Source organism: Bos taurus, chromosome 6, assembly GCF_002263795.3.
Source record: "Bos taurus isolate L1 Dominette 01449 registration number 42190680 breed Hereford chromosome 6, ARS-UCD2.0, whole genome shotgun sequence".
NCBI classification, from domain to species: domain Eukaryota; kingdom Metazoa; phylum Chordata; class Mammalia; order Artiodactyla; family Bovidae; genus Bos; species Bos taurus.
In genome coordinates, this window is record NC_037333.1 from 112,979,054 (window position 1) to 113,050,565 (window position 71,512).

At 48.7% G+C, this 71,512-nt stretch overlaps 1 protein-coding gene and 1 pseudogene across 1 annotated transcript; both read right to left on the minus strand.

Moving 5' to 3' along the window:
- Positions 1 to 6,738, minus strand: part of LOC112447022 (epididymis-specific alpha-mannosidase-like) — an 11,977-nt pseudogene extending 5,239 nt beyond the window's left edge.
- A 5,880-nt stretch (positions 6,739 to 12,618) lies between these two features.
- Positions 12,619 to 50,343, minus strand: LOC107132586 (epididymis-specific alpha-mannosidase-like). Its single transcript, XM_059887826.1, has 19 exons — positions 50,129 to 50,343; positions 48,639 to 48,785; positions 47,207 to 47,312; positions 32,425 to 32,597; positions 31,948 to 32,036; positions 31,174 to 31,351; positions 30,309 to 30,507; positions 29,255 to 29,445; positions 27,768 to 27,906; positions 24,915 to 25,048; positions 22,953 to 23,227; positions 22,062 to 22,253; positions 21,302 to 21,554; positions 20,080 to 20,190; positions 19,811 to 20,003; positions 16,339 to 16,476; positions 14,557 to 14,669; positions 14,093 to 14,213; positions 12,619 to 12,856 (listed from the first exon to the last, which is right to left on the minus strand). The coding sequence occupies exons 1-19, from the start codon at positions 50,264 to 50,266 to the stop codon at positions 12,762 to 12,764; spliced, it is 2,985 nt and encodes a 994-aa protein (XP_059743809.1). The 5' UTR covers positions 50,267 to 50,343; the 3' UTR covers positions 12,619 to 12,761.
- Between the last annotated feature and the right edge of the window lie 21,169 nt (positions 50,344 to 71,512).

Below are 71,512 nucleotides of genomic sequence, written 5' to 3' on the forward strand. Positions count from 1 at the left end.
GACCAGTGAGGGGTGCTCCAGCATGACCCGCCCAACACACCAGAGAAACACGGCACGCTGGATACAACCTCAAGTGCTGGTCCAGGAAACCAGGGATGATGGTGTGAAAGGGCCCACTGAAAGTAAGTTGTACACCCTGCCCCTACACACACACGCACACACACACACACGCACACACACACACGCATGTGCGCACACACACACGCACGCGCACACACGCGCGTGCACACACACGTGCACACACACGCGTGCACGCACACACACGCATGCACGCACACACACGTGCGTGCACACACACGCACACACATACCTGGGGGCACAAGTTACAGACAGAGTAGGGTCAGATGGACCCGCTGGAGTCGTTTGACTGCTGGCTGCATGGACGTCCTTGCAGCTCTCTGTGCCTCAGTTTCCTCATCTTGAAAACGGGGCTTGAACAACACCACCTGCCACCAGGCTGTTCAGAGGCCCCCAGGAGAGCACAGATGGCCAAGCACTTGCTTCATCCTCCTGGGAGAGGGGCTGAGCTCTCAAGCATCTTACTGACTGTGCCAGGCTTGGTCAGAATGAAACCCTCACCTGCTGGCTTCAGGACTCGGGTAAGACTCAGCAACTTTGAGCCTCAAATTCGACCTCAATGAGCGGGAGTTTGTAAGACTCCTCTTCTCTAGGACTGCCTCTTGGACTGAAGGACCGAAGGAATTTATTGAATGCCTTGTTCTTAGAACAGGAGGTCATCATGAGATGAAGTCAGAGCCATCATCTAGGGTCCCAGCAGCCTGGCTGATGTTGGAAATGGAGTCCCAAAGAACCCCCTGGGGATGATCCAGGGGTCCACATCCCTTCCTGTCCCAGTCATGGGAACCTGACTGCCTGGATTCTGGCTGCTGTGGTTAGGCCAGCAGGGTCAGCTCTGGGATGTTCAAGACAGTGGGCATCGAAGGCTGAGACCAGAGGTGAGGGATGCCTCTGTGTGGGCACCTGAAGGAAGACGGGTCAGTGCTTACTCCCTCCCTCTGTGCCCACCATCCCTGGTCAGCCCTGGACTAAGTCCTAGGGACCCAGAGAAGAATCAGACACTGGTCACTGTGGAAACAACCTGTAGTTCATGGTGAAGACGGGAGGTGCTCGAGTATTGTGGCCCCTAGGGGAGAGTGCCTGGACCATGAGACTCATCAGCTGAGCATGAGTGGAAGCAACAGGAAATCTTGTTCTGAAAGCACAGGAGATTCTGTTATGGGAGTAGGTCGAGGGAAGCAGGAGGCAGAAGGAACAGGTGGTCAGAAAGTGAGGCCTGAGGCTACATTTTGCAGGCTGGAGGGTTTATATGATAAAACTTAAAGCTTCTATTGGAAGAAAAGCTATGGCAAACTTGGACATTGTATTAAAAAGCAGAAACATCACTTTGTCATCAATGTGCCACAGAGTCAAAGCTGTGGTTTTACCAGTAGTTATATACAGATGTGAGACTTGGAGCATAAAGAAGGCTGAGCATCAAAGAACTGATGCTTACAAATCGTGGTGCTGGAGAAGACTCTTGAAAATATTGGAAAGCAAGATCAAATTAGTCAATCCTAAAGGAAATTAACCCCGAATGTGTGGATATGAGAGTTTGGGCCATAAAGAGGACTGAGCACTGAAGAATTGATGCTTTTGAACTGTGGTGTTGGAGAAGACTCTGAGAGTCCCTTGGACTGCTAGGTGATCAAACTAGTCAATCCTAAAGGAAATCAGTCCTGTATATTCATTGGAAGGACTGATGCTGAAGCTGAAGCTCCAATACTTTGGTCACCTGATATAAAGAGCAGACTCATTGGAAAAGATCCTGATTCTGGGTAAGATTGAGGGCAGGAGGAGAAGGGGGAGACAGGATGAGATGGTTGGATGGCATCAATGACTCAATGGACTCAATGAGTTGAGGCAACTCCGGGAGATGGTCAAGGACAGGGAAACCTGGTATACTATGGTCCATGTGGTCACAGAGTCAGACATGACTGAGAGGCCGAACAGCAACATACAGACTCTACTCAGTATGCTCTGTTTGAATTATCCCAGTTTAATCTCATAACACCACTTTGAGGTAGACCTTCCATCACTACCAAGCACTCTCACAGAGGAGGGAACCGAGCCCTAATGAGGCTGCATCATGTGCCAGGGTCACAGGGTTGGGAGTTAGCAGAGTCAGGAGTCAGCCAGGCTGGCTCATCTAGAATCCACACCCTCATCCCCTGCACTCAGGCACACATGAACACGGTGCAGCAGTCAGAGCGTTGACGGGTCACAGTCTCCTGCTGAGACGGGAAGATGGAGCCCAGGACCAGGGCTCAGACACCCAGTCCCAGCCCTACAGGAGGCCACAGGGACCCTGATCTGGGGAAGGGTAATCAAACCTGTGAGCTGGAGGATCTGGCCATCAATGCGGGTCACGGCCTCATCGTGCATGACCTGGCCTCCGAGGATAAACTCCAGGCACACTTCAGCTATGAGCTGGCAGACCTTGGCAGAGAAAAAAGGGCCAGGTTACACCTCCCAGGCTGAGCCAGTTGTATTTTCTGGGCACATGCCTATAGCATCTCATGGTCCTTCCTTCAAACTCCACAGCCTCATTTATTCTGCAAAAGCAGAACGCTGTCTATCCTGGTCATCACTGCTTCCAGCTCCGAGAACAGCACCTGTCCCTGGCTGCCGCTTCATTAGGCATATACACAGATACATATGTTCACAGCTTTTGCTTTTGAATGATGCCAAGATTATGGAAAACTTGCAGGAACTGTACCAAAAAACTCCCATAAATCCTTCTCCAGATTATCTCATTGCTAATATTTTTTACCTCTTTCTGTTAACACTCTCCCATGTCATTACACACAGTATGTTGTTTCTAAACCATTTGGAAGTACAAGTTAGCAACTATATGCCTTTATCTGAATAGTTTAGGTCAATTTTGAAAGAAAAAGATAATTACAACTGCTATATAATGATCAAAGCTCAGGCTATTATTTCACATTAATAACATGTGCATGCATTCATGCTCAGTTTCTCAGTAATGTCCAACTTTTTGTGACTCTATGGGCTGTGCCCCACTGGGCTCCTCTGTCCATGGGATTCTCCAAGTAAGAATACTGGAGTTTATCCTCTAATTTCCAACACTTCCTGAGTATTTCTGTTTCATAATTTTTATGGTTTCAGGCTGGTACGTTTGTAGAATGCTCTTCCAATTGCATTTGTCACATGTCTGTCTAACAGATATTTTAGAACACAGGAATGAAGGGAATTTCCTGGGGCTTCAGTGTGTAGGATGTACTTTCAGTGCTGAGGATGTGACTCTGATCCCTTCTTGGGCTTCCCTGGTGTCTCAGATGGTGGGGAATCTGCCTACAGTGCAGGAGACTCAGGTTTGATCCCAGTGCTGGGAAGACCCCCTGGAGAAGTGAATGGCTATCCACTCCAGTTGGCGGATTCATATTGATACATGGCAAAACCAATACAATATTGTAAAGTTAAAAAATAAAATTAAATAAAAAAAATTATACACCATGTAGAGAGAAGACTGGCAGGGTGCAGTCCATGGGATTGGAAGGAGTTGGACACGACTGAGTTACTTTCCTTTTTACTTTAACTAGGGAGCTAACAACCCACAGACCTCATGGTGCAAACAATAAAGTATATCCATGAAAGAAGGGAAGAATGGAAGCATAAATACAGTCAGAGACCGTGACACTGAGCTCTTGGTAGACTGTGGCTCTTGGTAGACATGCTCTTGGTAGACTGTGGCTTGGATCTGATCTGAAAGTACTGTCTTTGCAGATCGTTCATTTGAGAAATGTGGAACGACACCTACTGTGTACTGTTTCAAATGCGCACCTGCTTCATGTTGGGCCCCATCCAGGAACTGGGATTCAGCCCACACAACTCATGGAAAATTGCTAGTTTCCAGGGACATATTATTGAATTTCCTGTCTAGGTCTTAGCCAGCGCACCTAACTGTGAGAGTAAGAGTAAGTGATTTGGGTCTGGGCGTGTCCGTGTAAAGAAGGAAAAACTGCCCAGTGGACACCAGAGAGCAAGGCTCTGATTCACAATACTGACCCAGAACCCATCTGTCAGGTATAAGCTGTGTGACCTTGAGCCAGATGCCTGCCCTCTCTGAACCTGGACCAGCTCTGTGCGGTAGGATAAGGGTCCTCACCGTGCAGGCTGTGGGGAGGAGTCAGTAGAGTAACCTGTACAAACCTGAGCCCAGCACCTGGCCCGCAGCAGAGCCCATCAGATGGGAGGCTCGTTCTCTCGGCTCCACAGGCTGCAGGGTCACATCCCCTCTGTGGATCTGGTGGACACCAGCTTCACCGTCTGAGCTCTCTGCCTTGAGCAGGTGGCTGAGCCTCTGACTTCCACCGTCAGTGACTGTTCTGAGGGCAGGTGATGCCTGGAGGGGACCACGCCCCAAGCACCCTAGGTGCTTACATCCTGGGCACATTCTGGGCACAGCCTCTCTGAAGAGGGAGGTCACTCCTGCTTCCAGATGTGGGACCTGCAGCTGCAGAGCCAGCCCCACCTGTGACTATACGGGGATCGGGGGGAGGACATGGCCCCAGGCTGCCCCTCCAAGGACCAGGGCCTCTGACCCCCTGTGACATGGAGTTAATCAGCCCCAGAGGTTAATCCACAGGGATTCCTGCACCCCTGGCTGGTCCTGGGCTCTGGTGCCCATGAGGGCCATGCAGATCCACAAATGAAGTTAGAAGGTGTGCACACAGGTCACTCCAGAGTGCCCAGTGTCAGAGGTGACCCCATTCACACCAGCTGAGTGCCTGGCTGGGCTGCCAGAGCTTCAATTATTCAGGAGAAACCAGAAAGGCAGGATCAAACACAAACCTGTCCCCTGGGTGTGGGGCTGACCGCAAACCTGTACTAAACGGGCCCTGGGCACACCTCAGCCGGGTTGTGGCCTCCTGGTTTATGCAGCCCTGTCCTGGCCTCATGGAGCGCAACCCAGGAGCTTCCTGAAGGGTCGTCCCCGGGACCCCAAGGGCATCTGCTCTCATCTGCCTGGTGAGGACTTCCTGAGGGCAGTGTTACCTGGCCTTTCTGTCCGTCCGAGGAGACACCATCCCATCACAGCCGGAAATACTCCTGTTTCACAGCGATGAACCTGCGCTTCTTCTCAAGGGTCACTTCCTCCACCATGGAGTTGTAGACATTGGTGACATAAGCCTGCATGCTCTCCTAGGGTGGAGAGGGGGAGAGACCATCACTCCAGACCCGTGGGGGAAACCAGAGGGCGTGGACCAGGGACCGAGGAGGAACGTCCAGGGAGACACGGTGTCCAGGGGCGCTCCCATGAAGCCTGTCCAGGCCCTGCATTCGGCTCCCCCTGCTCCTCAAACAAGCGAGCCCAGTGTCTCCTCTGTGATGGACACATGGTGAGCCCTGCACTGAGAGAAGGACCCGGGCAGACCCCCTTAGATGAGAGCCTTCCCCTGAGGAGAGTCATGAGGAGGCAGACACTCCATGTGACAGAGGGTCATGCCAGTCCAGCCAAGGCCCCGGGCCAGCCCAGAGGGGCGTGCTGACCACTCCTGCCTTGGAGGACAGGCCAGTCGACAACAGGGCCCTGGAGTGAGGTCTAGGGACCCTGACTGGCCTTCCTGGGATGAAATGATGGGGAAGTGTGTGTCAAGAGCTGAGGCTGAGATGAGCTGACAGCTCGAACATCTCTCTGGATCTATCCCCCCCATAACCTGAGGCTGGGAGTCCCCAGGATGGAGCTCTGTCTGCTCCCATCCAGGTCAGGCTGGCTCACCATGGTTCCCAGAGATGCTGATAAAGGAATGCAAGGAGCCTTGGGCAGGGGGTGAGCAGGCAAGGTGGCGATGTATGCTGACTTGGGCAGCACCACACCCTGGGCCTCAGTGTCCCTTTTCTAAACTAGGGGTGATGAGCATGCTTCCCCACACATCAGCAGTTCCACGCACACGTGGGTGACCACCCACAGAGGCTTACCAGTGACCCGGGACCAGACTCAATCCCCAGCCTCAGGGCCTGTTGCTGCCCGACTCCCTTTAAAATGAGTGACTCGCTTATTAACGTTTCACGGAAAGTATTGTATCCATGATCACAGAGTGGTCCTATTCATTTATTTCCTTCCTTCTTCCAGAAAAGAGCTTGTGCAGGCCTGGGTAATCATTTCAGTTACCTGCCCCAGAAACTTATGGAAATTAGTCCTGACCTCTTTCCCTCTGCTCTGGTTCATTCATTCACTCAAGGAATATTTGAGAACACCTTCCACCCATTGCAGCCGGGGACGCATTCTCATCCCTACCCAGAGCAGCCCATGTTTGTTGCTCATCGTGTCTGACTCTTTGGGGCCCCATCGACTGTATCCCTCCAGGCTCCTCTGTCCATGGAATTCTCCAGGCAAGAATACTGGTGTGGGTTGCCATTGCATTCTCCAGGGGAACTTCCTGACCCAGGGATCAAAGCTGGGTCTCCGTCACTGTAGGCAGATTCTTTACCATCTGAGCCACCAGGGAAGCCCTCAGCCAGTCCATAGCTGAGTAGTGATGGAGTCCAGGCTGAGACTCCTGATGGCAGAGACCCAGGACACAAACCCACTCTGGAGTCCAGATGGAAAAAGGACCGCAGCTTCAAGAGGTGTGTGGGGTCACTTGGGGCACCTACCTGTATGGTGTGCAGCCAGCCCACGTCCATGTGGCTGTGGGGAATCACGAAGACCCTCATCGGGGCTCAGGCTGAGCCCACAGGGGTCACATCAGGCCCAACCACAGGAGCAGAGGCGGCTCCATCTCCTCGGCCAGCTCAGGGGCAGGAGGACATCTGCCTGCCTGCAGGGCCCGGCCTCCAGCCAGCTGACTGGGCCACCACCCTTTGGTGGATAGAGTGGGAAGGAAACCAGAGTGACACCCACACAGATGCTGTCACCTGAGCAGTGCAGGCGGATGGCACTCGCTTACTGCCTAGCAGCACTCTGCTCCCATCTGCAGTTTCCTGACCATCCACCTTTAGACAAACCCCAAATACTGCCTCCCCTGGGGGGACTGCCAGCTTCCCTCTGGCCAGGCCTGGGTCTCCTCACCCCAGTCCTCATGCCCCTTCTTAGGCCTCTCCCAGTGGTATTTCCCACTGGGCATCTTACCCATCCCTGCCCCCAACCCACTGGTCTGGCTCCTTGACCTCCCTGCAAAACGTAACACTCAGTGTGGGGCCTGCCACCACCAGGACACCCACTGTGATACACTCTCCTTCACATGAAACCCCCAGATTGAGCCTTGCAATAGCAATTGTAATCTCTCTTTTAAGGAGAAAAGTGGGCTCTCACAAATAGGACCTGACTACCCGAGGTTGTAATGCCAAAGAATATCAAACTACGGCACAATCGCACTCATCTCACACTCTAGTGCTCAAAATTCTCCAAGCCAGGCTTCAGCAATACGTGAACCGTGAACTTCCAGATGTTCAAGCTGGTTTTAGAAAAGGCAGAGGAACAAGAGATCAAATTGCCAACATACTCTGGATCATGGAAAAAGCAAGAGAGTTCCAGAAAAACATCTATTTCTGCTTTATTGACTATGCCAAAGTCTTTGACTGTGTGGATCACAATAAACTATGGAAAATTCTGAAAGAGATGGGAATACCAGACCACCTGACCTGCCTCTTGAGAAACCTATATGCAGGTCAGGAAGCAACAGTTAGAACTGGACATGGAACAACAGACTGGTTCTAAATAGGAAAAGGAGTACATCAAGGCTGGATATTGTCACCCTGCTTATTTAACTTATATGCAGAGTACATCATGAGAAACGCTGGGCTGGAAGAAGCACAAGCTGGAATCAGGATTGCCAGGAGAAATATCAATAACCTCAGATATGCAGATGACACCACCCTTATGGCAGAAAGTGAAGAGGAACTCAAAAGCCTCTTGATGAAAGTGAAAGAGGAGAGTGAAAAAGTTGGCTTAAAGCTCAACATTCAGAAAACTAATATCATAGCATCTGATCCCATCACTTCATGGGAAATAGATGGGGAAACAGTGGAAACAGTGTCAGACTTTATTTTTCTGGGCTCCAAAATCACTGCAGATGGTGACTGCAGCCATGAAATTGAAAGACACTTACTCCTTGGAAGGAAAGTTATGACCAACCTAGATAGCATATTCAAAAGCAGAGACATTACTTTGCCAACAAAGGTCCATCTAGTCAAGGCTATGGTTTTTCCAGTGGTCATGTGTGGATATGAGAGTTGGACTGAGAAGAACGCTGAGCGCCGAAGAATTGATGCTTTTGAACTGTGGTGTTGGAGAAGACTCTTGAGTGTCCCTTGGACTGCAAGGAGAGCCAACCAGTCCATTCTGAAGGAGATCAGTCCTGGGTGTTCTTTGGAAGGAATGATGCTAAATCTGAAACTTCAGTACTTTGGCCACCTCATGCAAAGAGTTGACTCATTGGAAAACACTCTGATGCTGGGAGGGATTGGGGGCAGGAGGAGAAGGGGATGACAGAGGATGAGATGGCTGCATGGCATCACCGACTTGATGGACATGTGTTTGGGTAAACTCCGGGAGTTGGTGATGGATGGGGAGGCCTGGCATGCTGCAATTCATGGGGTCGCAAAGAGTTGGACACGACTGAGCGACTGAACTGAACTGAACCCCAGGTTGCACAACTAGTGGAGGAGCAAGAAGGCCTGAAACTCAAAATTAAGTCTGGATCAGGGCTAGTGACCTTGGCAAGAAGACTAAGCTCTCTGGGTCTCGGCAGCCCACCTGTAAAATGGGACGCCCTTAGAGGAGCTGGGACCTGAGGGAATGCACGCGAGATGACAACCACAGGGCCTCCTTCCTGGAGGACGGCAGGCGCGGTGACGCACCTGCAAGGGCGAGTGTTGCCTGGGGTCTCCGTACCCTTCGCTCAGGAGCAAGGGAGTGGGCTCTTCTGTCTGACGCCCAAATGCCTGAGTGGCTCTTAATATCGCTGCCAGACCTGAGACTCACTTTCCCTTCTGGCCACCTTTTCCTCTCCTCCAGCATACACATCTGGAGAACACGGTCTCCAAGCAGGTCTCCATCCTCTCTCTCCCATCCCCTCCCTGGTACCCACCTGACTTGACTCGACCAGCACTTTCCTCCCATGGAGGGTCTTAAACAGCAGACATGTATTATCTCACAGATCTGGAGACCAGAAGACCCCAGAGAGTTAGGGCAGCTTCTATAAGAGCCTCAAGGCTCTCTGTCCTTCACCGGGTGCTTGCTAAACCGCTTTAGTCAAGTCCAATTCTTGGGGATCCTATAGACTCCAGTCCTCTGTCCATGGGACTCTCCAGGCAAGAATACTAGAGTGTGTTGCCATGCCCTTTTCCAGGATATCTATCCAACCCAGGGATCTAACTTGAATCGCTTATATCCCTGGCATTGGCAGGCAGGTTCTTAACCAGTAGGTGGCTCAGGTGGTAAAGAATCCGCCTGCAAGCCAGGAGACCTGGGTTCAATCCCTGGATAGGGAAGATCCCCTCGAGAAGGGAATGGCTACTCACTCGAGTATTCTTGTCTTGAGAATTCCATGGACAGGGGAGCCTGGTGGGCTACCGTCCTGTGGATCACAAAGAGTCAGACATGACTGAGTGATTAACACACTTCAGGAGAAGGTAGCATTTCCTTGCAGGGACAGGCTACAGCACAGGAGCGGTTCTTTCTGGTCAGGCTCTGTCATGCCCAGTGGTCCAGCGGAAGAGGCTACTTGCGGTTCTGGGACACGTGACCTTGGTTCCTGGCAGCAAAGTGTTGTCAAGTAAAAGGGCCCTTGCACATGTGTTCAGCGCCAACGAGATGCACCATGAACTGCACCGTGAACGCTGAGCCCGGGCACCATGAGAACACATGGTCCTGGCAGGACCCCACAGCAGTGCCAGCTTGTCCCCAGTGTCACACGTGGGCGTGTGGCCTGTGACCTCTTCCTGATCTGGGCCATAGTGAATCGTGAGAGCGTGAAGCGTGCCTTGTGCTGGGTGTTCCAGAGAAGGAACACCCGACCTTACCCTGTGCTGTGTGGGAGTCCGCACCATGGACCCTCCAGCACCACTTCCATGTGTTCCTGGGGACATGTCACTGTCTGTCCTCTAGGGTGTGTGACCAGCCTGGGGCTCAGGATGCCCTCATGGGCAGACTGCCTGGGCTGCACCCAGTGCCAAGCGCTCCCCACAGCAGCAGGGCCTGGCATCCTCTAGCTCCAGCCTTCCTTAGCTCCCATGTCTGCCCTCTGGGAGCCTGACCCGAAGCCTGCACCTGGGCCCTCCAGCACATGTCCCCCCCTGCCTTTCTGGCCTCACCTCCCACCCACTCTTCTGCTCAGTCCACCCTGAAGCTGCTGGAAGGCCCACTGCCCCCCATACTCACGACCCTTTTCCTCTGCTGAGTCCTGGCCTCTGCTCCTGGCCTGAAAGTAGCGCCGTCCACCCATCACCACAGCTGCAGGGTCAGGGCCTCCCTACAGGTCGAGCCCTTTCCCGGGTCAGGGCCTTTGAGGTGCTGCTCCCTCTGCTGGGAAGCATCTTCCCCACTTCCTGTCTGGCAGGGTGCTATTCCTCCTTTATGTCTTTTCATCTGTGAGAGATTTTCTCTGGGCCTCCCATCCTGCCTCCATAGCATTTACTGATGAGTATCTTTCTGTATTAACCTGTGTGTTTGGTCCACATGGGTCCATTATGTCCTTTGCTGGATCAGCTCCAGGAACAAAGCAGGACCTCCTGATCTTTTGAGGGAAAGAACTCAGGGATGTAACTGTTATGGACATGGCTGTCCCCCTTCTACCATGGACGACATGGGTGATACCCACAGCACAGCATATAAAGCTCAGCTCAGCAGCTCATCCCAACTCCGCCTCCACCTGCTGTGTGGGCGAGTCCCTCCCCCCTGCAGCAGGACCCTGCACACCTCCTGACAGCCTGACTCAGAGCCCCGGGCTCCTGACCTGTATAGTGGGCACTCGTAGGTCTGTCCATAGGGTGGTTTGAATACTAAGCTGTTGGAGATGTAAGTGCCCCCCCAGTGCCTGACCACAGAGATAACTCTCCTCATACACAGCAGGTCCACCCTACCCCAGGCTGCAAGGCTGTCCTGCACCCCATTCTCAAGTTTCCATCAGTTAACAGCCACTGAACCCTGACTCTGTGCCAGGCTCTGTGCTGGAGGTGAGGGGCAAGAGTTGTGCTGCCCCCAGGATGTCCTTGTGGGGAGACAGGACTTGGCCGTGGTGGCTCTGCCCACAGAAGAATCTGCTCTGGTGGTTTGGATGTGCTTGGAGGACCCTGGAGGGCTTCCTCCGGGAGGGGTGGAGGGCACAGGGTGCTGGGGAGATGGCTGGTCCTGGGCCATGTTGTGGGAGGAAAGCCAGGGCAAGGCTGGGTCTTGCAGGCTCTTTCTCTCTCTCTGCTCTGGCTTCCTCTCTTATAACTCCACCTGTTCCCTCTCCCTGGCCAAGTCTCCTCTAATCTCGCTCTGGGGCTGGGAGATGGGTAGGCAGGGTATTCAAGTCCATCCACTCCTGCAGTTTAGGGTCTTTAGTGTCCAGAGGGCAGGTTATTGTTCCGCATTGGGTGAGGCAGCTGGAATCAGGTCAGTCCTCCATTCATGTCAGGATCACACGGGGAGCAGCTCTGTTTTCCTCCTTGGAGCTGGCTTCCAGGGCTTTGTCCAGCTCTATAGGGCATCCCTGGGGAGCAGGGGAGTTCAGACAGCTCTGCCCCCAACAGAGGGCATTTGGGGGCTGGGGAGAAGGAAAAGTTTCTCAGGGCAGAGTCAAACATCCACAGTTTGAGAACCTTCCTCTCTACCCATTCCCGTTCAGCTTGTCTTGCATAAAATGGGCTTCATACCAAGGCAGGCAACCCCAGTGCAGAACCCGGGCACAGAGGACACAGCTGCACGGCATTGACACACTTTCATATGGTCATCTGCTCCTGCCATCTCTTCTTCTCCCCTTCCTGTGCCAACCCTTCTGAGGGTACCCACCAGCTCCAGACCCCCTCCGTGTCCTGCTCTGTCTCATAATGGTCACCAGAAGCACAGAGTCCTGAGGCAGCTGCTGTTCGTGGTCCTGAAATTATGACACCAGTGGGATCTTTAATATTAATAACCCTTACACTGGGTTTTCCGTGTTTCACTTGCTACATGATTTCCTTCCATCTTTCAGTGGCCTGAGCTGTAGGAACTTCCTGTAGGGCAGGTGTGCCCAGGGGCCAGGACAAGAGTATGAGATTGGACACAGAGCTTGGCATCACACATCCGGGTCAGTAGGCCAGTGCTGTAGCTCCCTCCCGTATATCTTAGGCATATCCCTCCACAGCAGGGGCATCTCCACCCTGTAATGAGCCCATGAAGGTGCCCAGGACACAGCAGGGCCAGTGTTAACACTGGGGGACTTGCTGAGATCTGGCAGGATGCAGGCAGATGCATCTTGGTATCCCTATGGATTATTCCTTCTGTCTTTGGGAGAACTTCGTGGCTTTGACTCTTGCAAGTGAAGCCTGAGTGTGAGCGTGTGTGAAGCTACTGTCTGTGATAGGAGAGGAGAGAGAGGGCTGGCTCCAGTGGGCAGGGGAAGACACAGGTCCTTAATGCAGTTTTATTTAAGAAGTCAGAACACCCCCCATCCATCCATTTCCTGCCGTTAGCCCTCCAGATTGGCAGCTTTCCCCTCATCCCTGTAGGCTGCTTTCCTGTGTCCTGGGACCAAGAATCTGCCAAGGGCTCACTACTCTTGAAAGTGAATGAAGAACGTCCGGATCTCCTTCGGGTAGATGGTGACCTCAGGGCCTCCTGGCGGTGGCGAGGGCCGACTGGAGTTGCCTGGGAGCAGAGAGGGTCAGTCCAGCATGGCCTCTGGACCACCTGCTTCCCCAGGTCCCCTCCTCCCAGCATCCCCCTGGCAACACGGCTCCTGTTGCGTCTGTGGCTCCCACTGTGGATGCAGCCCTCAGCTGACCCCTCTTGACAGGACTGCACTGCCAGAGGGCCTCTCATTTCTGGCCTCCCCTGAGGACACAGCACATTCAAGGCATGTACTGGGGGCTCTGGGCCTGCTTGGTCTTGTTTCTCCATGGGTTGTGGCCCTGTATGTGTGCATAAGAGCCTTCTCACTGAGGCCATGAGGGGGCCCTGCCCTTGATCTCAATAGGCTGTCCTTAGACACACCCTGGGGTTTAGGCTTCCTCCTTGGGATGAAACTTGCTCCTGCATCCATCCCTCTATCCATCCATCCATCCACCATCCACCACACACTCTTCCATCCTTTCATACGGCCCTCCATCCTGCATCCTCCTATCCATCTGTTCAACCTCCATCTACACAACAGTCCATGTTCCATCCATTTTCCCTCCTTTCATTCATCCTTCACGCATTCTCTCTCCTTCCTTCCTTCCTCTTTCCATCCATCCATCACTCAACCATTGACCTGTCCATCATCCATCTACTTTTTTTCCTTCCTTCCATCTTTTTTTCTATCAAACCAGCCCTTTATCCATCTGTCTATCATACATTGACTAAGTGCCTACCTACACAGCCAGACTATGCTGTGTACAGTAGACAAAAAAAAGGAGATAAATGGGACAGAGCAAAGTGAGGGAGAGGGGAGAGCAAGGGAGGCTCCTGACTCAGCCCTGGACCTGGGGCACGAGGCAGGGGAGGCCCAGATAAAGGGGCAATGGCTTTCCAGGCAGAAGGAACAGCAGAGGCAAACATTCCCAGGCAAGAAGCAGTCTGTGTGTGTGCACATAATGCACAGCAGGGCAACCGTCAGAACACCTGGGGGTGCACCTAAAGTTTGGGGCTCACTCAAGGCCCTAGAGGGTTGTGGTCTTGAACACACAAGTGCATGCACACACACACACACAACCTGTCTGGAGCTCTGGCACGTGGAGACTGACCTGAAGCCTAGAGTATAACCTTCTGTGGCTGATTCAGGAAGACTGAGACCCAGAGAAGGACGGCCAGCTCCAGGTCACACAGGCCTTAGGGGAAGAGCTGGAGTCTGTCTGGGGGTCAGGCTGGCTACCCGGGACGGGGTCAGGACCAGGGTGCCCGAACCTCTGTGGCCGTGAGGGTCCTGCGAGCTCCAGGTCCAGCGGCGCATCTCGCTCACGTCCCAGGTCCCTGTGAGTGAGCGCTCCTCCACGGACACCACGGAGCCCAGTCCCCGCAGCACAGACTGCAGGACAGAGCACAGGGAGGGGTGAGCACTTGGACCGCAGATCTGAGCAGAGAACCCGACGAAGAAGGCCGGCCACACCAGGGCCCAGGGACAGGATCCCCCACATTCATTGTAGTGCAAGTCCCCATGGGAGGAGGGGCAGTCCCATTTTACAGATGAGGAACTGAGGCTGGGAGGAGCTGACCCCCCAGGGCTGGCTGGATCAGCACTCCCAGCAGGTGGCAGGCAGGTGGGGCCGCCCCAGCAAACACCCAGGCACCAGGGTTTGTCTCCCAAGGGTGCCTCCTCCTGGGAGCCTGACTCAGTGATGTCGGAGCGGGACACGGGAGGGGCAGGTGACCTGCAGGTTCACCGTCACAGGCCGAGACAGCACGGGGTCCTGGTCCACCTCATACAGGTGCTGGAGCCGCAGCAGGACACGGCGAAGGTCTGCCTTGGCCTCGTGCTCTCGGTCTAGGGACAGAAGGAAGGTGGAATGAGGACACAGTCTTGGCCTGGCTCTTCACACTCTCATCTCCATTTCACATCTTCACCCTCCCTCAGAGGCAGCTAACACAGCCCCACTTCGCAGATGAGCCAAACAAGGCTCAGAGAGGGGCAGGCACTTGCCCAGACACACAGCTGGTGTGCATAAAGAAGGAGGGGGAGGATCCACCCCAGGCACAGCCAAAGCTACTGCCCCCCACCGCCCACACTGGGGCCGTTGCTGAAGTCTGCAAGACTTTGTTCTTATTCACTAGTGAGGTCCTCATTGGGCCTGTCCCTCCAGCCTCCTGTTCTCTGGAAGATTCTCCCTGCCCTTCCCCTGTGAAGGGGAGTGTGGCCTTGTAACCCTGAAGATGAGTCACCATTGCAAAGGTAATGTGTCAGGTCATGCCACCAGGACCTAGGAAACGTGTCGTAATAGAGCCTCCATCTCTGGACGTTGGAGAACGAATGAGAAGGGCCACCCTGCTGATCCCACAGAGCAAGGGGTCGAAATGAACCGTGCTGTGTGAGGACAGAGAGCGTGTGGGCTCCTTGTTACTGCAGCATAAGAGGTCTTGCAAAGTCTCTTGTCTCCATTCAGGTGATGGGTTTAGGGACTGGAGCTCGAGAATCAGGGAAGGATTTCTGCCACTGGAAAATGATGCTGGAGATGATGGCAATGGTGATGCAGGTGATGATGATACGGGGGTTGTTTGTTCCTGGGGAGGCAGGCGGCCCTCCTGCCATCCCCAGTGCTCCCCTCGCTCAGCTTCTTACTCACTCCCTGGGAAGAGGGTCTTGCTTGGCCCAGCCCATGTCTCCCTTACTTCAGTACAAGCAGCCTCCAGGAAGTGCTTTCTCAGTGGCTTGGCCATACACACACACACACACACACACACACACACACACACACACACACGTTGGAGCCAAATGACTCTACTGCTGCTGGGAACCCCGTCCACCCCATCAGATGTGTCAGGTGGGCAGTGGTGCAGGGATGCTGGAGGTCAGGGTCAGGAAGCCACGTGGCTGCAGGCGTGAGCCATTCTTTCAAAGATCCAGTTTATCAGGCATAAAGATAACATCTGACCTTGACTTCTTTCTGTTCTGGGCTGTCGGGCTGTCTGTCTGGGCTGACACTTATATGAGAACATCCTAAGCCCTGAGTGCGGCTTTGGGGACACAGCAGTAGCTGGGGCACGGGAACTGCTCAGAGCCTAAAGGGGCAGGTAAGGGGTACAGCACCTATTCGTTTCTGGAAGGTGTTGCCTCCACCAGGAAGCCCTCAGTGATGCCCAGCTGGGACCTTCCTCACATCACTGTCATTGCTCTCCGATGAACTGCCTGCTTCCCTCTGTAGACAGAGGCCCCCCAAGCCCAGGGATGTTTCCTGTGTCATCCATGGCTCTATCCACAGTGCCTGACATTAGAGTCATTTTCAAGGTATGAACAGAACCTCATCAAAGTCATGCCTGAGCCCAAAATACAGGCAGGACAACGGTGTCTGAGGCTCCAGGAGAAGACCTTGGAAAAAGCAGGACCTCACAGAGCCTGGACGACTCTGAGGAGAGCCCCTCTGTTCAGTGATGGGATGGAGGACCGGGCTGACATGTGGAGGCAGGAGTGAGTCTGGACACCTGAACACCTGCCACACCTTTCTGGAGAGTCTGCAGGTGCTCTGTGTGGTTTGAGCTGTACTTCCAGCCGGGGATGCTGAGGATCTGCAGGTGGACACTTGGGGGCAACGTCACAGCCTCTTGCTGCCTGGAGCCTGAGCCAGGCGGGGCAATCTCTGAAAGGCAGATGGACAACAAGGAGAGGCTTTGGGCCCAACTCTCCTCCTGACACTCACAGCTTGCCACACTAAGTCCCCCACTTCATCTGATCTCACTCCCTCCCACCTGTGGCCCACATGGCAGGCAGCCTGAAGGACTTGCTGGTGCAAAAGCCCCAGCCTGCCTTGAATCTCTGGTCCAATCAGTTCAAACTGCAGACTGGGAGATGGGCCAAGAGAGAAGACGCCATTTCTTCCAGAACTTGCAGGGAGTTCACACAGAGACCTGCTCTGTGAACAAGGTCTCAGACGCCAGCTCCCGTACTGTCATCTGTCGCTGCCTCTGCCCAGAGGGACTCAGCCCTTCTCTCCCAGGAGATGCTTTGTTCAACTCTGGACTCCAGCTGGAGCCGCCATCTCTTTACAGTTCCCAGGCCTCAGTGATTGGTCAGGCTTGGGTCACGTGATTCGATCAGGGCCAATCAGAGCCTTTCCTGGGATTTCGGCCCTTGACACAGGCGTCTCAGTTCCTTTGGTCCCAGAGCTGTTCACAGTCACCTCCCAGACAAGAGGACAAACAAGGTCTGCAGACAGTGAAGCTCAGGTGACGGAAAGAGAGGGTGGACAGTGCATGAAGGGCCCAGCACCCGAGGAAGCAATACACGCTACCCTTCCCTCAGGTGCGTCTGCCCCAGAATAAAGGCTCCTCTGGCTCCGTCTCACACCTTTGGTTTCTGTCTGTGCAGGTGGAACAGCCCAGGGATGAACCTGGGATGGAGCTGACCACAGCCATGGATGGGACCGTGAATGGAGCTGGCGACAGCCATGGACGGGACCGTGGATGGAGCTGGCCACAGCCATGGACGGGACCGTGGATGGAGCTGGCCACAGCCATGGACGGGACCATGGATGGAGCTGACCACAGCCATGGACGGGACTGTGGATGGAGCTGACCACAGCCATGGAGCTTTCTCACCACGGCAACATCCTCTTTGCTACCAGGAAGGAACCACTGACTGCCACAGGAGCAGTCCCAGCCCAGCTGGCCAAACCCGTCCCTCTCCTCGGAATCTGCCCCTGGACATAGGCATGGCTGGGCAGGCAGCTCCTGACAGTCCCAAAAGAGATGGACATGACCACCTGCTCCCAAGAGGCCCAGAGCTACCCTGTCTCCCTCCTGCCCCAGCCTCTTGTCCAGCTCATCCTTCCATTCCACTTGCTTCCCCACGTCCGGCTCAAGTACCTGCCGCTTCAGTCTCTTTACTTCCAAACAAGAGAACATCAACTGTTATCTCTTAAAGTTGATCACTGTACACCACCTGGTCTGGGGTTGCAAACTCCACCAAACATACAGACATCAGGTCTCTCGTGGCCTCTAATTCCCCGTCACCCTGAAGTTGGATCCCGTGACTCGTTCCGCAGCAGAGCCCCTGAGAAGTCCTTCAGGACGAGAGCTGGGTCAAGCGCAGGAGCAGTCTGCAGCGTGTCAGGCACTCAGCAAATGCTCAGTGAGCGCGTCAGCTACCACCTGCCTTCTTCTAATGCCTTGTGGAAGTCTAGCCTAAATCTCAAACAGGGAAAACCTAAAATCACGCCCTCATCAGAACTTCTGCAAGTGATGAGAAATAGGAAGCAGGTTAAGGATTACAGGCAACATTTGGAATTAATGTGGGTTTGATTCCATCCACTGAAATAAGTCAAATATTGTAATAAAGCCAGACAGGAGTATCTTGGTTTCATAGTGCATATAAAATTTATGTTTACACTTTACTATAATCTATTGTGTGCAGTAGCATTATGTCTAAGAGAAACAGTTTATATATACATTAGATTTTAAAAGCTTTCTTGTTAAAAAAAAAGTTACCTCAGGTGAGACTTCAGTGATTAGCAATCTTTCTGCAAGAACAATGACAAAGATCACTAATCCTATGGCAATTATAGTAATAATGAAAAATATTTGAATACTGTGGGAAATAGCAAAATGTGATACATTGTTGTGAACTGAGCAAATGCTGTTGAATGAGCAGTGCAGATGAACGTGCTGCATGCAAGATGCAGCAAACCTTCAATTTGTAGACAATGCAGTATCTTCAGTGCTCAAAAAAAAAAAAAAAAAGAAATGCATATATGTTGAGGTATGCCTGTAGAGAGAATGACAAATACACACTTTGTGTTTATGTCTCTAAAATTTGAAAGATTCTCTAACTGTAGCATCTTCAAATACTTTCAAATGCACTCATTGTTTAAACTATTTCATGTTCAACTATTTAGCTATGCTACCCAACTGTAGTGAAGGAAATTTATAGAAGCCTCAGGAGAGGCAACTCATAAAACTTGCAGATCAGGACATAGAATAGAATCACCCTCACCTGGTGACAATGCACTTAATTCAGATAAAGCTGGTCTCTTAAATGCTGAGCAACCAGACCTGAATGGTGATATATATCAAAGGAAGAAGTAGAAAGTGTCCTCAGAGAAGGAAATAGAGGAGATTGAGGGAACAGAGGTAAGGAGGGCATTGCAGTAAGTCCCAGCTGTGAACCTACTAGCTGTATGACCTTGAACGAGTCACTGAACCTCTGTGCACCTCAGGTTGCCCACATTTAAAGTGAGGGGCCTGGATGTGAGGACTCTGGTCCCTTCCTACCCCGAAGTAGCCCAGATCCTAGCAGGTACTGAGAGATAAGCGGTCCAGGGTCCTGGAGGAGAAGAATGGACAAACTTTTGTTTTTTCTACATTTCTTTGTCTTAGACCCAAAAGATGTTTTTACTTAAACTGTGAGGTGTTATGACAGCAATCTTTAAGACTAACTTTCTTTAAGCCCAGAGCTAATGATTACACAACAAAACAACTCATCTTGCTCAAGAGTATGTTTTTCCTTAAACTCTATACTCATGATTATATAATAAAAAAGTATCGTGCTCCAGGACATGTTTCTCCTTCTTAAGAAGTACCTTCTGACTAATCTTATCTTAAGACTTACTTGTGGCAGTCAGTCTGGTAAGACCTCTCTCTTGTTGGTTCTATTTAAGATGTCACTTGTGGGAGTGGGTCTGGTAAAAATGTATAAAGGCTTGATATGACTACCAGGTGGGGTTCTCCCCCTCCGCCTTCTGACGTCTACGTCAGAGGCTTTCTCTGTCATTTTTCAGTGTGATGAAGCTTCAGCTACACAAAAGGTCTGAGTGATCAAGCCTGGGCCCTGATCCCAAAGCTAAATCTTCTTCTTCAGAGATCACAAATCAACATCATTCACCCTGAGCTATCAATATGAGCTCAGCCCCATCCCTGGGAAGGTGGGCTCCCCTGGGGGCAGTGATGGCGGGTGAAGTGAAAGGACCCCCACCTCACCGTTCATCTTTCTGAGCATCACGACGGGCCGGTGCTGCAGCGCCAGCCCGCTCCTCTGGCGCAGGCCACTGATGAGGGCCCTGGAGCCCAGCAGGAGCCAGAACACTGGGTGGACGACTGAGGTGTCATTCAGTGTGAGGTCAACAGCGATGTTTCCCGGATTGTTGTTCATCAGCCGGCGGTGGAGCATGACCTGCAGGGGACAACTGTCTGACTGGCCTGCCTGGGCCCTGGGGTCCCCAAGAGTGACCAGCGGGGCCTCCTCCTACCTCCACCTGCCCGTTCCTTTGGCTGGAGACACCGTGCGCCTGATCGGACAGCAGCACCAGCCTGCTTCGTCTGTCCTGGATGAAGGCTGATTGCACCATGGGGTAGTAATTCTGTGGACAGAAACATTGGCAGGCTGGTGGTGGGGGCAGTGGGCCAGGTCAGCCAGCAGGTCTGGGGTCTCCCTCTGGCCCCAGGCGGCCTCCTGCATGGGCACAGCAGCAGCCCAGGGTGGCACAGTACTGATGGGAGGGGCTCTGACTTGTGAGATGAACACACTGGGATTCAATCCAGCTCCACTGCTTCCTGACCTTTGCCCTGGGGGACCAGCCTGCCCAAGCCTCAGTTTCCCCATATGTGAAATGTGCCCAAAAGGTCCCCCTGGTGCAGGGAGACAATGAGGCATTTGTGCCAGTCCAGCCTGAGATGGCCCCCAGCCAGGGGTTCCCAAATAGAGAGAGGTTGGTGTCTGGGTTGGAAAACACTCGCACAGCCCTGCCCTTTCCTGTTTTGGAGGAAGATGTCCGGGGCTGGTAGCCCTGGACCCTCTGGAGCCCAGGGCACAGTGTGTGAAGACCAGCTGTAGAGATGAACTGACAGAAGCTCAAGGAAGACAGAGCAGGGAGGAGCCACACCCCCTTCTCCGGGTCCCTCTGGAAGAAGAGACAACTGACTAGAGGAAGGCTCAGGAGGCACCCAGCGCTGTGCTGCCCCTGATCATCCCAGGCCTCAGCACAGCTCAGGGGGAGGTCGCTCTCTTCCCAGGAGAGCACCGAGGCCCAGGGACACCCAGGGACTCGCCCAAGGTCATGCCTCCGGAGGGTGAGACCCTGGGAGCTGATTGATTTTGGAGTTCAGCCCCTAATCCGCTCTCCCTGGAAGACAGGCGGAGGCACTGCTCTGAGCAGCCAAGGAGGGTCACACCCCGTTCAGGCCTAGACAGGCACCACGTGCTTAATCCTCAAGCAACCTCCAGTCGGTCATCCATCTGACCGAGCAGGACCTGTGGTGCACATAAGGGACCTCAGGGACACAGCTCATCCACGGTGGCCCCAGAGCTCTGACACCTGGTTTGAACAAGCCTGGCCACAGGCCCTAGGGGCAGACTCAGGGCAGCAGGGCTCTGGAGACGCTCTGGACCTAAGGGAACTCTCCTGCTTTCTGGAAAATGGCCATCAAGATTGGGTCTACAGCAGCCACACTCCAGGACAGCTCAGGGCATACCCGAGCGATGGTGTTGTTCTTGTAGTTCCTGTACGGCCTGCGCTGCATCTGGTAGCCGTTGTTGTCCGAGTAGAGGACCCGCCCTGTGTTCAGCTTGGTGCTTGTCCTCAGGATGGCCTCGCGGTTCAGCTCCAAGGGGCCCACCCGGTACTCCTGCTCTATGTGATGGCAGAGCAGCACCCCGTCAGAGCCCTGGGATCCACGGGCCAGCCGGGAGTAGATGGTGAACGTGGGCTCACTGTCGTTCACCTCCCTGGAGGAGAAGCAGGAGAGGTAGGTCAAGCCTGGGGAGCCTTCTGGATGCCCCGCCCTTCTCGTTTCTTCCTTCCTCTCCTTCTGTTTCCCTCCCTCCATCCTTCCTGCAGCCAGCGGGGTGGGGAGACTGCTTGGGCAATAGAACAGGAGGGACCCGGTTCCCTGAAGGTTCTGGGCACCCAGCGATGCCTGGGGGCTCTGTCTGTCCTGCTAATGAAAACACAAGAACTGCTCTCCTGCGTTTTCACTGTCACCATGGGCTCCTGTCCCGCCTCTAGACTTAGGTACCACCAAGGTGACAGCGCAGGCAAGCAGAGCAGGACTGCAGAGACTGGACTGCAGAGTGGACCAGCTCATGACTTCATCGAACTTCCGTGGAGGAAGGACTGTGTGCCAAGCCCAGGTCCAGGAGCTGGGTGTCTGAAGCATGATGGGCCCTCATTTCCCCATTCATCTGCCTGTGAGCACCTCCATGTGCTGAGCACAACCAGGGGGCCGCCCTCACCTGTAGAAGTACTGCCGGATCTCAGTCACCAGCAGCCCCTCCACGATCTCCATCCTCACAGCCTCCCACGCTGGCTCTGCTGTACCACTGGGTGTAAACACATAATTGTCTGAAACGGGGCCTTGCCAGACATCACTATTTGCGTGATACTCCATGAACTGCTGGGTCACATATACCTTTCGGTTACTCTGCCTGCAAACAGAGGAAAGAGAAAGCCATGTCATCATGACAGAAAACATGTCATCCTCATGCTGGAACCAGGCTCACAGAGGCTCCATGGAGATGCCAGCCAGGACCCAGGGATGAACAGAGACCCTTCAACAGGACGAAAGTGGTCTATCTGTACAACAGAATGTTATTGTGTCTGCAAGAAGAATGAGGGGTCTCATTGACCCTTCAACATGCCTGAAAGTTGGAAACATGACAAGAATTGAAAGAAGGGAGCCTGCCAAGGACCCCATATGGTATAATCTCATTGCATGATACGTCAGGGTAGGCCAGTCCCAAGAGACAGAAAGGAGGTTCGAGTCACCAGGGCTTGATCAAGGTGAAAGATGCGTGGGGCCTGAGCCATGATGGAGCCTAAGTCCACAGTGCTGACTGCACCTTTCCCAGCCTGACCAGGGAGACTCAGAACGTTCTAGGGCTGCACCCCATTTCTGCTGCTCCCCACACTCTCCCCCTGACCACCTCTGCTGGATCCTGTAGGTCCTGGCTGCTTCTGTGTCCTGGCCTAGACTCACACACTTAGGAATAGAGCTCGATGCACTACAGGGAGCTTCACCATCACACCGTCGGCCTTGGCGGAGGAAATGGAGATCCAAGTAGGGCATTACATGCCCAGGTCCCAGGGTCCTCCTGGCCTCAGAGGCAGCAATGACTGCACCTCACCTCTCCCAGACGCTGTGCATTAGGTTGGTGTCCAGGTCCAGGAAGACGATGTAGCAGTCATTTTTCACAGGCACCAGGCTCCCGCCCACCTGCCCACCGTATCTCCTGAGTCGGCCTCCAAACTGCGTGGTTATGGCCACAAAGGGCTCAGGCTCCCCCGTTTCCTCCTGGGAACTCCTGCTGGGCCGGATGCTGTAGTGCCGGTAACTGAGTCCCGGGATCGTGGTCAGCACGTGCAGGTCATAGGCAGAGGGCATCTCCTTCGAGCGCTGGACCTGCAAGACCCGAAAGATGGGATGAATGATGGATGTCAGGGATGGAAGGTGCCTCAGTCTCCTCGGAAATCCTGGGCTTACACACCTGGTGGATGGAGTGCTTGCTTGACACAGAGACAGCTGGTCATCCAACACTGGGCTGAGCTGGGCTCCCCTCCTGCACCCTCCCTGCTCAACTGGGTCCAATCTCCTCTCCCTTCTTCCTCCTTCTCTACTGGGGCTGCAAACCACCTGCCCTCCTCCCACACTCCCTCCTGTTCCTGCCTCTGAGACTGCTCACAGTGTTCCACCTCTTTAGAGGGGGCTCCCTTGTCTCTCAATCCTCTGATTTTTCCAAGGAGGGAGGTTTCCAGGTCACCCTGCAAGCCTTTCTCTAGCTCCATGTCATCTGATTCAGGGAAGGGAATTGGATGAGGACACTGGGTCCATGCAGGAGGTTCTTCAGTCTCTAGGGAGCAAGTATCATTTCTGGGTCTTGTGGGAGGGTTTGGGGGGCTATGAGCAAGCCCATGTGGCTCCTTGCAGGCTCCAGCCTGGCCTTTCTCTGAACTAAAAGAGATACCCATCCGCACCCCACACCCCTAACCTGTCCTGATCTTTTCCTCCAGCACAATTGTCATCTGTCACTCCTATACTTTCTGATTTTCTTCTTGCCTGGATCCCCCACTGGAATAGGAGCCCCCCGAGTGCAGGAACTTTTGTCTACTTGGTTATTAAAGTTCCTCCAGTGCCTAGAGTAACGCCTGACACATACTAGGTGTTCAGTAGTATTTAAGAAAGAGCATTTTGGCTTGGTGGGTGATGCCTTTGGGTGGGGAAGGGAGATGTTCCATGTTGGGTCTACTCCACCCAACACCCTTCCCTCCCCTGACCCTGATATAGAGGAATTGTCCCCCTCTCTCTCAGCTAAGGATCACTGCCCTGGCTGCCTAGTCATTACCCCAGGCCTTAACTGTCCATTTCTGTGTCTGCTCCTTGAATCCCAGGATGGCTCCCGAGTCCAGGGATGAGCACTCATCTGGGACCAAGCCCAGCACAGGCTTTCAGGAGTGTTTGCTGAGTGGCTGACTAATGGCATTACTCGATCCATCTCCCCAAGGAAGGGCTGGCTTGGTAACAGGAGGGTCACCTCTATAATCAAGTCTAGCTCCAGGTCTGGAAAGGAGATGAGCAGGGACCACACAGGATGTGGGTGTCATAGCTGGGGCCTGTGCCTACGACAGCACCTCCATAAAGATGAACAGTGAAGACTATTGCTGGCTTCCCCATGGGAAGTAGAAATTTATACAGGGTCATATATACTTATACACCAAGTCACCTCAGTGTTGTCTGACTCTTGGTGACCCCATGGACTGTAGCCCACCAGGCTTTCTGCCCATGGGATTCTCCAGTCAAGAGTACTGGAGTGGGTTACCATGCGCTCATGCAGTGGATATTCCCGACCAGGTATCGAACCCGTGTTTCTTGTGGCTCTGCATTACAGGCGGATTCTGGTCAACTCAGATACGCAAAGGGAAGGGTCAGTCCACTGGGTGGATCCACTGACCCTTATGGTGACTCACCCTTAGGACACTCCTCACAGTCAGGGCAGCGTGTCACATCTTCCCCTTAGATGCCCACTTCTGGGGGCCCGTGCAGAGCAAGGGCAGCAACAGGGCATGCACCACAGATGGGATGTGCCCCTTACCTGTGCAGGCACAGGGAGGCCTGACTCGTCTGTGATGCTGACTTTGGGGAAGTCCACAGTCAGGGTGATGATGGTGGTGACCGTCCAGGCCAGCGGGTTGTAGACCACTGCAAAGTGTCCCCCAGGCTCCGGGCCTGCATACAGAGAACAGGATCTACTGCTGTACCTGACCCAACCTTCACCCCTGGTGCCCCTCGGAACAAGAGAATCTGAGGCAGGTGAGACGAGCTCTGCAGAGGCCCAGGGGAAGGACAGACAGACACATGGGCTCTGATGTCCAACCCCCTCCTCATCTGTTCAAGCTGGGTCCTGATTCCCAGGTGGGATGGGGGAGCATGCCCTAGAGATGAGGGTCCTTGAGCTCCTCACTCATCTCTACTGTTCAGCAGCGTTACTGGTGAGAAGACTGAGGCCTAGAGCCAAGGCTTAGGTGTCCAAGGTGACCCACGCCCTACGGCCTGGCGCCAAAGCTGGAGAGCTGGCAATGTACAGACAATTCTCTGGAGCTTGGAGAGTCAAGGTCAGTCACCAAGGTCAGCAGTGGAGCCCTCTTTGGTATGAACCTGGACTCTCTTTCTGCTCTACCCCCAACCCCAGGTGACCATCTATGACCACGTCCAATGACTCCCAGATCCGTGAACACTGCACACACTGTCCAGTCCCCGGCCTCTGCCCATGCAGCTCCCATGGCTGGACGTCTTTCTGGGGTCTCCACCTGCCCCTTCCTTGGGGAGCTGCCCCCGTGAGCTCATGGGAATGGCTGGACTCACCAGACACTGGAAGGACCCCGTTCTACCTCCCTTTCTATGTCCGTCATCCCCTCCCGACCCCATTCCCTGTGGACAGGATTCCAGTCTGCTGCACTCCTGACCCCGGCCCCTTCCAGTGTCTGAAGGTAAGATGGGACTGTACACAGAGAAGAGGGCAGAGCTGGGCAGGTGAGGGGTGAGGCAGAGTGGGGAGAGCACAGTGAGAGAGCAGGGTGAGTGCGGATCCTGGGAGGGTGGGCGGGCCACATGCTCCTGCAGGGAAGACACCTATCTCTGATTGCCCAGGATTTGCAGGGGTGAATCCCCTCAGCTCCAGGAAAATGAGGTGACCACTCATCCTCTACCTGTGAAGCCCACAATGTCAAAAGAACGCATACATCCTGTCTGCGGAGGTGGGCAGCACAGGGGTTATGGGGACCGTCCTCCCTGTGTGACCCTGGGCAGCTCAGGGGTATGGGGACCGTCCTCCCTGTGTGACCCTGGGCAGCTAAGGGGTATGGGGACCATCCTCTCTGTGTGACCCTGGGCAGCTCAGGGATATGGGGACCATTACAACCTGTGTGACCCTGGGCAGCTCAGGGGTATGGGGACCATTCCTCCCTGTGTGACCCTGGGCAGCTCAGGGGTATGGGGACCGTCCTCCCTGTGTGACCCTGGGCAGCTCAGGGGTATGGGGACCATTCCTACCTGTGTGATCCTGGGCGGCTCAGGGGTATGGGGACCATCCTCCTGTGTGACCCTGGGCAGCTCAGGGGTATGGGGACCATTCCTCCCTGTGTGACCCTGGGCAGCTCAGGGGTATGGGGACCATTACAACCTGTGTGACCCTGGGTAGCACAGGGGTATGGGGACCATCCTCCTGTGTGACCCTGGGCAGCACAGGGGTATGGGGACCGTCCTCCCTGTGTGACCCTGGGCAGCTCAGGGATGTGGGGACCGTCCTCCCTGTGTGACCCTGGGCTGCTCAGGGGTGTGGGGACCGTCCTCCCTGTGTGACCCTGGGCAGCTCCACGATCTCTGTTCCATGTGTGCCCTCAGCTACGAATGGAGGACAGTAACACTCCAGCTTTCAGGATGTGTGAGGTTTTACACTGAATTGTGCAAGCAGTGTGCTTGGCAACATCCACACTGCATTACCATTTTTTCCTGCCTCTAGTTGGAGGCAGGAATTAGGCCTTCCTCAGTCACAGAGAGGAAACGGCTCAGTGAAGTGAAGTCACCTGCCCAAATCAGATTAGATCAGATCAGTCGCTCAGTCGTGTCCGACTCTTTGCGGCCCCATGAATCGCAGCGCGCCAGGCCTCCCTGTCCATCACCAACTCCCGGAGTTCACTCAAACTCACGTCCATCGAGTCAATGATGCCATCCAGCCATCTCAGCCTCTGTCGTCCCCTTCTCCTCTTGCCCCCAATCCCTCCCAGCATCAGAGTCTTTTCCAATGAGTCAACTCTTCGCATGAGGTGGCCAAAGTACTGGAGTTTCAGCTTTAGCATCATTCCTTCCAAAGAAATCCCAGGGCTGATCTCCTTCAGAATGGACTGGTTGGATCTCCTTGCAGTCCAAGGGACTCTCAAGAGTCTTCTCCAACACCACAGTTCAAAAGCATCAATTCTTCAGTGCTCAGCCTTCTTCACAGTCCAACTCTCACAGCCATACATGACCACAGGAAAAATCATAGCCTTGACTAGACGAACCTTTGTTGGCAAAGTAATGTCTCTGCTTTTGAATATGCTATCTAGATTGGTCATAACTTTCCTTCCAAGGAGTAAGCATCTTTTAATTTCATGGCTGCAGTCACCATCTGCCGTGATTTTGGAGCCCAGAAAAATAAAGTCTGATACTGTTTCCACTGTTTCCCCATCTATTTCCCATGAAGTGATGGGACCGGATGCCATGATCTTTGTTTTCTGAATGTTGAGCTTTAAGCCAACTGCCCAGCTTATGCCAAAATGAGAGCCTCCCCTGGACGGGACTCGAGTCTGAAGCTCAGGTGTCCTAGCCCGTCCCCTGACCCTCAGGCTCTCTTCCCAGACTGGGGCGGACACCTGCCATGGCCCACTGTGCCCCCAGGGGCCTCGCTTACCTGAGTGCGCTGGAGACCTGTCCTGGATGATGGAGGCCATCAGCTTGTGCACCCCTTGCATCCCGGTGCTCAGATGCTCCACAAACATGTCACCCACATTTGGGACATGAGTTCCGGTGATGGCATCATGGTGCTGGACCTGGATCCCCACAGGAGCAGGACAAGAGTGGGGTCAGGCCAGCCTCTGCTCAGCACCTGCTGTCCTGATGCCCACAGGGGCCTGACTCCGCTTCCCTCTCAGTAGGTGCTGCTGGAGAATTGGGGATTCCTCCCTCTTTGCTGCTGCTGCATCTCTTTAGTCGTGTCTGACTCTGTGGGACCCCATAAACGGCAGCCCACCAGGCTCCCCCGTCCCTGGGATTCTCCAGGCAAGGACACTGGAGTGGGTTGCCATTTCCTTCTCCAGTGCATGAAAGTGAAAAGTGAAAGTGAAGTCCCTCAGTCGTGTCCGACTCTAGCGACCCCATGGGCTGCAGCCTACCAGGCTCCTCCATCCATGGGATTGTCTAGGCAAAAGTACTGGAGTGGGGTGCCATTGCCTTCTCCGTCCTCCCTCTTTACAGAAGAGGAATCTGAGGCTAGAGCGGCTGATCTTGTCCAAGTGTTGTTGACCTTGGGAAAACACATAGCTGTGTCCCTGATGCTGGACAGAAACAGACTTCTGGAAAGGACCCTGCCCAGCTACCCTCTGTGACCCTGTCATCCCATAAGTGCTGATAACCTGCTTCAGACATGCCCCACACATGGCCTGGTACTCATCTGTACCATGTAGGATGGATGGTCTCCTCTTCCCAGAAGGGAAACTTGAGTCCCCATGAGGTGAAGCCACGTGTCTGCCCACCCTGATGGATGCTAAAATCAATCACATCACACCCTGCACAATGATTGGTCCGGCCAGCAATTCCCTTTAGTGAGTATGAATCTCATGGGCCGTGTGGCCCATTTCTGACTGGAAAGGAGACAAGTTATAGGAGATCTTGGGTCTCAGTTTCCCTCCTGCACAATGGGGAAAAAGAAAGATGGAGATTTATAAACAACTTCCTTTGTGTCGGCCACAGAGCCCACCAGCATATGTGTATTATCACATCCAACTGTCCCATTAGTGTCCTGAGTGAGCATGTAGTTCTCATTTTTCAACGAGGAAATTAGAGCTCAGAGAGGGAAATCCTGAGCTCATAGAGCTGAGCTGAGATTTGAATCCAGCCAGGATTGTTGGACACCAATGCTGCTCCACTTTGCCCTTCCTGCTCTGGGGCAGTCTGGCTTTAAATCTTACTGAACCACAGCTGGACCCTGGCAGGCCATGGTCCTAGCCTTGGGGCAGCTTCATCATGCATGGTCTTGTGACCAAAGGCGACCTCAGTGTTCTCATCTGTAAAAGAGTCCTGTAGTGACGAGGGACAGGGAGGTGTGCTGACCTACGGAGGGAGAAGCACACAGCCCCGGAATAGCCAATCCTGTCCTGTCTCTGGGAGGCATTGTGTTACCTCGGAGACTGCCCAGCGGAGCTGCTGGAGCTGCTGCAGGCCCCAGGCCGGGTCCAGGTATGGGTGGGGAGCCAACAGCACGTAGCGTGTGAACATGGACTCCCCAGCATACAGCAGACTGCTGGCTCGCCTCGCCAGTGCCTTGAGCCCACTTCGGGAGGCATAGAATCCAGTCCAGGCGTGATGCATGTCTAGGAGGGAAAGGCCAGGAGTCGGTGGGAGGGCCTGCCCTTAGAGGCCCCTGAACCCCACTTGGGAAATGCTGAGGAAGAATAGATCAGCATGGATCTGCCTGGGTCCCCAGGGACACAGCCTAGGCCAGCGGGTGATCTCAGGGTTCCTGGTCCAGCCAGATCAGCAATGGTATGAGATCCCTGGAAGGCCTGGGCAGCTGGCAGGGTCAGGCTGGGCTGGGGCAGGACTGGAGAGGCCCGAGTGCTGAAGGACTGTGACGAGGAAAGAATCCCAGTGAGCACCTGGGCCCCTGGGATGGCCTGTGGGGAGGGGCCCTGGAGGACTTCAGAGGAGGATGTAGAGGGATGAGGGCCCAGAAGTCAGGACACAGAATGGAAGGGCTGGAGTGCTGGCTGCCCCGTGTGCCTCTGAGGAAAATCAGGGTCTGGAGAGGCATGCCTTCCACCAGGTCCCTCTGGTTGTCCATGGGAGCAGGCCGGCAGAGCCGTTGGGAGCTGAGATCCCTGAAACCACTCTCCTCACCCTGGACACAAAGGTGATGGCGTGACGAAGTCCCCAAGGGGCATGACCAACCCCCGCCAGTGCCCCGCTGGGAACCATGGCTGCCTCTGGACATCACTCAAGCCTCTCTTGTGAAAGAAAGGAACCGGCAAAGGAACAGTGGACAGCACTGAGCTCGCCTGTATCTGTCCCCACCCTAGGCAATCCACGTTAGGCAGGTGGGTGAGGTAGGGCTGTCTGTGCACCAGTGGCCCTGTGGGCTCCACTGGCAGAGCTGAGGAAGCTGGGAAACCACATGCCACTGCTTTGGTGACATCTCCCTTGCACCGAATCCCCCTCTACCCCCAGAGGCTCCTACCCGACGAATAGGGCAGGAAGTCGCGGTGGTCTCGGACCTGCCAGGCGACTTGGTCAGAGTGCACAGCCCGGAAGTAGTCGCCAAGCGTGGCATACTCCATTGATAAATTGAACTCCAATGTGTGACTATTGATGTAATCCATTAAAATGTCCATGTTGGCGAATTGCAGCGAAGCGTTGAAGAACTGCCTGTCACATCCCTGCAGCCAGGGGACAGAAGCAATGCCCAGCCCTTCTGGGTGCAAGCCCAGCCTGCACAGGGATAGCATCTCTCGTCTGCACGACCGCCCCGCTCTCCCCATGGTGGACTGAAGCCTCCACGGGGCTCACTAGCTCTCTCCTCTGGGAGCACAGCAGGTGCTCCGCCCAGTTTAGCTGTGACAACTATATTGACTGGTGTCCAGCACTGTCCCATGAGGGTGCCTTTCATGATAAGACAAATTCAGCCAATGCAGCAGGTCCTGTCATCACGCCCATTTCACAATTCAGGAAAGTGAGGCTCAGAGGGTACCAAGACTCACAGCCCCTGAGTAGGGAGCCAGGATTCAGGCCGAGGCCTCTGCTCCCAGCATTGAGAAGGGGAAAGGAGGGGAGAGGTGGGGAGGAGCTGGAGCCTGTGTAAAGCAGGGGCTGCCTTGGAGGCGGAGACTGTGGGGATGATCCAGGGAGGGGGAAGAAGCTGGTAGACTGGGTGAGGGTGCAGGGAAGGAGGACTGAGCCAGGGCTGGGTGACCCATTGCCTGGATGGACACTGGAATGGTTAGAGGTGGACACATAATCCTGGCTGGAGCCAAGTGCTGGGGTCAGACCGAAGAGAGCAGTACCTGCACAGAGTTGAGGAACCAGGGCCAGGGACCCTAACTTACCCAGGGCCAGAGGACGTGTGGTGTCCGGAACCAGGTGGCTCGAGTAAACACATTATTCACCAGGAGAATGGTAAAGTTTGTGATGCTATCCTCCGTGACAGGGGTTTGCATTTGGAGGTACATGTCTTCCAGGGATGTACCTGGGAAGATGGCTTCGCCATCCCAGTTAAATCCCTCACTAAGAGAGAGAGGAGGATTAGGGGGTCCTGCCCTGAACATGGCAGCAGCACCAGGTCGGGGAGGCGGGCAGGGCTCAGGCAGGCCAGAGCATCGAGGCCGCTGTCTCCCGTCAGGGGGTGGACAGTGCGGTGGTGGGTAGATGAGAGCTTTGTGGACAGAAGATGCCCCGTATGAGCCCTGTGGGCACTTGGGCACCTCACCCTGATCCTACAGAGCACCCAGAACTTGCTAGTGAGTCCCCCTTCCTTCATCTCTCAGCTGCTACTTCATCCCACCTCCCCTACTCATGGGGGCTCAGCCCCCACCCATGGCCTCCCAGGAACAGAGGGCAGAGGGGACTGGACCCACGGCCTCCCTCCAGACACCCAACAGGAGGGCTGGTGCCAGAACTTGGAAGTCTTGACTCAATCGCCTGAGCCACTCCAGCTGCCCTACAGCTGCTACCGCGGGACCTTGGCTGGAGGTCCAGGCCTCAGTTATTCTTTCTGTAAGATGGGTGCTCAGTGCGTGTCCTCAGGGCTGGCCATGAGGGGTGTGGCTGAGGTGGTCCAGGGAGGGTGCTGGGACAGGGACTGGCCCGAGGCAGGTGCTCACGAGCAGTAGCCGAACTGATCTAGGACGTGTGTGAAGATTTCCCGCTGTGCCGACAGGGATCTGGACCCTCGCCACACGAACTGCAGCTGCTGCAAACCCGGAGGGAAGGGAGTGAAGGCACAGGGGCGACACAGCTGCCGGCTCCCCCCAGGCCCCGCCTGAGTCTCCTCGCCGCCCCCCGCTGCTCTCAGGAGTTCAGGTCAAGATCCCCCTCTGCTGCCTCCTCCTCATGGTCCCCCCTGACTTCCCAAAGCCACAAGAGGTGGAGGAATCAGCCCTCCAGACGCCGCCTGTCTGCACCTTCATCGGGCCCTCTTTAGGGCAGGACTCTTTGCCAGGACCTGCCAGCCAGGCTGTCTGTAACTCTACTTGAATGTCCCCAGACACGGGGAGCTCATCACCATCCCTAAAGGCACAGCTGCTTTTTTCAGTTCTGATGGTGAGAAAGTGGATGAGTAGACGCGGCTCACCACTCACCCGGTTATCCTGCATGGCCTCCTTCAGGTCGTAGTCGATCCTAGAGATGACGTGGGCATTGAAGCCCGCCAGGGCAAAGAGGGTGGGGGTCGTGGAGGATGCACCAAATGGGTCCACCTGCCAGGAGATCTGCGGCCGGACCCCAAATGTTTCATAGAGAAAGCCGTGTCCTTCTGCAAAGAGATAAGTTTCTGCACTCCCTCAGGGCCCCATGCCCTTCTCCAGGGCTGGGATGCCACCTAATAGGCAAGGAGGGGTTGTGAAGTAGATGCTAATATTAGGACTTCTTCCCAGAATCATTGGTCTATTCACATCTTAATGCATGATTTAAAAGCCACCCCATAGGAGCAGAAATCAGGGTGACTGCAGAAAGTCCCATATTTGATATGCCATTGATTCCAGTTCCCCAAGGGTTTTCCCCCAATATAATCTAATCTCTGGCCAACCCCCCACCACCTCTTGGGTATGCATATACTGGCCTGGTTACACTCAGATAGGATATCTTGGCTGATGTTCGCCCTTTATGACTCACTGCTTCTACTGCAGACAGGACTGTGCTCTGGAATGCACACAGGCATGTGAACGATGGATGCTCCCCTGCAGCCCTGGCTTGGGGAACATTCTGGGAAAACTCCTCTGCTCCACCCCGGGTGGTGTCAGAGAAGAGGGCCCATAAACACAGGCTTTGGTGGTGTGGGACCACAGCAGCCTGGGTGCTCTCAGGTCTGCCCCTTCTGCATCTCCACCCCGCCTCAGTGGTAGAACCGAGAGGGACGAGGGAGATGCCTGCGTCGGTGAGGGACTGACAAAGTCTGACCAGGGAAGGAACGCTTTGGTGGAGAGTCTGTGTACAGCCCCATCTAGAGCAGGGAAGGACGCATCTGGTGGAAAAACCATGGTTGTGGTTGTCGCTTTTTCTCTCTAACAGATGGGAGCCAGCAGTTCCAGAACGACTCCTTTAAAATGTTTTGTTTTTTTTTTTTTTTTTTTAATGCCGGGAGAAGTTTGATCCTCAGAGGTTAAAAGACATGCCTGATCTTCTTCTGGGATACTGAATGGTCATGGTATCCTGTGAAAGATGGGGAATCCTGGCCATTTGAAGGGTCTCTTAACTATGATACTGTTTTACAAGTAGACCGGTTCTGAAGAAAACAAGAGAAACGGGTACAAGTGCCATCTGTCTTGCTCTTTATCTCTCTGTGAGACATTCCAGACTTGTGTCCCAAGGGTACAGATTTGGGTGTGAAACCTACAGCTCCCTCCTGTTCTCTTACTTTGCCTCTGTATCTGAGGCTCCCAAATGAACAGGCTGAGAATCAGGGCAGGGTTCTAGGAGGGGTTGCCTCAGTCTCAGTAGACTATTTAGAGGATCCAAAAGGTACGTGGAAGGCTTTATGGGACTAACTTTACCTTATGACCTTATTTGGCGAGATGTAGTACATGTTTTGGGACAGACACTGACTCCTGACTCAAGAGCTTGAGTTTTGGGGGAAGCTACTACTTTTGGCAAAGAATGGCTTAAGTAAGGAGAAAGTGGGAACACGAAATAGCCCTCCTCCCTACTTGGAGCCAAGCAGTTCCCATAACAGACTCCCTCTGCTGGATGTATTCTTGCAGGACTCAAGCGAGTGCTCACTGACTTTTAAATATGGTAAGTTGGCTGAGATAGAACAGGGAGAGAAGGAAACTCCTGGTAAAATCCTAGTAATTAGGGAGGCTTTCTTTACATTTATTGATGTTGACCCTGAAAGTTCAGATGGAGAAATTATCTTAAAAAATGGATTCCTCACTCAATCAGCTCCACATATCTGCCATAAGTTACTAAAACAGGTGTTCGGACCAAATCAGTCTTTAGAAAAACTGTTGCAGCTGGCTCAGACAGTATGTTATGGCAGAGAAGATGAGGAGGAAAATAGGAAAAAAGAGCCAGTCGGAAGACTGATGCCCCAACAATGGCTGTTAGACCTGCTCTGAAACAGCCTGAGCAAAATGCCCAGAGGGATCCAGGTAAAAAGGGATCGGCTTGCTATTACTGTGGAAAGGAGAGGCATCTCAAGCGGGATTGTCCTCAGGCATCTAAGCTGCCTTCGGCTCCATGTCTGGTCTGCAAAGACCATACTGGAGAAGAGACTGCCCTCTGAGGTGTAGCCCCCTGGGGCTGGACTCTCAAGATAATCGTCACTGAAGGTGCTTTGGGTCCCTGCACAAGCTCCCCTCCTAATTACACCTGAGGAACTCCAGGTATTAATCACTGTGAAGGGCCAATCCGTCCATTTCTTTTGGAAACTGAGGAAAATTTCTCTGTGGTCACTGAAGACCTTGGTCCGCTTTCCTCCCAGTCCACTTCTGTAATGGGACTGTCAGGATGAGACGTATGCTATAATTTCAGTCATCCTTTAAGCTGTAACTGGGACTCTGTGCTGTTTTCTCACAAGTTTCTGATGGTGCTGAAGTCTCCCTCACCCCTTCTGGGGAGGGATATACTAAGCAATGTCCAGGCTTCTGTTTTCATGCATATGGAGCTTTCTGTTTCTTTCCCATTGGTTGAACAAAATGTAAATCTCAAAGTGTGGGCTGATGGAAAAACTGTGTGTTGAGCACACACAGGTTAAAGCCAATCATTAAAAATGTAAAGGAACAAGGACTGTTAATTCCCTGTAACAGTCCATACAACACTCCTATTTTGGGTGTAAAAAAAGTCAAATGGTAAATGGAGACTTGTTCAAGACATACAAATAATTAGTGCCTAATTGTTATACTTTGTTTGTAGTGATGCTTTCTAAGGCCCACTTAACTTCACATTCCAGGATGTCTGGCTCTAGGTGAGTGATCACACCATCGTGATTATCTGGGTCGTGAAGATCTGTTTTGTACAGTTCTTCTGTGTATTCTTGCCACCTCTTCTTAACATCTTCTGCTTCTGTTAGGTCCATACCATTTCTGTCCTTTATCGAGCCCATCTTTGCATGAAATGTTCCTTTGGTATCTCTAATTTTCTTGAAGAGATCTCTAGTCTTTCCCGTTCTGTTGTTTTCCTCTATTTCTTTGCACTGATCGCTAAAGAAGGCTTTCTTATCTCTTCTTCCTATTCTTTGGAACTCTGCATTCAGATGTTTATATCTTTCCTTTTCTCCTTTGTTTTTAGCTTCTCTTCTTTTCACAGCTATTTGTAAGGCCTCCCCAGACAGCCATTTTGCTTTTCTGCATTTTTTTTCCATGAGGATGGTCTTGATCCCTGTCTCCTGTACAATGTCATGAACCTCATTCTGTAGTTCATCAGACACTCTATCTATCAGACTTAGACCCTTAAATCTATTTCTCACTTCCACTGTATAATCATAAGGGATTTGATTTAGGTCATACCTGAATGGTCTAGTGGTTTTCCCTACTTTCAATTTAAGTCTGAATTTGACAATAAGGAGTTCATGATCTGAGCCACAGTCAGCTCCTGGTCTTGTTTCTGCTGACAGTATAGAGCTTCTCCATCTTTGGCTGCAAAGAATATAATCAATCTGATTTTGGTGTTGACCATCTGGTGATGTCTATGTATAGTCTTCTCTTGTGTTGTTGGAAGAGGGTGTTTGTTATGACTAGTGCATTTTCTTGGCAAAACTCTATTACTCTTTGCCCTGCTTCATTCTGTATCCCAAGGCCATGGCAGAAAGTGAAGAGGAACTAAAAAGCCTCTTGATGAAAATGAAAGTGGAGAGTGAAAAAGTTGGCTTAAAGTTCAACATTCAGAAAACGAAGATCATGGCATCTGGTCCCATCACTTCATGGGAAATAGATGGGGAAACAGTGTCAGACTTTATTTTTTTGGGCTCCAAAATCACTGCAGATGGTGACTGCCGCCATGAAATTAAAAGACGCTTACTCTTTGGAAGGAAAGTTATGACCAACCTAGATAGCGTATTCAAAAGCAGAGACATTACTTTGCCAACAAAGGTTCGTCTAGCAAGGCTATAGTTTTTCCTGTGGTCATGTATGGCTGTGAGAGCTGGACTGTGAAGAACGCTGAGCGCCGAAGAATTGATGCTTTTGAACTGTGATGTTGGCGAAGACTCTTGAGAGTCCCTTGAACTGCAAGGAGATCCAACCAGTCCTTTCTGAAGGAGATCAGCCTTGGGATTTCTTTGGAAGGAATGATGCAAAGGCTGAAACTCCAGTACTTTGGCCACCTCATGTGAAGAGTTGACTCATTGGAAAAGACTCTGATGCTGGGAAGGATTGGGGGCAGGAGGAGAAGGGGATGACAGAGGATGAGATGGCTGGATGGCATCTCTGACTTGATGGACATGAGTCTGAGTGAGCTCTGGGAGTTGGTGATGGACAGGGAGGCCTGGTGTGCTGCGATTCATGGGGTCGCGAAGAGTCGGACACAACTGAGTGACTGAACTGAACTGAACTGAAGTGAACTGAAAGCTCCTAAGCTTATTAATAGACAAAATCTTACTGTACTGACTTCTCATGATGTAAGTGGGATCTTAGACTCTAAAACTCAGAGTGACAATGGCTCCATCTTTAAAACTACTGTAACTCAAGGTGTGTCAAAAGCTCTTGGAATAGAATATCACTTACACTGTCCCTGGAGACCCCAATCTTCAGAAAAAGTTGGGAAGGCTAATGACATTATTAAGAGGCATCTGTGTAGGAAACTCAGAAACATGAGACAGTTGGTTTAAAGTTCTCCTTGTAGCTTTAACGAGGGCTCGAACTCCCCCTAAGAAGAAGGACCTGTCTCCATGACAGACTGGTTTTGTGCACAGATATTGTCATAGATCCTGAAGGGTTAAAATTAACTATTTGACTCAGCTTTCAACTTTTCAACCTCCTGATCAATTGAAAGCTTCCCATGGTCGGTTTCTCCACTTCAAGGAAAAGACTTTCTTCAGCTTTTCTTCATCTGATGACATCAACCAATTTTAAGAAGGACTGATATAACGTATTGTTCCTTAACTGTAGACATAATGTAACTTTTAATTTTGATTATGTTTTGACTTGGCTTAATGCCTATTTTGTCTTATATCTGTAACTGCTAAATGGGGTTTGTTTCTAACTGTCTGAAAGCTTTTAAGTTACAAATGGTTGTCCAGGCTCCTACAAGAGCCACAACCTCCTCCAAGTGCTACTTGGGTCCCCTGGATCAGAGACTCTCAATATGAGGGTAAGGAGAATATGTTACATCAACAATTTAGGGACAATGCCCCTCAACAGCAGGAAGTAGCTATGGAATGAAAATGATGCCCCCTTTCCCTTGGCAACATAATTCTCCCAAAAGAAAAAGGAGGATTGAGCGAGTCAATCCCTGGGCAGTTTGATCAGAAGTCCAGGGTCCCTGAGGAGGAGACAGGTGTCTGGGGCTCTCAAGGAGGAGATAGGGGTCTGGAATTCTCAAGGAGGAGGAAAGGACAAATGCTATTTTCCTTATGTTTCCTTACTAAGGATTATGTAAGAATAATGTATCCTGCTTAAGGTCATGTTTCTCCTTCCTGAAAACTTTCTGACTAATCCTGTTGTCTTAAAATGTATACTATGGGAGTAGATCTAGAAAGGTCTTTACAACCTTGGGACATTCTTTTGATTCATTGTAATAATCGATTAAAAACTATGTAATTCCCTTGCTTAGACTAGAGAGGGGGGCATTCTCCGACCCCTTCTGATGTCTATGTCAGAAGCTTCCCCTGTCCCTTTTCATAGTTTAACGAAACTCTGCTACACAAAATCTCTTGAGTGATCAAGACTGGTTCCTGGTCCCAAAGGAAAATCTTTGCCTTCGTAAATTACCAATCTGATATTGATATTGTTCACAGTAAGCTATCATATAGGCTTTAGCTGGCCAGGCTCTTCTATCCATGGGATTTCACAGATCACAATACTGGAGTGGAGTCTTCTCCAGGGTCTCTTTCTAACCCAGGGATGGAACTCATGTCTCCTGCATTGGTAGGTGGATTCTTTACCCTTGAGCCACCAGGGAAGACCCCCACCCCACCCAGTTAGGTCAGGGGAATAGACTTCTAGCTGGCACCTGCATTCTCAAGCCTCCCACAGTTCCACAGTGGCTAGAACAAATGCCACATTACAGAAAGTTAATCAGGGTGAAAAGGCAGAAAGATATGTCCCAGAATAAGGGACAAGATAAAAACCCCAAAAAGGCAACTAAATGAAGTGGAGATAGGCATGCTTCCAGAAAAAGAATTCAGAATAATGATAATGAAGATGATGCAGGATCTTGGAGAAATAATGGAGAAGAGGCAAGGAATGTTTTCCAAAGACCTGGAAGAACTAAAGAACAAACAGCAATGAATAATACACTAGAAAGAATTAATAGCAGAATAACGGAGGCAGAAGAATGGAAAAATGACCTGGAAGACAGGATGGTGGAAATGACTGCCATAGAACACAATATTGAAAAATGATGAAAAGAAATGAAGGCAAACTAAGACACCTCTGGGACATCATTAAATGCACCAAAATTTGCATTATACGGGTCCCAGAAAGAGATGAGAGAGTCCCAGGAAGGATAAACTCAAAGAGGAGCACACCAAGATACATAGTAATCAAACTGACAAAAATTAAAGACGATGATAAAATATTAAAAGCAACAAGGAAAAAACAACAAATAACATACCAGGGAACTCCCATCAGGCTATCAGCTGATTTCTCAACAGAAACTCTGCAAGCCAGAAGGGAATGGAAAGATACATTTAAAGTGATGAACGGGAGAAACTACAACCAAGAATACTCTACCAGCAAGACTCTCCTTCAGATTTGATGGAGGAATCGAAAGCTTTCCAGACAAGCAAAAGTGAAGAGAATTCAGCACTATCAAACCAGCTGTCTTTTTTTTTTTAATTGGAGGCTAATTACTTTACAATATTGCAGTGGTTTTGCCATACATTCACATGAATCGGCCATGGGTGTACATGTGTTCCCCATCTTGAGCCCCCCTTCCACCTCCCTCCCATCCCATCCCTCTGGGTCATCCCAGTGCACCAGCCCTGAGCACCCTGTCTCATGCATCAAACCTGGACTGGTGATCTGTTTCACATATGATAATATACATGATTCAGTGCTATTCTCTCAAATCATCCCAGCCTTGCCTTCTCGTACAGAGTCCAAAAGAGTGTTCTATACACCTGCATCTCTTTTGTTGTCTCGCATATAGGGTTGTCCTTACCATCATTCTAAGTTCCATATATATTTGTTAGTTACGGTATTGGTGTTTTTCTTTCTGACTTACTTCACTCTGAATAATAGGATCCAGCTAATAAAACTGATTCAAATTTATTCTTTTTAATGGCTGAGTACTATGTATTATGTTGATTGATTTGCGGATATAGAGGAATCCTTGCATCCCTGGGATAAAACTCACTTGGTCATGATGTATGATCTTTTTAATGTGTTGTTGGATTCTGTTTGCTAGAATTTTGTTAAGGATTTTTGCATCTATGTTCATCGGTGATGTTGGCCTGTAGTTTTCTTTTTTTGTGGCATCTTTGTTTGGTTTTAGTGTGATGGTGGCCTCATAAAATTAGGGTGATGGTGGCCTCATAGAACGAGTTGGAAGTTTACATTCCTCTGCAATTTTCTGAAAGAATTTGAGTGGGATAGGTGTTAGCTTGTCTCTAAATTTTTGATAGAATTCAGCTGTGAAGCCGTCTGGTCCTGGGCTTTGGTTTGCTGGACGATTTCTGATTACAGTTTCGATTTCTATGCTTCATGGGTCTGTTAAGATTTTCTCTTTCTTCCTGGTTCAGTTTTGGAAAGTTGTACTTTTCTACTAATTTGTCCATTTCTTTGAAGTTGTCTATTTTATTGGCATATAGTTGCTGATAGTAGTCTCTTAGGATCCTTTGTATTTCTGTGTTGTCTGTTGTGATCTCTCCACTTTCGTTTCTAATTTTGTTGATTTGATTCTTCTCCTTTTGTTTCATGATGAGTCTGGCTAATGGTTTGTCAATTTTATTTATCTTCTCATAAGCCAGCTTTTAGCTTTGTTGATTTTTGCTATGATCTCTTGTTTCCTTTGCATTTATTTCTGCCCTAATTTTTAAGATTTCTTTGCTTCTACTAACCCTGGACTTCTTCATTTCTTCCTTTTCTAGTTGCTTTAGGTGTAGAGTTAGGTTATTTGATTTTTTCCTTGTTTCTTGAGGTAAGCCTTTATTGCTATGAACCTTCCCCTTAGCACTGCTTTTACAGTGTCCCATAGGTTTTGGGTTATTGTGTTTTCATTTTCCTTCGTTTCTATGCATATTTTGATTTCTATTTTTATTTCTTCTCTGTGATTTGTTGGTTATTCAGCAGCATGTTGTTCAGCCTCCATATGTTGGAATTTTAATAGTTTTTATCCTGTAATTGACATCTAATCGTACTGCATTGTGGTCAGAAAAGATGCTTGGAAATATTTCAATTTTTTTGAATTTACCAAGACTAGATTTATGCCCCAGGATGTGGTCTATCCTGGAGAAGTTTCCGTGTGCACTTGAGAAACAGGTAAAATTCATTGTTTTGGGGTGAAATGTCCTATAGATATCGATTAGGTCTAACTGATCCATTGTATCATTTAAAGTTGTGTTTCCTTGTTAATTTTCTGTTTAGTTGATCTATGCATAGGCGTGAGTGGGGTATTAAAGTCTCCCACTCTTGTTGTTTTATTGTTAATTTCCCCTTTCATACTTGTTAGCATTTGCCTTACATATTGTGGTGCTCCTATGTTGGGTGCATATATATTTATAATTGTTTTATCTTCTTCTCGGATTGATCCTTTGATCATTATGTAGTGTCCTTCTTTGTCTCTTTTCACAGCCTTTATTTTAAAGTCTACTTTATCTGATATGAGTATTGCTACTCCTGCTTTCTTTTGGCCTCTATTTCCATGGAATATCTTTTTCCAGCCCGTCACTTTCCATCTGTGTATGTCCTTTGTTTTGAGGTGGGTCTCTTGTAGATAACATATATAGGAGTCTTGTTTTTGTATCCATTCAGCCAGTCTTTGTCTTTTGGTTGAGGCATTCAACCCATTTACATTTAAGGTAATTATTGATAAGTATGACCCTGTTGCCATTTGCTTTATTGTTTTGGGTTCGAGTTAAACACCCTTTCTGTGTTTCCTGTCTAGAGAAGATCCTTTAGCACTTGTTGGAGAGCTCCACCAAACCGGCTTTATAGCAAATGCCAAAGGAACTTCTCTAGGGAGGAAACACAAGGGAAGAAAAAGATCTACAGAAAATAAACCCAAAACAATTAAGAAAATGGTAAATTGGATCAAACATATTGATAACCACACCAAATGTAAATGCACGAAAAGCACCAACCTCCACTTACCAGGTCACTCTGCTTAACCCAAGCAAAAAATTTGTTCCTATTTTATATTGTTAGGTTAATCATGTTTCCATAATTGTTTGTAATTGTAACTATCTTTTATTTTTTGTCTGGCTATTTATTGTGAAAACTGATAAGAATCTTTTACATTTGTGATTATGTAGTTCAGTTCAGTTCAGTTCAGTCGCTCAGTTGCGTCCGACTCTTTGCGACCCCATGAATTGCAGCACGCCAGGCCTCCCTGTCATCACTAACTCCCGGAGTTTACTCAAACTCACATCCATCGAGTCAGTGATGCCATCCAGCAATCTCATCCTCTGTCGTCCCCTTCTCCACCTGTACCCAGTCCTTCCCAACATCAGAGTCTTTTCCAATGAGTCAACTCTTCGCATGAGGTGGCCAAAGTACTGGAGCTTCAGCTTTAGCATCATTCCTGCCAATAAACACCCAAGACTGATCTTCTTTAGAATGGACTGGTTGGATCTCCTTGCAGTTCAAGGGACTCTCAAGAGTCTTCTCCAACACCACAGTTCAAAAGCATCAATTCATCGGTGTTCAGGGTTCTTCACAGTCCAACTCTCACATCCATCAATGACTACTGGAAAAACCATAGCCTTGACTAGACGGACCTTTGTTAGCAAAGTAATGTCTCTGCTTTTGAATACGCTATCTAGGTTGGTCATAACTTTCCTTCCAAGGAGTAAGTGTCTTTTAATTTCATGGCTGCAATCACCATCTGCACTGATTTTGGAGTCCCCAAAATAAAGTCTGACACTGTTTCCCCATGTACTTCCCATGAAGTGATGGGACCAGATGTCATGTTCTTCACTTTCTGAATGTTGAGCTTTAAGCAAACATTTTCACTCTCCTCTTTCACTTTCATCAAGAGGCTTTTTAGTTCCTCTTCACTTTCTGCCATAAGGGTGGTGTCATCTGCCTATCTGAGGTTATTGATATTTATCCCAGCAATCTTGATTCCAGCTTGTGTTTCTTCCAGCCCAGCATTTCTCATGATGTACTCTGCATAGAAGTTAAATAAGCAGGGTGACAATATACAGCCTTGACGTACTCCTTTTCTTATTTGCAACCAGTCTATTGTTCCATGTCCAGTTCTAACTGTTGCTTCCTGACCTGCATATAGGTTTCTCAAGAGGCAGGTCAGAGGGTCTGGTATTCCCATCTCTTTCTGAATTTTCCAGTTTCTTGTGATGCACACAGTCAAAGGCTTTGGCATAGTCAATAAAGCAGAAATAGATGTTTTTCTGGAACTCTCTTGCTTTTTCCATGATCCAGCGGATGTTGGCAGTTTGATTTCTGGTTCCTCTGCCTTTTCTAAAACCAGCTTGAACATCTGGAAGTTCACGGTTCACGTATTGCTGAAGCCTGGCTTGGAGAATTTTGAGCATCACTTTTCTAGCATGTGAGATGAGTGCAATTGTGTGGTAGTTTGAGCATTCTTTGGCATTGCCTGTCTTTGGGATTGGAATGAAAACTGACCTTTCCCAGTCCTGTGGCCACTGCTGAGTTTCCAAATTTGCTGGCATATTGAGTGCAGCACTTTCACAGCATCATCTTTCAGGATTTGAAAGAGCTCAACTGGAATTCCATCACCTCCACTAGCTTTGTTCGTAGTGATGCTTTCTAAGGCCTATTTGACTTCACATTCCAGGATGTCTGGCTCTAGGTGAGTGATCACACCATTGTGATTATCTTGGTCGTGAAAATCTTTTTTTTGTACAGTTCTTCTGTGTATTCTTGCCACTTCTTCTCAATATCTTCTGCTTCTGTTAGGTCCATACCATTTCTGTTTGAGTACGTAACTATTACTCAATACCATTGTGTCATGATTGGTCAACAGAAAAATAATAGAATGTATCACTAAAACTACCATTTCATAGAAAAACCTGTAATCACTTTTTAAAATGCAGATATATATCAGAATTTTCTTGGAATCTTTTTTTTAAAATATAAATGCCCAGGCATTGCTGTTTTTTCTCCAGAGCTCCAGATACATTTGTAATGAACCACCATAGTTAAAAAACAACTGGACTATATGATGATTTTTTACTTTTATCTAGTTTGTTTCACTTTTGCTATTTAACATTCAGTGCTTCTCACTTCGTTTAGTTTTTGTTTTCCAATTTCTTCATCTCTTTTTTTGTTCTTTCTCACCCCTTCTTCATTTGTAGTAGCAATGCTTTTGTGTGTGTGTGTATATATATATATAATATGCATAACATATACTTATATATCTTAGAATATTTATGAATTTCTGCCTAAATAAAAAATGCATGACATTTTGATTTCAGTTGTTTGACTAAGGATGAATAGATGCTAGATTTTTAATTAAAAAACAAGAAAGGTGTACTGTACAGCACAGGGAACTTTATTTAATGCCTCATAATAACCTATAATAGAAAAACATTTCAAAAATAATATGTGTGTGTATGTACACCTGCATCAATCGCTCTGCACCTAAAACCCTGTAAGTCAGCTGCACCTCAATAATATACATAATAAGAAAAAGTAAGTAACTTTTTAAAAAAGAATGCGACCATCACCTGCTAGCAGCGTGATTCATGTAAGTTTCAGCAGCATTTTTGCCTCATATTCAACTTCCAAGAATGGGGTTTTGTAAGTCTCCCCATCTCCAGGACTGCGACCAGGACTGAAGGAAGGAAGTGTATGCCTTGTTCTTAGAACAGGAGGTCATCATGAGATGAAGTCAGGGCCCATCCTCTGAGGGTCCCAGGAGCCTGATGGTGTTGGAAATGGAGCCTCAGAGAATATCCTGGGGAGGATCAAGAGGTCCACAGCCCTTCCTGCCCCAGTGATGGGAACCTATCTTAGCTTAGATTCTGGCTCCTCTGGTCTGCCTTTCAGGGTCAGCTGTGCGGTGTTTAAGAAGGTGAGCATGGTGGTCTGAGACCAGAGATGAGGAATGATGATTCTGTAGGTACCCAGAGGAAGACAGCTCAGTGCCCTTTCCCTCCCTCTATGCCCACCAGCCCTGGCTGGTCAAATCCTGGACTGAGCCCTGGGCACCCAGATAAGAATCAGATACCGGTCACTGCCAGAAGCAAACTGTAGGTCACGGTGAAGAGGGGAGGTGCTTGAGCACTGTGGCCCCAGTGGAAGGTTCCTGGACATGAGACTCCCTAGGTGAGTCTGACTGGAAACAACAGGAAACCTTGTTCTGAACCACAGGAGGCCTTGTCTTAGGGGCAGATCTGGGAAGCAGGAAGCAGAAGGAACAGGAGGAAAGCAGGAGGTGAGGCCTGAGGCTGCATTTTGCAGACAGGGGAGTTTCTATGGTAAAACATAAAGATTCCCATGAGCTTATCACTTCCATCTAGAAATAAGGCAGTAGAAACTCAGAAGGAAGGAAGCACCGATTAAAGAGTTGAGAGGAGAGACGAGGTAAGAAAATCCAAAGAGAGAGCCCAGTGCCATCGTGATGTCCTGCACAGGGTCCGACTTCAGTGGAGTGACAGTGGGCTAGAGCCCAGCCCACACTGCAGTCAACCGGGCTCTCCCACTGACACTCTGCCCTCCTGTAGCTTCAGTCTTAGTGTCTCTTCTGCGAAAGAGACTGCGAGCCTGATGCCCTCTGGACACCCTGCCTTCCGGGGTGAGTGAAGTGATGCCTGTGAAAAACACCTGTTAAGCAGAGGAGAATGTGCCCTTCGTGGCAGTATGTGTGGTGATGGAGGTTGTGAAGGTGATGGTGGTGCGACCGTGGTGGTGTTAGTAATGCATATGGAAGAGGCGATGGTGGTGATATGGTGGTATTGATGAGAGCTGTGTTGGTGTGACGGCTGTGATGCCAGTGGTTGTGGTGTTGACAGGGATAATGATGATGCGAATGGAGTTGGTGGTGATGATGGTGGTAGTGAGGATGGTAGAGGCGGTGGTAATGTTTGTCAGTTTCTGTTAGGCTGTTGGCACGGATGATGGCGGTTGTGCAGTAGGTGGTAGAGTTAGCCCTGGAGGTTTGGTGGTGGTGCTGGAAGTGGTGGTGCGGGAAGCGGTTGGGGTGTTAGAGGTCACCATGAAGGTGATAGTGCTGGTGATCCAGGTGCTGCTTGTGGTGGTGGAGACGGTGCTGCTGGTGGCAGGGGGCTAATGTTAGCGGTAGACGAGCGGCTGTTGGTTTTTGGGGTGGTGAAGGTGATGAGATTTGGATGGTAGTAGAGGTGTTGGTGTTGTGATGGTGTGGATGTAACAGTTGAGAGAGTGGTTGTATGCACTGGTGTTAGAAGGGGTATTGAATTGGAGGTGAAATGAGAAATGGGGAAACGGGAAATGAATACATTTTCAATAGATTTCCCATATTTTTCTACATTTGCTTCCTTTTGTCCCCTTCTCTACAAGAATGGTGTTTAAAATAATTAACACACTTTTAATTTTGATGGTGGTCGGAATGCAAATAGTGGTGGGCAATGTGGTGGTTTTGGAAGAGGTGCAGGATGGGTAGGTTGTGGTAATGGTGGTAATTTTGGTGTTGGTTGGGGGTGTTGGTGTTAGAAGCGATGCAGTGATGGGCTGAGGTGTTAGTGGTGGTGATGGTGGTGCTGGAGGATTCACTATGACTTGGAGGCGGTGGCACTGCAGGTGGTACAGGCGCAGACACAGGTGACATTGGTGATGGTGGTGATGGTGATGGCGCTCATGTTGGAGGTGCTGGTGTTATAAATTACGCAATGATGCGCCAAGATGTTAGTGGTGGTGATGGTGATGGTGCTCATGTTGGAGGTGCTGGTGTTATAAATTACGCAATGATGTGCCAAGATGCTAGTGGTGGTAATGGTGGTGATGGTGATGGCGCTCATGTTGGAGGTGCTGGTGTTATAAATTACGCAATGATGTGCCAAGATGTTAGTGGCGGTGATGGTGGTGATGGGCATTCATGACAGACTTGGAGGTGGTGTTGTTGGAGGTGGTACAGGTGCGGGTATGGATGGTGGCAGTTGTAATGGTGGTGATGGCGGTGGTGCTGGAGGTGTTGGTATGGTTGAACAGTTGGTGGGTGAGGTGATGGCAGAGATGGCATCTGACCCTTATTGATCATTGACTAGAGATCCACATGCTGTACTCAATGTGATCTATTTGAATTATTTCTATTTAAACTTTATAACACCCCTTTGAGATAGATCATACATCATTACCAAATATTTTTATACAGGAGGCAACTGAGGCTTATTGAGGCTGCATCCTTGCCCAGGGTCACAGGGTTGGGAGTTAGCAGAGTCAGGAACCAGCCAGGCTGGCTCGTCTAGAATCCACACCCTTATCCCCTGTACTTGGGCACACATGGACACGGCGCCAGTAATCAGTGTTGACTGGGCACAGTCTCCTGCCTAAAGGGGAAGACAGAGCTCAGGACCAGGGCTCAGACACCCAGTCCCAGACCCGCAGGAGGCCACAGGGACCCTGATCTGTGGAAGAATAATCAAACCTGTGAGCTGGAGGATCTGGTCATCAATGTGGGTCACGGCCTCGTCGTGCATGACCTGGCCTCCGAGGACAAACTCCAGGCGACCTTTAGCCACAAGCTGGTGGACCTTGGCGTGATGGGCAGAGAGAAACGCCATGTTACACCTCCCAGGCTGAACCATTTTTGTTTGCTGGTCTCATGCCTACTGCATCTCCAGGTCCTTCCTTCAGACTCCTCAGCCTCATTTCTTCTGCAAATATCAGGACACTGTCTCTCCTGGTCATCACTGTGTCTAGCTCTGAGAATGGCACCTGGCCATGGCTGATGCTTCATCAGGCATACATACAGGTACACAACTTTTGTTTTGAAATAATTTCAAAGTTATGAAAGTATTGCAAGGATTGTAAAAAATGCTCCCCTCCCATAAATCTTTCCACTGATTGTTGTTTTTCAGTTGATCAGCCATCTCTGACCCTTTGTAACCCCATGGACTGAAGCATTCCAGGCTTCCCTGTCATTCACTATCTCCCAGAGTTGGCTCAATCGGATGTCCACTGAGTTGGTGATGCCATCTAAGCTCCTTATCCTCTGTCATCCCCTTCTCCTGCCTTCAATCTTATCCCGCATGAAGGTGTTTCCAGTGAGTTGGCTCTTCTCATCAGGTGGCCAAAGAACTGGCGTTTCAGCTTCCCCCAATTATCTCACTGTTAATATTGTTTACCCATTTCCTTAACACTATTTATTTATTTTAATCCAAGATATGGTTTACTTAAACCAATTGAAAATAAACGTTAGAAGCGTCATGTCTTTAATTCCGTAGTTCACTAAGTCTTGAGCAAGAAGATCATTATAGCTCTTATATAATTAACTAAATCGGGAATTTAACATTAATCATGCTCCGAGTGAATTCACATGCAGCTGAAGAGGCTAGCCCCATCCTGTGATGACATGGAGATGGGGAGAGGACGTGGCTCCAGACTGCCTCTTCAAGGACCATGGCCTCTGACCCACTGTGATACAGAATTAATCAGAAGGGTAATCCACAGGGACTTCTGCACCCCTGGATGGTCAGTGGCTCCAGTGTCCATGGGAGCCACGCAGATTCATAAGTGAAGTCAGAGGGTGTGGACACAGGGTCACCCTGATGTGCCCAGGGTCAAAAGTGACCCCATTCACACCAGCTGAGTGTCCAGCTGGGCTGCCAGAGCTGCAACTTTTCAGGAGGAACCAGAAAGGCAGGATCAAACACAAACCTGTCCCCTGGGCATGGGGCTGACCACAAACCTGTACTAAATGGGCCCTGGGCACAGCTCAGCACAGTTGGGGCCTCCTGGTCTATGCAGCCCCGACCTGGTCACACAGAGCACAACCCAGGAGCTTCCTGAATGGTCATCCCCGGGACCCCCAGGGCATCTCCTCTCAGCTGGTCAGGACACCCTGAGGGAAGCGTTACCTTGCGTTTCTGCCAGTGCAAGGCGACGCCATCCCACCACAGCCGGAAATATTCCTGCTCCACGGCGATGAACCTGCGCTTTTTCTCAAGGGTCAGTGCCTCCACCACGGAGTTGTAGACGTTGGTGACATAAGCCTGCATGCTCTCCTGCGGTGGGGAGGGGGAGAGACCATCACTGCAGACCCGTGGGGGAAACCACAGGGCGTGGACCAGGGAGCGACGAGGAAGGTCCAGGGAGACATGGTGCCTGGGGGGCACTGGTGCTCCCACAAGCCTGTCCAGGCCCTGCAATCAGCTCCCCCTGCTCCTCAAACAAGGGAGCCCAGCGTCCACTCTGTAATGGACACACGATGAGCCCTGCATTGAGAGAAGCACCCGGGCAGACAACCTTTGATGGGAGTCTGCCCCTGAGGAGAGTCATGAGGAGGCAGACACTCTACGTGACAGAGGGTCGTGCCAGTCCAGCCAAGGCGGGGCCAGCCCAGAAGGGCATGCTGACCACTCCTGCCTTGGAGCACAGACCAATTGACAACAGGGCCCAAGAAGTGAGGTCCAGGGACACTGATGGGCCTTCTTGGGATGAAATAGTGGGGAAGTGTGTGTCAAGGGCTGAGGCTGAGAGAAGCTGACCCCAGGATCTCTCTGAATCTATCTTCTCCCCAGGGGCTGGGAGCCCCCAGGATGGAGCTGAGCATGCTCCCATCTGGGTCAGGCTGACTTGGGCAGCACCCACCCCATTCCTCAGTGTCCCTTCTGTAAACTGGGGGTGACGAGCATGCTTCCCCACTTGTCAGCAGTTCCACACGCAGACGGGTAGCCGGAACTAGGCTCAACACTCAGCCTCAGGGCCTCTTGCTGCCCAACTCCCTTTAAAATGAGCGACTCAGTTATTAACATCTCATGGAAAGTATTGTATCCACGATCACAGAGTGGTCCTATTCATTTATTTCCTTCCTCCTTCCAGAAAGGGCTTGTGCAGGCCTGGGTAATCATTTCAGTTACCTGCACCAGAAACTTATGGAAATCAGTCTTTCCCTCTTTTCCTCTGCCCTGGTTCATTCGTTCACTCAATGGAATTTTGAAGAACACCTTCCACACATTGCGACTAGGGACACATTCTCACCCCTGCCCACAGCCAGTCTGCCTTAGTTGCTCTGTCGTGTCCAAATCTTTGTGACCCCATGGACTATAGCCCACCACACTCCTCTGTCCTTGGGATTCTCCAGGCAAGAATACTGATGTGGGTTACCATTTCCTTCTCCAGGGGATCTTCCTGACCCAGGGATCGAACCTGGGTCTCCTGCATTGAAGCCAAATTCTTTACTATTTTAGCCACCAGGGCAGCCGACATCCAGTCCATAGCCAAGTACAGGTGGGTCCAAGGCCAAGTTCCCTGATGGCAGAGACCCAGGACACAAACCCACTCTGGAGTCCAGATGGAAAAAGGACCGCAGCTTCAAGAGGTGTGTGGGGTCACTCGGGCCACCTACCTGTACGGTGTGCAGCCAGCCCACGTCCATGTGGCTGTGGGGAACCACGAAGACCCTCAGTCGGGGCTTAGGCTGAGCCCGCGGGGGCCACATCAGGCCCAGCTGCAGGAGCAGAGGCAGCCAGCTCTGCAGCTCCATCTCCTCGGCCGGCTCTGGGGCTGGAGGACGTCTGCCTGCCTGCAGGGCCCAGCCTCCTGCCAGATGACTGGGCCACCACCCTTTAGTGGATAGAGTGGGAAGGAAACCAGGAGTGACACCCACACAGATGCGGTCACCTGAGCAGTGCAGGCAGGTGGCACTCGCTCACTGCCCAGCAGCACTCTGCTCCCATCTGCGGTGTCCTGACCATCCACCTTTAGACAAACCCCAAATACGCCTCCCCTGGGGGGACTGCCAGCTTCCCTCTGGCCGGGCCTGGATCTCCTCACCCCAGTCCTCATGCCTTTCCCTTAGGCCTCTCCCAGTATTTCCCATTGGGCATCTTGCCCATCCCTTTCCCCAGCCCACTGGACTGACTCCTTTACACCACCCTGCAAATCATAACTCTCAGGGTGGGGTCTGCCACCACCAGGAAGCCTGCCCTGGTACACTCTCCTTCACATGAAGCCCCAGTCTGAGCCTTGCAATAGGAATTGTAGTTGCTCTTTTAAGGAGGAAAGTTGGCTTTCACAAATAGGACCTGACAACCCGAGTTTGCACAGCTAGTGTAGGAGCAGAAGGCCTGAAATTTTCAGAATTAGGTCTGGATCAGGGATAGCGACCGTGGCAAGATGCCTAAGCTGTCTGCATCTCAGCAGTCCATCTGTAAAATGGGGCGCCCATAGATGTGCTGGGGACCCGAGAGGGAATGCACAGGAGATGACAACAGCGGTGTCTCCTTCCTGGAGGATGCCTGGCACATGGTGCAGCCTGCAGGGGTCAGAGTGTTGCCTGGGGATCTCTAACCCTGACTCAGGAGCAGGGGTCTTGGAGCGGGCTCCTCTCTCTGACCTCCAAATGCCTGAGTGGCTCTTTCTATCGCTGCCAGACCTGTGACTCACTCTCCCTTCGGGCCACCTTGTCCACTCCCCCAGCAAATACAACTGGAGAGCACGGTCTCCAAGCAGGTCTCCATCCTCTCTCTCCCATCCCGTCCCTGGTATGCACCTGACCTGACTTGATCTTGACTTCCTCCTACTGAGTACAGGACCTGCGTCTTCTCCCTTTGTAGCTGGTGAACTTGTGACTGTCTAGGAACCAACAGAATGGAGAAAAGATGGCCTGTGTGACTTGGAGGCTGTCAGAAGTGGCAAGACACAGTTTGCCTTGGTCCCTGGTGTGCTCATGTATGGATCCCAGCGCGCCCGGCTATGGGGAGCCCTAACCAGGCCCTGTGGAAGGAGACGCGCAGCAGCCCTAGGAGCCCTGCAGAGAGAGGGGCAGGCCAGCCCTGCTGCTCCAGCCCCTGCCCCGTGCGCCTGTGCCCACGTGGAGATGTCCTCCACGTCCCACAGGTGTGTACTCTCATCCCTCCACCAGGCCTGTGTATTAGCTGTTCTTGTCATAGATCACGGGGGATGTGGAAGATGCTCATGTCCCTCCCTGCCATCCATCTCCTTTCACCTCCAGTGGGCACCTGTGCTGGTATGATGCTGACCTGGTGCTACCCAGAGCCTCTTTCCTGAGGGCCTGACCCTTGGTCAGCATCCCTTCCTGAGCCACAGCGCCTGCCTGTCCATTCAGCATCCACATGAGGCAGAGAAGACCAGAGATGCCCATGTGAGCTCCAAACCAAGTCTTCTTGGCCTCCTTGTGCTCAGCTGGCCTGATTTACCTCCTCACATGGTCTGGGTCAGTTTTCCCCGCTACACTGCTGAATCTTTTCTACTGGCCTTTTGGCAGGAATAACCCATAGTGACCAGGCCAGCAGGAACTTCTCCCATGGTGGAAGCACCCCCACTTTGAATGCCCAGACCTCTGAACCGGCAGTGTCCAGAGTCGTGTATATGAGATTCCAGTTCCCAAGTAGGTCCCTGGGAGTGATGACAATGGGCCCCACCTGTTTCCTTCCCACATATTCTACCCCCTCAGATCACCAGGCTCTGGTCACTGGTTTGGGGTGTACATGCCTCCTAGAGGGCGGTGCCCCAGCCTCACAGGTGCCATCTCCAAGCTCCTGCTCAGCAGAACCTCCAACTGGTTGCTCCATTCCTCTCTCAGGTCAGCAGTTCACAATCGGAGTGTAGTCACCATGGCTGTGTACCCACTGCCACACCTCCTTACTAAAATCCATGCCACTGGCTGGCACCCTTTACCTCCTAACCCATTCATCCTTGATTCCTTCTCAGAGGCCATAGTGAGGGTCACCCATGTCATCCGTTCATCTACTTTGCCCCTAAGAGTCCTGGTTCCTTGTAACCATCTCCATAGCCCAGAGTGGGCTTGCTGCCCCTTTTCTCTTGAAATGTACAGTAATTTCATTGACTTTCCTTCTGACAACTACGTTCAGACACCTTACTTCTGATTGTCACATTGTATTACCTCAAGTGCCACCGAGGAGCCACTTCTGTAATCTCGTGTCTCCCGTCAGCCCCAGTCTACAGCCCAGGCCTTTGTCTGAGCTTGTTGGTGAAACCAGTGCTCAGTTTATGGACGGTCCTCTAGGCCTCTGACCTCACCAACCACCACCATCCAGCCCATTCCTACATCCCTGCATCTTTAACCCTCTGTCCTCCACCTGTCGTGCCAGAGTTGGCATCTCTCTTTCACTCAGTGTAGACCAACCCTGTCCACTTCAGAGTACTCTGCAGGCTGTTAACGTGCCTCCTGCTGTTAAATCCTTTGTGATTGGTGTTTAATCTGCCATAACAGGATACCAGAGAAAGGACATGAACAGCAGACATGTATTATCTCACAGATCTGGAGATTGCAAGGTTCCCCTTGGGAGGCTAGGAGTCAGGCAGCTTCTATGACAGCCTCAGGGGCTGACTGTTCTTCACCATGAGGTGGCATTTCCCTGCAGGGACAGGCTACAGTGCAAGAGCAAGTCATTCTGGAACAGGCTCATGCCCAGCTTGAATAGGCTACTTGCTGTTCTGTGATTCATGACTTTGTTTCCTGGAAGCAAATTGTCAAGCAAAAGGGATGGTTCCGCATGTGTTTTGGCCGCTCCAGTGAGATCACCAGGAACTCCATATTGAATCCAACCTGGTGAGAAGAACACAGGGTGCGATACTTCCCCTGCAGCAAAGTCAACTTGTTCCCACCTGTGGGCCCATGGCCTGTGAGCTCCCCTTGATTGGGCATAGCAGCCTGTGAGAGTATGAAGCATGACTTTTGCTGGGTGTTCTAGACAAAGAACAGCCCAACCCTACTTTGTGCTGCGTGGGAGTTTGTGGAGTGGACACACGAGCACCATTCTCGTATTCTTTGTGGCATTAGCATTCTCTGTCCTCTTTGCTAAGTGAACTGTCTTGAGGAGTTCAAACTTGTCTTGATGAGCAGACTGCCTGGAGCTGCCTCTAGTGCCAAGTGCCTCCCCACAGCAGCAGGGACCCAGCATCCTCTTGCCTCTAACCTTCCACAGCTCCTGTGTCTGCCCTCTGGGAACTGACCCTCAGCCTGCACCTCAGACTCTCTAGGACTCGTCCCCCCGCCTTTCTGGCCTGTTTACAATGAGAGTGTTCTAAAGATTTACTGATTTAGACATTTATTCCATTTAAGGATCCATCATCTGCCATTGACAAATCCTATCTCAATAGCAATTCAAACCAATTAGAGGCAAGAGGTGTTCCTACAAGAGAGTGCAAAGTATATTGCCTTCACAAGCTCTAGAAAACAGCCTAAGAAAGTAAAGGCCTTCATTGCTTAGCAGATGCAGTGAAGGTTGAGATGACACAGGCCTTCATAGAATGGGACCCCCTATGACAAATTTCCCTGAGAGCTGACACAGCCAAGAGACTACTTGGAAACCCAGTTTGTCTAACTGGGTGAAAGCTGTACCCCATATTATGTGTACATTCTGGATTGCAGAGACCAAGCTCTCAAAATAGAAACAGGACGCCTAGCAGTTCAAGTAGAACATATATATCTCAAAGGCACAGGGAAATAAATTCAAGTGCCTCCCAGAAGGGCTTTTGTTCCTTTAAGGTCAGAATTCTGAGAAGATATTTTATCGAGACAACTTTCTCTAACTGCATACACAAATTTCAAAATGTGCTTTGGAGTATCAACAGAGCTCCACTTTGGGTGAGTTCTCAATTAAGTGAGTACTCGCAAGTATAAGTTCTGTACCTGTATAAACCCTGGGCTGGGGTGTAAGCTGAAGGCTGGCAACCTGTCATCCCTCTTCTTTATGATTTGAAAGGTTTGTTTCCCATTTTAAAGTTGACTAGTAAGGATAGAATCATACTGAGAGCTGAGTGATGGGCCGAGGTGCTGTTTGTGAGCATAACTCCTCTTGGGGTCACCCTAGAGTTGTTCCACTCTTCTACATTTCTAGTTTCTCCCTCCTGCGGTCTAAAACCACTGTGAATGTTGAGAGGATTGGGTGTCCAGCTTTTTCTGTGGGTCCCTGTGAAAGAGTTAAAGCTTAGGCAGGCAGATCCTTTAAGGTGGAGATGAACATTCTCTCTCATGCTTTCCTTAATCCTTGTTCAATAATGTATCTTGCCTGAGAACTGGCCTTTCTTTGGGTCCGGAACTATTGATCACAGAGCACAAGGTCTTACTCATGGAAATGCTTTTCTTAGGTTCTATGTTAACAACGATAATTGTAACAAATTTTGCCTGGGAACCTGTTTCTCAAGACTGGTACCCCTGATTGCACAGCAACAGTATATCTTGCCCAGAGACATTGCCCAGAACCCGTTCTCCCTGGCCAATCCTGTGCCAAAGTTATCTCAGGATGTATGCCTTGGGAAAGGCTCTGGTGGAACTCTTACAACCTTGAGCATTCTTTTTATCAATCCCCAGCAGCAAGTTGAGAAGTATATAGGCTAGGCTAGGCTAAGTCGCTTCAGTCGTGTCCGACTCTGTGTGACCCCATAGACGGCAGCCCACCAGGCTCCCCCGTCCCTGGGATTCTCCAGGCAAGAACACTGGAGTGGGCTGCCATTTCCTTCTCCAATGCATGAAAGTGAAAAGTGAAAGTGAAGTCGCTCAGTTGTGTCCAACTCTTAGCGACCCCATGGACTGCAGCCTTCCAGGCTCCTCCATCCATGGGATTTTCCAGGCAAGAGTACTGGAGTAGGGCGCCATTGCCTTCTCCGGAGAAGTATATAAGGTCCTGCTTAAACTAGTGAGGCGGGTACTCTTTCTATCCCCTTATGATGTCTATGTCAGAAGCTTTCTCTGTCCTGTCACTTTAAGTAAAACTTTGCACACAAAGCTCTGAGTGACTGAGACTATCTTTGGTTCCAGAGTTAAATCTTCTCTTTCAGAAACCACAAATCTGGTGGTGCCGTTCACTGTAAGCTATTATCTGCACAAGCAAATTGTAAACTAATAAGTGAGTTTCTCTATGGGACCACTACCCAGTATGTGGACTTGCCTCCAACACTCCCACAAGTTTCTTGGCTGCCTGAGAAAGCTGTCACCAGTTGGAAGATTTGTTTCATTTCTTTGAAGCTGGCAGCTCTCATCTGGTAGCTATAAATTTTTCCAACAATTTCTATTAAAGTAGCTGAATATGGGAAAGACATCATCTCAGCCTCCTATTTAATCACTGAATCCAAACTACCCCAGTGTCTCTCAACTGAGCAAAAATCCCTGTAACTTTAATCCTTGTAAATTTTAATTTACATTTTAATTACATGTTAATCCCTGTAAATTCCAGGGTAACCCAGGGATCTTTTCTTGAAGTTAAATCCAAGGAAAACCTGCTCCTCAAAGTTAGTTTATCCACCGCCAAGTAACACTTAGCACTGTCACCAATTACAGAAGATCCAGGGCACAGAAGGCTTCCCCGTTTTCCATCCTGAGTTCTCCTCAGGTGCACCATTGGTGGGTAGCTTGATCCTTGTAGTACTGAAATAGCAGTCAACATTTTTTTTCTTTACAGTTAACTTTTAAAATAAGACCACCTGAGGCTACAGATGATCCTTTAAGGCATCTTTAACTCCTTGGTCAAAGGCCAAACTATAGGCTGTAGTTAAAGAATTTCTTAAAACCAGGATCCTCAAGTTCCTATAAATGGACAACTTCCTCAGATTAGTGACTAAATATATTTAAAAAGCAGAAAATAAGATGAGAGGCAACTGATCTGACTAAACTCACGATCACAGCTGATATTCAGAACCTGGTAGAAATTGTTTTAGGCCACCTCTCGTAAGTTAAAATAGAACTATGTATCTAGAAGGAAAAAAAATGGAGATTGAGAATGATGTAGTTGAAGGGCACATATTTCTAGATATTATAAAATGTATTTGTAAATTTGTTAATCTAATTAATTCTGGTATGACAGACAGTTCATATGCCTACTTCTTAGTTTTTATTAGATTTTCAGTTCAGTTCAGTCGCTCAGTCGTGTCTGACTCTTTGCGACCCCATGAATCGCAGCACGCCAGGCCTCCCTGTCCATCACCAACTCCCGGAGTTCACTCAGACTCACGTCCATCGAGTCAGTGATGCCATCCAGCCATCACATCATCTGTCGTCCCCTTCTCCTCTTGCCCCCAATCCCTCCCAGCATCAGAGTCTTTTCCAATGAGTCAACTCTTCACATGAGGTGGCCAAAGTACTGGAGTTTCAGCTTTAGCATCATTCCCTCCAAAGGAATCCTAGGGCTGATCTCCTTCAGAATGGACAGGTTGGATCTCCTTGCAGTCCAAGGGACTCTCAAGAGTCCTCTCCAAAACCACAGTTCAAAAGCATCAATTCTTCGGCGCTCAGCCTTCTTCACAGTCCAACTCTCACATCCATACATGACCACAGGAAAAACCATAGCCTTGACTAGACGGACCTTTGTTGGCAAAGTAATGTCTGTGCTTTTGAATATGCTATCTAGGTTGGTCATAACTTTCCTTCCAAGGAGTAAGCATCTTTTAATTTCATGGCGGCAGTCACCATCTGCAGTGATTTTGGAGCCCCAAAAAATAAAGTCTGACACCATTTCCACTGTTTCCCCATCTATTTCCCATGAAGTGATGGGACCGGATGCCATGATCTTCGTTTTCTGAATGTTGAGCTTTAAGCCAACTGTTTCACTCTCCACTTTCACTTTCATCAAGAGGCTTTTTAGTTCCTCTTCACTTTCTGCCATAAGGGTGGTGTCATCTGCATATCTGAGGTTATTGATATTTCTCCCGGCAATCTTGATTCCAGCTTGTGTTTCTTCCAGTCCAGCATTTCTCATGATGTACTCTGCATATAAGTTAAATAAGGAGGAGGTTTCTAAAAGTTCAGAATTCTAACTAACGTATTTAGTTAGGACTACTGGAAATAACAGGAGAAACAACTCTGCAAGGAAAGAAGGATGTGTCCTTGGCTAAGAAAAGTTATGAGATATGGGGATGTGCTTTTGCTAAAAATAAAAACAAACAAAAGCCCCTCCTCCCCCTGCAAGTATCTGTCTCAGGATGAAACAGAAAAGGAGAGATCACAGCATGCAGAGTAGGGGGTAAGAAACTCACTATGAGTGGTCAAGCTGGCTAAAATTAAGTGAATTTACTATAAAGGTTATGAAATTAAGCTTTAATATTAATAGTATACTTAGGTAAAAATGAAACTTTATTTCTTTTTTACTTTCATCTATTAAAAGGATAAAAGTTTTATGGACTGTTGGACTGCTCCTGAAATGATCCTGAAAGATTTTTCCCCCTTTTAAGTAATCCACTTAGAAAACAAAGATGTTGTGTTTCATCAAAATAATTTTGCCTTTATCAGGTCTTTGACAGTTTCAGAAAACTGCTGCTGCTGCTAAGTCACTTCAGTCGTGTCCGACTCTGTGTGACCCCATAGACGGCAGCCCACCAGGCTCCCCCGCCCCTGGGATTCTCCAGGGAAGAACACTGGAGTGGGTTGCCATTTCTTCTCCAATGCATGAAAGTGAAAAGTGAAAGTGAAGTCGTTCAGTCGTGTCCGACCCTCAGCGACCCCATGGACTGCAGCCTTCCAGGCTCCTCTATCCATGGGATTTTCCAGGCAAGAGTACTGGGGTGGGGTAGTCTTCCTAATATTAAGAGAGCTAAGCTTTGCTCACAACTATGTAACCTTTTGTATTTTTCTTTGAAATTTTTTTATTGTCACTTTGGTCAAATAGGTGGTTAAGTATTGTTTCATAATGATCTGTCATCCTAGTTAATCAAATATCCAAGCCTTTTGATTTTTTTTTTGACAAGCTATCCCAAATCAAATTATATATAAAATCCTTTTGACCTCAAGTTTATTTGGGGACTTTTCAGAGGTCCCCGAAACATCTCAGAAGATTTTTGCTCTCTTTATGTAAAGAAAGATATTACATGAATTAGCCTTATTTCACATGATAAGTTATATAGGGGAGATTGTCAAATAAGTCATGCTAAAACTTCCTTAGATTATATTTTTGTGGCTTTCTTATTGGTGGTAAGGGAGAAGATCAAGATGGTGGAGTTAAAGCATGTGATACTCACCTGCTCCCCTGAACATACCAAAAATATATGCATATATGGAACAATTCTCACTAAAAACTTAACTGGAAACTGACAGAAGAATTCCTATATAATCAATCCTATAAGAAAGATACACACATAAGATACACATATAATTGAATAAGAAAGGGTAAAAAAGGTGACGTGGTCAAGACCAACGCCTGGGAGGGGACTCAGAGGAACAATGAGATTGCAGATGAAAGTCCATGCAAAAGGAAATCAAAGAAAGCTGGAATAGTAATACTCATATCAGAAAAAAATAGACTTTAAAATAAAGATGATTACAAGAGACAAGAGAGGATACTACACAAGGATCAAAGGATCAATCCAGGAAGGAAATATAACAATTGTAAATATATATGGACCCAACATAAAGGCACCTCAATAAATAAGGCAAATACTAACTGCTATCAAAGGGGAAATCAACAGTAACACAATACAACTGGGATATTGTATCACCCTACTCACACTAATGGATAGATCATCCAGACCGAAAATTAATAAGGAAACACAAGCCTTAAATGACTTATTAGATCAGATTGATTTTATATCTACAGGATAGTCCATCCAAAGGCAGCAGAAACATACTTTCTTCCGAAGCGTACATGGAACATTCTCCAGGCTAGATCACACCTTGGGCCACGAGTTATGACTCGGCAAATTTAAGAATATTGAAATCATATCAAGCATCTTTTCTGAACCACATCACTATGAGAAATCAGTTATACGGAGGGAAAAACTGTAAAAACACATGAACACTTGGAGGCTAAACGATATGTTACTAGACAACCAATTGATCAATGAAGAAATCAGAGAAATAAAAAAGGTACCTAGAGACAAATAACAGTGAAAACAAAATGATTCAAAACCTATGGGACACAGCAAAAGTAATTCTGAGAGGAAAGTTTATAGTAACACAGTCTTACCTCAGGAAACAAACAACAACAAAAAAGGTAAATAAACAACCTAACCTTACACTTAGAGCAACTAGAGAAAGAAAAAACAAAACTGAAGTTAGTAGAGAGAAAGAAATCATAAAGAACAGAGCAAGAATAAACGAAATAGAGATGAAGGAAACAATAGCAAAGATCAATGAAAGTAAAAACTGGTTCTTTGAGAAGATAAACCAAACTGATAAAGCTACAGCCAGACCCACTAGGAAGAAAAAGGAGAGGATCCAAGTCAATAAATTTAGAAATGAAAAAGGGGAAGTTGCAACTGATACCACAGGAATCCCAAGGATCATGAGACTACTATGGGCAGCTATATGGATGTAAAACGGGCAACCTAGAAGAGATGGATAAATGCTTAGAAAAGTACAACTTCCCAAGAGTGAGCGAGAAAAACATGAAAATATGAACAGATCAATCACAAGTACTGAAATTGAAATTGTGACTAAAAAAATTCCCAACTGTTGACTAAAAAATTAGTCATAACCTGAAAATAGAGACTTATTTTATTTGGTGGGAATGTTAAGGACTCTGATCCAGGGAGGCAGCATCTTATTAGCCCTGAGAAAACGGTTACAAGGAGTCAGGAGAGGGATTCAGGCTATATACAAGTGTGCAACAAAGGGAGAAGGCAGTATGAGCATCAAAGATTATTGTTGAGGAAGGAAAACCAGACACCAAGCTAAGAAACTTATCTTTCTTCTATGTATGGGAACACGCAAGCCTCCAGACACTGAATTCGTTCCTTTCATATGCACCTCCAGGGCCAAATCCTTGACTGATTGATTGTTCCCACCCTTAATACCTTGTTCACTGAAAGGAGTGACCTTCGTGGTGGATGGCTGCTGCTTGTAATCCCCTGAATCCCTCAGAAACCAGGATGGCAGTGTCTGTTGGATCGCAGGCATTGTTTTCCACTTGGGGAGCCCTCATTCACATTTGGAGGCCCAAAATTGCCGATGGCTGTGACATTTCTTGCCCACTGATATGGCAGGAAATATTTCATTTCACACAACAAACAAAAGTCCAGGACTAGATGGCTTCATAAGTGAATTCTATCAAACAATTAGAGAAGAGTTAGCATCTATCCTTCTCAAGCTATTCCGAAAACTTGCAAAAGGAACACTCCTCTCGTTGTGTGAGGCCACAATCACCCTGATACAAAAACCAGACAAAAAGACCACACACACAAAAAAAATATAAGCCAATATCACTGATGAAAATAGATACAAATATCCTCAACAAAATACTAACAAACTGAATCCAACAACACATTAAAAGGATCATATGCCACGTGCAAGGGAGATTTATCCCAGGAATAATTGATGAAGAAAATCAAAGATGGCACAAACAGATGGGCAGATATCTCATATTCTGAGATTGGAAGAATCAATATCTTCAAAAAGACTATACAACCAAAGTAATCTACAGATTCAATGTATTCCCTATCAAAACCAATAGCATTTTTCACAGAATTAGAATAAAACACTTTACAATTTGTATGGAGACAAAAAGAGATACCAAATAGCATGATCAACCTTGAGAAAGAAAAATGGACTGGAAAAATCAGGCTCTCCAACTTCAGACCACACTTCTAAGCTACATTAATTAAGAAAGTATGGTATGAATGCAAAAAAAGAAACATAGATCAATGGAAGAGGATAGAGTCCAGACATAAACCCCTGCACCCATAGTCACCTAATCTATAACAAACAAAACAAGAATATTCAACAGAGAAAAAACAGTCCTTTAGTATGTGGTGCTGGGAAAACTGGACAGCTATATGTAAATCAAAGAAATGAGAACACACCCTAACACCCTACACAAAAATAAACTCAAAATGGATTAAAGACCTGGATGTAAAGCCAAATGTTATAAAACTCTTAGAGGAAAACATAAGCAGAACACTCTCTGACATAAATCACAGCAAGATCTTTTTTGGTCCACCTCCTAGAATAATAAAAATAAAAACAAAAATAAACAAACGGGGCTTAATCAAACTTAAATGCTTTTGCACAGCAAAGGAAGCCATAAGCAAAATGAAAAGACACCCTCAGAATGAGAGAAAATATTTGCAACATATACAACAAACAAGGGTTTAATCTTCAAAATACACAAATATCTCATGCATCTCAGTATCAATTAAAAAAAAAGAAAGCCCCAATCAGAAACTTGGTGGAAGACCTAAATAGACATTTCTCCAAAGACAACATACAGATGGTTTAAAACCACACGAGAAAGATGCTCAAAATCACTAATCATTCAGTTCAGTTCAGTCGCTCAGTCATGTCCGACTCTTTGTGACCCCATGAATCCCAGCACGCCAGGCCTCCCTGTCCATCACCAACTCCCGGAGTTCACTCAGACTCACGTCCATTGAGTCAGTGATGCCATCCAGCCATCTCATCCTCTTGTTGTCCCCTTCTCCTCTGCCCTCAATCCCTCCCAGCATCAGAGTCTTTTCCAATGAGTCAACTCTTCACATGAGGTGGCCAAAGTACTGGAGTTTCAGCTTTAGCATCATTCATTCCAAAGAAATCCCAGGGCTGATCTCCTTTAGAGTGGACTGGTTGGATTTCCTTGCAGTCCAAGGGACTTTCAAGAGTCTTCTCCAACACCACAGTTCAAAAGCATCAATTCTTTGGCGCTCAGCCTTCTTCACAGTCCAACTCTCACATCCATACATGACCACAGGAAAAACCATAGCCTTGACTAGATGGATCTTTGTTGGCAAAGTAATGTCTCTGCTTTTGAATATGCTATCTAGGTTGGTCATAACTTTCCTTTTGAATATGCTATCTAGGTTGGTCATAACTTTCCTTCCAAGGAGTAAGCATCTTTTAATTTCATGGCTGCAATCACCATCTGCAGTGATTTTGGAGCCCCCCCCCCCCCCCCCCCCCCCGCAAATAAAGTCTGACACTGTTTCCACTGTTTCCCCATCTATTTCCCATGAAATAATGGGACCAGATGCCATGATCTTCATTTTCTGAATGTTGAGCTTTAAGCCAACTTCTTCACTTTTAGTTTAGAGGCTTTTTAGTTCCTCTTCACTTTTTGCCATAAGAGTGGTATCATCTGCATATCTGAGGTTATTGATATTTCTCCCAGCAATCTTGATTCCAGCTTGTGCTTCTTCCAGCCCAGGATTTCTCATGATGTACTCTGCATAGAAGTTAAATAAGCAGGGTGACAATATACAGCCTTGACGGACTCCTTTTCCTATTTGGAAACAGTCTGTTGTTCCATGTCCAGTTCTAAGTGTTGCTTCCTGACCTGCATACAGGTTTCTCAAGAGGCAGGTCAGGTGGTCTGGTATTCCCATCTCTTTCAGAATTTCCCACAGTTTCTTGTGATGCACACAGTCAAAGGCTTTGGCATAGTCAATAAAGCAGAAATAGATGTTTTTCTGGAACTCTCTTGCTTTTTCCATGATCCAGCGGATGTTGGCAATTTGATCTCTGGTTCCTCTGCCTTTTTTAAAACCAGCTTGAACATCTGGAAGTTCATGGTTCACGTATAGCTGAAGCCTGGCTTGGAGAATTTTGAGCATTACTTTACTAGCGTGTGAGATGAGTGCAATTGTGTGGTAGTTTGAGCATTCTTTGGCATTGCCTTTCTTTGGGATTGGAATAAAAACTGACCTTTTCCAGTCCTGTGGCCACTGCTGAGTTTTCCACATTTCCTGGCATATTGAGTGCAGCACTTTCACAGCATCATCTTTCAGAATTTGAAAGAGCTCAACTGGAATTCCATCACCTCCACTAGCTTTGTTCGTAGTGATGCTTTCTAAGGCCCACTTGACTTCACATTCCAGGATGTCTGGCTCTAGGTCAGTGATCACACCATCATTAGAGAAATGAAAATCAAATGGCTGTTTGGGGAGGCCTTACAAATAGCTGTGAAAAGAAAGGACTCAAAAGCAAAGGAGAAAAGAAAATATATACCTATTTGAATGCAGAGTTCCAAAGAATAGCAAAGAGAGATAAGAAAGCCTTACTCAGCAATCAATGCAAACAAATAGAGGAAAACAATAGAATAGGAAAGACTAGAGATCTCTTCAAAATATGAGAGATACCAAGGGAATATTTCATGCAAAGGTGTGATCAATAAAGGACAGAAATGGTATGGACCTAACAGAAGCAGAAAATATTAAGGAGAGGTGGCAAGAATACAGAGAAAACTATACAAAAAACATCTTCACGACCCAGATAATCATGACGGTGTGATCACTCACCTAGAGCCAGATATCCTGGACTGTGAAGTCAAGTGAGCCTTAGGAAGTATAACTACGAACAAAGCTAGTGGAGGTGATGGAATTCCAGTTCAGTTCAGTTGCTCAGTCATGTCCGACTCTTTGCGACCCCATGAATCGCAGCATGCCAGGCCTCCCTGTCCATCACCAACTCCCAGAGTTCACTCAAACTCACGTCCATCGAGTCAATGATGCCATCCAGCCATCTCATCCTCTGTCGTCCCCTTTTCCTCCTGCCCCCAATCCTTCCCAGCATCAGAGTCTTTTCCAATGAGTCAACTCTTCACATGAGGTGGCCAAAGTACTGGAGTTTCAGCTTTAGCATCATTCCTTCCAAAGAAATCCCAGGGCTGATCCCCTTCAGAATGGACTGGTTGGATCTCCTTGCAGTCCAAGGGACTCTCAAGAGTCTTCTCCAACACCACAGTTCAAAAGCATCAATTCTTCGGCGCTCAGCTTTCATCACAGTCCAACCCTCACATCCATACCTGACCACTGGAAAAACCATAGCCTTAACTAGATGGACCTTTGCTGGCAAAGTAATGTCTCTGCTTTGAATATGCTATCTAGGTTGGTCATAACTTTCCTTCCACGGAGTAAGCATCTTTTAATTTCATGGCTGCAGTCACCATTTGCAGTGATTTTGGAGCCTCCCCCCCCCCTCCCGCCAAAATGAAGTCTGACACTGTTTCCACCGTTTCCCCATCTGTTTCCCATGAAGTGATGGGACCAGATGCCATGATTTTCGTTTTCTGAATGTTGAGCTTTAAGCCAACTTCTTCACTTTTAGTTTAGAGGCTTTTTAGTTCCTCTTCACTTTTGCCATAAGAGTGGTATCATCTGCATATCTGAGGTTATTGATATTTCTCCCAGCAATCTTGATTCCAGCTTGTGCTTCTTCCAGCCCAGGATTTCTCATGATGTACTCTGCATAGAAGTTAAATAAGCAGGGTGACAATATACAGCCTTGACGGACTCCTTTTCCTATTTGGAAACAGTCTGTTGTTCCATGTCCAGTTCTAAGTGTTGCTTCCTGACCTGCATACAGGTTTCTCAAGAGGCAGGTCAGGTGGTCTGGTATTCCCATCTCTTTCAGAATTTCCCACAGTTTCTTGTGATGCACACAGTCAAAGGCTTTGGCATAGTCAATAAAGCAGAAATAGATGTTTTTCTGGAATTCCAGTTGAGCTATTTCAAATCCTAAAAGATGATGCTGTGAAAGTGCTGCACTCAGTATGCCAGCAAATGTGGAAAATGCAGCAGTGGCCACAGAACTGGGAAAGGTCAGTTTTCCTTCCAATCCCAAAGAAAGGCAATGCCAAATAATGCTCAAACTACTGCACAATTGCACTCATCTCACACACTAGTAAAGTAATGCTCAAAATTCTCTAAGCCAGGCTTCAGCAATATGTGAACTGTGAACTTCCAGATGTTCAAGCTGGTTTTAGAAAAGGCAGAGGAATCAAAGAGCAAATTGCCAACATTTGCTGCATCATCAAAAAAGCAAGAGAGTTCCAGAAAAACATCTATTTCTGCTTTATTGACTATGCCAAAGCCTTTGACTGTGTGGATCATAAGAAACTGTGGAAAATTCTGAAAACGATGGGAATTCCAGACCAGCTGACCTGTCTCTTGAGAAACTTGTATGCAGGTCAGGAAGCAACAGTTAGAACTGGACATGGAACAACAAACCGGTTGCAAATAGGAAAAGGAGTACGTCAAGGCTGTATATTGTCACCCTGCTTATTTAACTTCTATGCAGAGTACATCATGAGAGGAAGCACAAGCTGGAATCAAGATTGCCGGGAGAAATATCAATAACCTCAGATATGCAGATGACACCACCCTTATGGCAGAAAGTGAAGAAGAACTAAAGAGCTTCTTGATGAAAGTGAAAGAGGAGAGTGAAAAAGTTGGCTTAAAGCTCAACATTTGGAAAACGAAGATCATGGCATCTTGTCCCATCACATGGCAAATAGATGGGCAAACAGTGGAAACAGTGTCAGACTTTATTTTGGTAGAGCTCAAAAATCACTGAAGATCGTGATTGCATGAAATTAAAAGACAGTTGCTCCTTGGAAGGAAAGTTATGACCAACCTAGACAGCATATTCAATAGCAGAGACATTATTTTGTCGACAAAGGTCCATCTAGTCAAAGCTATGGTTTTTCCATAGTCATGTATGGATGTGAGAGTTGAACTGTAAAGAAAGCTGGGTGAAGAAGAATTGATGCTTTTGAACTGCGGTGTTGGAGAAGACTCTTGAGAGTCCCTTGGACTGCAAGGACATCCAACCAGTCCATCCTAAAGGAGATCAGTCCTGGGTGTTCATTGGAAGGACTGATGTTGAGGCTAAAACTCCAATACTTTGGCCACCTGATGTGAAGAGCTGACTCATTTGAAAAGACCCTGATGCTGGGGAAGATTGAAGGCAGGAGGAGAAGAGGACGACAGAGGATGAGATGGTTGGATGGCATCACTGACTCAGTGGACATGGGTTTGGGTGGACTCCGGGAGTTGGTGATGGACAGAGAGGCCTGGCGTGCTGTGGTTCTGGGTTCGCAAAGAGTCAGACACGACTGAGCGACTGAACTGAACTGAACTGAAATCAAAACTGAGATATCACCTCACAGTGGTAAGAATGGTCATCATCAAAAAATCTACAAACAATAAATTCTGGAGAGGATGTGGAGGAAAAGGTACCCTCCTATACTCTTGGTGGAAATGTCAATTGGTACAACCACTATGAAGAACAATAAGAAGGTTCCTTACAAATTTTAAAATAGAGCTCCCATGTGACCCAGCAATCCCACTCCTGATATATCCAGTGAAAGTGAAAGTCATTCAGTCGTGTCCAGCTCTTTGCAACCCCATGAACTATACGTCCATGGACTTCTCCAGGTCAGAATCCTGGAGTGGGTAGCCCTTCCCTTCTCCAGGAGATCTTCCCAACCCAGAGATCAAACCCAGGTTTCTTACATTACAGGCAGATTCTTTACTAGCTGAGCCACACCAGAAAAATATATCATTTGAAAAGCTATATACACTATAATGTTCATTTCAGAATTCTTTACAATAACCGGGACATGGAACCAACCTATTATATATTCATTGACAAAGGAATAGATAAAGAAGATGTGGTACCTACATACCATGGAATATCGCTTGGCCATAAAAGGAGAAAACAATGGCATTTGCAGCAGCATGGATGGACCTAGAGTGCCAACCTGAGTGAAGGAAGTCAGAGAAGGGCAGTGCCATGTGGTGCCATGAAGTAAGTCAGAGAAGGGCAGTGCCATGTGGTGCCATGAAGTAAGTCAGAGAAGGGCAATGCCATATGGTACCATGAAGTAAGTCAGAGAAAGGCAATGCCATGTGGTACCATGAAGTAAGTCAGAGAAGGGCAATGCCATGTGGTACCATGAAGTAAGTCAGAGAAGGGCAATGCCATGTGGTGCCATGAAGTAAGTCAGAGAAGGGCAATGCCATATGGTACCATGAAGTAAGTCAGAGAAGGGCAATGCCATGTGGTGCCATGAAGTAAGTCAGAGAAGGGCAATGCCATGTGGTGCCATGAAGTAAGTCAGAGAAGGGCAATGCCATGTGGTGCCATGAAGTAAGTCAGAGAAGGGCAATGCCATGTGGTGCCATGAAGTAAGTCAGAGAAGGGCAATGCCATGTGGTGCCATGAAGTAAGTCAGAGAAGGGCAATGCCTTTTGGTACCATGAAGTAAGTCAGAGAAAGGCAATGCCATGTGGTACCATGAAGTAAGTCAGAGAAGGGCAATGCCATGTGGTGCCATGAAGTAAGTCAGAGAAGGGCAATGCCATGTGGTGCCATGAAGTAAGTCAGAGAAGGGCAATGCCATATGGTACCATGAAGTAAGTCAGAGAAAGGCAATGCCATGTGGTACCATTAAGTAAGTCAGAGAAGGGCAGTGCCATGTGGTGCCACATGTGTGTAATCTAAAAATGGCACAAACTAATTTGTTTACAAAACAGAAATAGAATCACAGACATAGAAAATAAACTGATGATTCCCAAGGGGGAAAGAGGGACGCGGGGTGAATTGGGAGATTGGAATTGGCACATGCACACTACTGTATATAAAATAGATGACTTACTGTATAGCATAGAGAGCTCTGCTCAATATTCTGTAATGACTTACATGGGAAGAGAATCTAAAAACACTGGATATATGTGTGTGTATACATAGATATGTGCAAATATATATATATATATATATATATATATATATATATATAACTGATTCATTTGCTGTATAGCAGAAACTAGCACAACTTTGTAAATCAACTATACTCCAATAAAATTTTAGAAAAATATCAGCAAGAATCAATTACAGGAGACTAAATGATTCAATGAGGATGACTATCATTTTTATGACTTCTTATGCTGGTTCTCTAATATTTTTTCTAGATATAAGGAAACTGTTCCTTTTAAGCTAAATATGGCTTAAAGTAATTTGGTACCTTCTCACTTTGTAGGAAGAACTGAAACATTCATCTTATTCTCCCTACCTGATCCTTTCAAAATTTGGAAACTCTTAGTGAGTATTCTTATTTTTGTGCCAATATAAGCATTTGCATAATGTCTATAAGATTCAATTTTGTTTATAACAGAACATAATTGAAAACATTTTTTGTAGTGCCAACACTGGTTGGAATACCCAATTTGAAAATGTTTATAAATTCAGATATGAATAGACAACTTTAAGGAACTGACTGATGTTATGGGACCATAAATGTCCTTGAAAAAATAAACTAGTCCTTTGCCTATAGGTTTCTCAGTGGCTTTATCAGATGAGTAGGGAAGGTCACTTTTTGGTGGCTGCAGGAACCTCAAGATATTTAGGAGACCTCAAGAAGAGAGCAATTTCCTCATATCTTTAGGCATTGAAGATGAGCCTGATGGTAATCCTTTGGCTTGGCTTCCTGGCAGCCAGAGGCTTTTAAAAGTTCAATCTGAGACTCCTTATGAAAAAGTTTCAGCAAAGCAGATTTAAAAGAGCCTATATGATATTTCCAGGTGGCTCACTGGTAAAGAATCTGCCAGCTGATACAGGAGACATATGGGATGCGGGTCTAATCCCTGAATGGGAAAAATCCCCTGGAGGAGTAAATGGCAACCCACTCCAGTATTCTTGCCTGTAAAAATCCGTGGAACAAGGAGCCTTGTATGCTATAGTCCATGGGGTCACAAAGAATTGGACATAGATGGGGAAACAGTGGAAACAGTGTCAGACTTTATTTTGGGGGCTCCAAAATCACTGCAGATGGTGATTGCAGCCATGAAATTAAAAGACGCTTACTCCTTGGAAGGAAAGTTATGACCAACCTAGATAACATATTCAAATGCAGAGACATTACTTTGCCAACAAAGGTCTGTCTAGTCAAGGCTATGGTTTTTCCAGTGGTCATGTATGGATGCGAGAGTTGGACTGTGAAGAAAGCTGAGCGCCAAAGAATTGATGCTTTTGAACTGTGGTGTTGGAGAAGACTCTTGAGAGTCCCTTGGACTGCAAGGAGATCCAACCAGTCCATTCTAAAGGAGATCAATCCTGGGATTTCTTTGGAAGGACTCATGCTGAAGCTGAAACTCCAATACTTTGGCCACCTCATGCAAAGAGTTGACTCACTGGAAAAGACTCTGATGCTGGGAGGGATTGGGGGCAGGAGGAGAAGGGGACGACAAAGGATGAGATGGCTGAATGGCATCACTGACTCAATGGACGTGAGTCTCAGTGAACTCCGGGAGTTGGTGATAGACAGGGAGGCCTGCCGTGCTGCAATTCATGGGGTCTCAAAGAGTCAGACACGACTGAGCAACTGAACTGAACTGAGCACCCACATACATATATATGATCTTTCACTATTCCTGTTGTGTGTAAGTCACTTGAGTTGCATCCAACTCTTTGCAACCCCATGAACTGTAGCCCACCAGGCTCCTCTGTCCATAGGATTCTCCAGGCAAGAATACTGGAGTGGGTGGCCATGCTCTCCTCCAGCGGATCTTCCCAACCCATGGATCAAACCCGCATCTCCTGTGGCTGTGGCATTGCATGCAGATTCTTTTACCACTGAGCCACTTGTGAAGCCCTTTCTTGCCGAAATTATGTAAATAAAGAGGACAAATTTACTGAATTTAGACTTATCTTGCCAACAAATTAGTCTTAATTTGGCTATCTTTGGTTAAAAGGGGCTGCTTCTAGAGAGAAAAATTACATTTTAGTAATAAATATTTGTGGCTATTACATTTAAATGCTGTGCACAGTCTTTTAACATTTTGTTTTCCACCACTAAACTCGACTGGATCATGAATTCTAGTTTCCTCCTATTTGGAGACAACTCTTCAAACTAAAATTTTGAATTCTTCTCCCACCTTTCTGACATGGAGTCATTAAGAACTAGGATTCCCAGGTGGCTCTAGTGGTAAAGAATCCTCTTGTCAATACAGGAGATGCAAGAGATGGAAGTTTGATCCCTGCTTCAGGAAGATCCCCTGGAGTAGGAGGTTGCAATCCACTCCAGTACTCTTGCCTGGAGAATTCCATGGACAGAGGAGCCTGGTATGCTGCAGTTTAGTTCAGTTCAGTCGCTCAGTCGTGTCCGACTCTTTGCAACCCCATGAACCACAGCACGCTAGGCCTCCCTGTCCATCACCAACTCCCAGAGTCCACCCAAACCCATGTCCAACGAGTCAGTGATGCCATCCAGCCATCTCATCCTCTGTTGTCCTCTTCTCCTCCTGCCTTCAATCTTTCCCAGCATCAGGGTCTTTTCAAATGAGTCAGCTCTTCGCATCAGGTGGCCAAAGTATTGGAGTTTCAGCTTTAGCATCAGTCCTTCCAATGAACACCCAGGACTGATCTCCTTTAGGATGGACTGGTTGGCTCTCCTTGCAGTCCAAGGGACTCTCAAGAGTCTTCTCCAATACCACAGTTCAAAAGCATCAATTCTTCAATGCTCAGCTTTCTTTACAGTCCAACTCTCACATCCATACATGACCACTGGAAAAACCATAGCCTTGACTAGACGGACCTTTGTTGGCAAAGTAATGTCTCTGCTTTTGAATATGCTGTCTAGGTTGGTCATAACTTTCCTTCCAAGGAATAAGCGTCTTAATTTCATGGCTGCAATCACCACCTGCAGTGATTTTGGAGCCCCCCAAAATAAAGTCAGCCACTGTTTCCACTGTTTCCCCATCTATTTCCCATGAAGTGATGGGACCAGATGCCATGATCTTAGTTTTCATAAGGTCACAAAGTGTCAGACATGACTGGGTGACTGAGCACAAACACTCCAAACTAACATTTTGAATTTTTTCCCCCACTTTTCTGATGTAGAATCACTGAGAACTAAAACTGACCTTTTTAAAAGCGGTCCAAGGTACTGTTGGACAAATTGATGTAAACTTCCTAGAGATCAGCATAGTGGTTCATGTGTGGACAATCTTTTTGCCTGCTGCTGTGTGGCTGCTCAGAAAGATGACTGGAGACATTCCAATTACAAATTAACAAAGCCTATCAATATGTCATTGTCTCCATGTCTTCACT

Excerpts from the sequence above, each read along its gene's own strand:
- LOC107132586 (XM_059887826.1), bottom strand. The coding sequence starts at position 50,266 with ATGGAGCTGCAGAGCTGGCTGCCTCTGCTCCTGCAGCTGGGCCTGATG. Across the intron at positions 32,598-47,206 it reads CCAGATCCTCCAGCTCACAG|AAGGACACGGCTTTCTCTAT; the intron begins GTTTGATTATTC and ends ATCTCTTTGCAG. Across the intron at positions 31,352-31,947 it reads GATCAGTTCGGCTACTGCTC|TGAGGGATTTAACTGGGATG; the intron begins GTGAGCACCTGC and ends TCTCTCTCTTAG.